The sequence below is a fragment of the Halichoerus grypus genome, chromosome 1 (genome assembly GCF_964656455.1).
Source record: "Halichoerus grypus chromosome 1, mHalGry1.hap1.1, whole genome shotgun sequence".
Classification (NCBI taxonomy): Eukaryota; Metazoa; Chordata; class Mammalia; order Carnivora; family Phocidae; genus Halichoerus; species Halichoerus grypus.
Window position 1 is genome coordinate 159488612 of NC_135712.1, and position 60948 is coordinate 159549559.

The 60948-nt window shown below is 45.8% G+C and overlaps 1 protein-coding gene and 1 long non-coding RNA gene across 4 annotated transcripts in view; both read right to left on the reverse strand.

Annotated features, from left to right (window-relative positions):
- Positions 1 to 2043, reverse strand: part of PRR20G (proline rich 20G) — a 5346-nt gene extending 3303 nt beyond the window's left edge. The window contains exon 1 of the mRNA XM_078059196.1: positions 1992 to 2043. Within this exon, the coding sequence (XP_077915322.1) occupies positions 1992 to 2043 (52 nt within the window). The remainder of the gene's footprint in view (positions 1 to 1991) is intronic.
- Positions 2044 to 16095: 14052 nt separating this feature from the next.
- LOC118526969 (uncharacterized) lies at positions 16096 to 59891 on the reverse strand. Of its 3 annotated transcripts, none has more exons than XR_004912909.2 (3): positions 59790 to 59891; positions 23930 to 23997; positions 16096 to 17630 (listed from the first exon to the last, which is right to left on the reverse strand). It is a non-coding gene; the product is annotated as an uncharacterized LOC118526969 (long non-coding RNA). The 3 variants fall into 3 exon arrangements; XR_004912908.2 differs by lacking the exon at positions 59790 to 59891 and adding an exon at positions 36147 to 36258; XR_004912910.2 differs by lacking the exon at positions 59790 to 59891 and adding an exon at positions 36147 to 36258 and having other exon boundaries at positions 23872 to 23997.
- Positions 59892 to 60948: the final 1057 nt, after the last annotated feature.

Here is a 60948-nt window from a genome sequence, read left to right on the forward strand (position 1 = left end):
AAATTCAGGAACACTAAAAATCAATAAGACAAACAACCAAATAGAGAAAAAGCAAAAAGTAGTCATAGGCAATCCATAAAAGGGGAAAAGCTAACGGTCCCTATACATATAGGATGCTAAAGCTCACTTATAATGAAGCAATGCAAATTAAAGGAAAGATTGTGCCATTGTTATGCATCTATCAGACTGGCAAAGTTAAAAAGATTTAGGACACTCAGTGTATAGAGGGAAATGTTATAGTGAACAATTTCACAATAGCTATAAAATTTTAATGCCCTCGAGAAAGACAACATGATGGAGGTACCTGGTTTATCATCATGAAGTGGCATCCAGCTACAGGAATGAAGACAATGTGGTGTTCAAACAGAGATAAATGACTGAGCAATAGAATGGAATAGACAGCCCAGACTGAAAACACATCTATGGAAATTTGGCTGAAGACAATGCTGGAATCTGAAGATTCTTTCCTGGGAAACCTGTGCAGCCTAAGAGAAAAGTCCTAAGAAACTGACACATGGGTTTCCCCAATTTGGCAGCCCAGCCATATAAATTCTGTGGAACCTACAGTTAACAGGCCCCACTCATTGGTTCAGAGCTGCCATTTAGCTTCCCAGGGTCCCCTTTTCAATATGGGCAGCCAACAAGGGGCCATCGAACATTAGAGGAAGACTAACATGAGATAGGAAACTGATAATCAAACAGAAAGAAAGCAACTTGCAGGAAACAGTTCATGCCATCAGAGAAAATTTCACAAAAACATATCACTAATATCTTTTGAAGGAGATGATGCCCATGAACCAATTACAAGATGCTTCTTAAAGAAACATTCAGGAAAACAAAACAAAACAAAAAAAGAGCCCTTTGAAATCAAAATTATGAGACCAGACATTAAAATCTCTATGGATATTTTGAAAGATAAAGTTGAGGAAATCTCCCAGAAAAGAGGACAAAAATGAAAATAAGAGGCATAAAATATGAGAAAATTAGAGACATAATATTACCAAAGCTAACTATTTAAAAAAAATTGAGTTCTGGAAAGAAAAAGATCCTAAAAACTTCCAGAGAGAGAAGGAGACAGAGAGAGACAGAGAGAGAAGGAGGAAGTGTCTTCAAAATTCTGAGGGAAAAGGATTTCCCATCTAAAATTCAATACCCAACCAAACTATCACAAATCAGGAAGGGTAGAATAAAGACACTTTTAAATATGCAAAATCTCAAATAATTTTTTTTGGATGTATGTTTCCCTGGGAATGTTACTAAACCAAGAAAGAAAAAATAAACCAGACTAAGAGTGTGTAAAATTCCAAAGTGGGGAAGGAATTCCCCAGATGATGGTGAAGGGAGATCCCAGGAGAGTGGCTTAGAGTTGATCTGAGAGCAGCCAGCCTAGACTGGAGCAGATTAGAAGGGTATGGCAATAATGCCACCAGAAGGTGAAATTGATAGGATACTTGATTGTATTTGAATTTAAACAACTGGGGAAGAGTCTGAGAATGGTTTAGTGGTCAATAAGCAAATAATAGCCCAAGTATTAAGTCCTGGAAAATTCAAAAGTTATAGAAGAGGGAAAGTGATCCTGATTGACTAGATGGCCCATTTTGAATAGTGAATTCTGCTGTGAGGTGGGGAGCTTGAGGTATGTGTGGGCTGGAGTAGGTGGGCAGGGGTGAGGATGGCGAGTGGTGAGGATGGTAAGAATGCTGGAACTACAGGTACTCCTCTCCCATGGAGGGAAGACCATAAATAAAGTCTAAAATGGAAAAACAAGTTAGTGGTAGTGTAAGTATGGTATTTAGAGAACAGAGAGTAATGCTAAAAGAAACTGAACAGATTAAAATAGTTGTCTCTAAGGTGTGAGAAGTTGAGAAGGAGCAGGGGCTGCTGGTTTTCATAGTATGCCTTATGGGAATTTCTACATTACAGAATTAAATACCAAAAGTAAAAAAGAAACCAGGAAAATATTAAAAAGAAAGTGACTGGCATTTGACTACCTTGATTAGGGGCCATTGAAGGAAGGCGTTTGGGAAGTCCTTGCTTCTCCATGATGAATCTGCCCAAGAGATAAAATCAGGTGAGTTGGGGCTCAAACTGCACCCAATTTTCCCAAGCACCAAGCAGCAACCCAGTCTCCCTAGCACCAGTTCTGGTGGGCACTGCTGCCCCTGCACCCACCCTGCCTTCAAAGGGCCTGGCTGCCCAGGCAAGGAGCATGCTACACTGGCAGCTCAGGGGGATGCAGTGTGGAGAAGGAAGTTTGGGGGGGTGGGACTGGGGAAACTCAACATATTTAAACAGCTTTCAAAGAAGAGCCAGTAGGGATTGGCCTAGAGGTGTGCTCACTAATTTATCCCAAATCCTCTAGGTAAAGGTCAAGGAAATGAAAAACTTTAGCCAAGTGGAAGAATTATCCCTCCCTTGGGGAAAAGAGAGAAGGAAGGTGGGGAGAAGAAGGGGGAATGATGTAGGGGCAATTTGGGAAGTTGTCCCTGGCTTTTCTAGGGCTGGAATATGCAAGATTGAGTCAGTCCCCACCTGGACAATACAAAATCTACAGGTCCCCCAGGGGCATAGGACACATACCTGACCTGCTGTTGAATTCTTTGCAGCCAGCTCTGGAAGCCTGGAGAGTAGGATCCCCTTCCAAGAAGAGAGGCCCAAGGGGTTAGGGGTCCAGAAGTGTCCACAGGTCACAACAGTAGCTCAGACCTCAGTGTTCACACGTTCTTCCTACAGGCCTCCAGGAAGCCCACTGTTGCTTTTTCATCCCAGTCCCCTTACATAAGACAGTGGGTGTCACCCTGGCATGTGATTGGATAGAAGTGGGTGGTGGGCAAAGCCAAGGTGGGTGGGACCGGCTTGACTTGGGAGGAGTTTATTGGACTAGAGTTTTCCATTCGCCAAATGGGCCCACCATGATTAAATCGTTCATAGATGTACATGCCCAATTGGCTGATCTAATCATTACAGAAAAATGCATAGTTATAGTTGTGTTAAGTGCCAGTAAAAGGGAGGTGTGATGCCATAAGAGTGACTAATGGGACTAGATTAGGTTTGGGGCTGAGTGTCAAAGAGAGGGATATTTGGGCTGAAATTGGAAGGACTGGTAACACATGAACCAGGTTGGATAGGGCAGGGAGGGGAGGACAGGTGGGGAAGAGTACCTGAGAGGGAGAAGGGAGCCTAGCCCATTCCAGGAATGGAGAGGAGGCTGGCCCAAACTGAGGAGGTGGTGGGAGATGAGGTGGGAAACCACCCCCCCAGGTGCTGCTTTTGTTCTAAGGGCAACAGAAAACCACAGGAGAGTTTTAGGCAGAGGGAGATGCCCTTGATGAGATTAACATTTCATAAGAGATCATCCTGGCTGTGAAGTGGAGAGCTCACCGAGAGTGCTAAGATTAAATCAGGAGGAGAAAGGAGGCCACTGCAGTCCTCTGTTTTGAGATAGTGTCTTATCAAACTAGGGCTGTGAACAATAGTAGAGAAGGGAGATGTTCCATAGTTAGAGAGGAATTTACAGGACAAGAACCAAAGTTGTGATGGTCTGGACATACCCTGGAGGGGAAGGAGACTGCCAAGTTGGTAGTGCTGTTTATTAAGATGGAAGATGTGCCAGCAACCTGCTCTAGCGGGAGGATTGTGAGCTTGGTTTGCACATGCTGCGTTGAAGGAGCTTTTGAGCAACCAAGTGTGAGAATGTCAAGTGGCAATTTCTGGGTCTGGAGTTACAGAAGAGGTTGGGACTAGAGATCTGTGCATGAGACATATGTCATTGGCATTTAAGCCTACAGGTATGAACACAATGGTCTAGGAGAAAGATATGCCAGGACACAGGATGGAAACCATAGGGTTGTTTTAAAAATTCTTCTAAAAATAGTTCATAAATAATGTAATTCCACTAAGACTCCCAATGTTATTTTCTCTTCTTTAAAAAATCAACTTTATTGAGGTATAATCAACACATAATAAAACACATCCATTTTAAGCACACAGTTCAATTTTTGATAAATGCATACACTTTGGGCAACCACCACCTCAGAAAGTTCCCTTGGCCATTTTGTAGTCAATCCCCCTCCCCCAACCTCACCCCAGGTAACCAATGATCTGCTTTCTATCACTGCAGATTAATTTTGCCTATTCTAGAATTTCATATTAATGGAATCATACATATGTATTTTTAAAAAGATTTTATTTATTTATTTCAAAGAGAGGAGAGAGGGGCAGAGGGAGAGGGAGGGAGTATATCTCAAGCAGACTTTCTGCTGAGCACAGAGCCTGACACAGGGCTCCATCCCAGGACCCTGTGATCACGACCCCAGCCGAAATCAAGAGTTGGATGCTCAACCCACTGAGCCACCCAAGAGCCCCATACATATGTATGTTTATGTCTGGTTTCTTTTGCTCAGCGTAGTGTTGTTGAGTTCCCTCTATGTTGTAGGATGTATGGGTAATCCTTTCCTCTCTACTGCTGCGTAGTATCCCATGGCCTGAATATAGCACAGCATGTTTATCCATTCACCAGTTGATGGACATTTGGGTTGTTTCCAGTTTGGGGATATTATGAATAAAGCTGATGTGAAGATCCATGTGCAAATCTTTGGGTGGATATATGTTTTCATTTTACTTGGTTAAATATTTAGAAGTGGGACTTCTGGGTCAAATATCAAGTGTTTGTTTAACTTTATAAAACCTTTTGAAACTATCAAACTGTTCTGAAGTGGTTGTACCATCTTATATTCCCTCCAGCAATGTGTAAAGGGTCTACTTCCACATCCTTGCAGCCCTTGGTAGTGTCCGTCTTGTTAATTTTAGCTAGTCTAGTGTCGGTGGAATGGGGTCTTATTGTAGCTCTGATTTACATTTCCTTGATGACTAGGGATGTACTTATTTTTTTAAGTAAATGTTTTTGTTTTAGAATAGTTTAAACTTACAGAAAAATTGTGGAGATAGTACAGAGCTCCCATATACCCCACATCCACTTTCCCCTCTTATTAACATTTTACACTGTATTACATTTGTCACAATTAATGGACTGATATTGATACATTATTATTAACTAAAGTCCATATTTGATTCAATTTTCCCTAGTTTTTACCCAATGTACTTTTTCTATCTGGAGATCCCATCCAGGATACCTTGGCAATTAGCCCTGGCTCCACTTGGCTGTGACAGTTTCTCACACTTCCTCTGTTCTTGCTGACTTTGACAATTTTGATATATATTTTTTAAGGATTTTATTTTATTTATTTATCAGAGAGAAAGAGCATGCTCACAGGCAGGGAGAGCAGCAGGCAGAGGGAGAAGCAGGCTCCCTGCTAGAGCCCAATGCGGGACTCGATCCCAGGACCCTGGGATCGTGACCTGAGCCAAAGGCAGATGCTTAACTGACTGAGCCACCCAGGTGTCCCCGACTTTGACAATTCTGAAGAGTAGTAGTCAGGTATATTAACAGGTGTCCTCTATTGGAATTGTCTAATGTTTTTCTCATGATTAAACTGTGATTACGTACTTTTGTGAGAAGACCACAGAGGTAAAGTATCATTCTCATAACATCATATGGAGGGTACACACTATCAACAGGTCTGTCACTGTTGGTGTTGACCTTGACCCTGGCTGAGGTCATGTTTGTCAGGTCTCTCCACTGTGAGGTTTCTCTTTTCCTCCTTTCCAGGCTATTGTCTTTGGAAGAAAGTCACTGTGTACAACCCACACTTAAGGAGAAATGGGTTATGCTTCATTTCTTTGGGGCAGGGGAGTATCTACATAAATGATTTGAACTTCTTCTTTATGGGAGATTTGTCTATTCTCATCTAGTTATTCAACAATTTATTTATATTGATATGAACTTATGAGAGTTTATTTCCTACTTTGAGTTATAATGCAATACTACATTAATTATTTTGTTACCCTGAGGTTTCAGCTTTGGCCATTGGGAGCTTTCAGTTGGCTCCTGTGTCTTTTGGACATGCCCTCATCATTGTGGCTTTTTTTTGGTTTTGTTTCATTTTGGTTTTGAATGTCTCCTTACTTTTTTTTGCACCACAAGATGTTCCACACTCATATATTCCCCATCCTTATTGGGTTTTCATGTGCTTATTGACCATATCTAGAAATCCTTTTGTGAAGTACCTATTCAAAAATTTTACCGTTTTATTTTTGAGTTGACTTTCTATTATTGAGTTGTAAGAATTCTCTATGTGTTATGGATACAAGTCCTTTGGTGGATATATGTATTGTGATTATATTCTCCCAGTCTGCGGCTTGCCTTTTCATTGTCTTAACAGTGTCTTTCAAAGAACAGAATATTTTAATTTTAATGAAGCCCAATGTCTCAGGTTGAGATTTCCAGGGAGCTAAATCTGAAATGGAAATTAGGGCTCAGGAGGTTGATGAGGGGTGCCTTTTAGGGGTGTGGTAGGGAAAGAAGCAGGACTAGGCAGTCTCAACATTATGCTTCCACTGACCTGTGGGAACCCACAGCTGTCTGTGGGGCTTGAGAGCCAGCTGCCCGGTGCAATTCTAGCAGCTGGGCTCATAAATCCTCTATTTCTGAGGAAGTCTCTGGGCAGCAAATCACAGTGCCCGCCACATAAAATGTATCAATATTTTCTTGTATAATTCATGGTTTTTTGGTGTCCCATCTAGGAGATATTTGCCCATGCCAAGGTGATGAAAAGTTTTTCCTATATTTTCTTCTAGAAGTTTTATGGTTTTAGCTTTTGCCTTTAGGTCAATGACCCATTTGTGCTCATTTTTGTTCAGGGCATGAGGTAAAGGTTAAGTTTTGCACAATTACATATGAATATCCAGTTTGCTCCAACACCATTGTTAAAATCAATGCTGTTTTTTTTTCTTTCATGAAACTGGATGAAATAGTTTTAAATTTTATATGGAGAATTAAGTTCAGGGAAAAAAAGTCATGAACATTTATGAGAAAAAACCTTTCCCAACTATCAGAATAGTGTGGTATGATTAGGCAAATTAGTGGATGGAATAGATCAGAAATACATAACAGCTAACAATGGCAACTAACATTTATTGAGTGCTTGCTACATGCCAGGCATTGTTACAGCACTTCTCATATATTCATACATTCAGCCTCCCAAAAATGTTAGCATGTAGGTGCTACTGTGTTTTTTTAAAAGATTTATTTATTTATTTTTATAGAGAAAGAGAACAGGGGGAGGGGCAAGGGAGAGAATCCCAAGCATACTCCCCACTGAGCATGGAGCCCATCGCAGGGCTCTATACCATAACCCTGAGATCTTGACCTGAGCTAAAATCAAGGGTCATCCTTAACCAACTGAGCCACCTAGGCACCCCTGTAGGTGCTACTGTTATTCTCATCTTACAATGAAGAAACTGAGACACAGGACAATTAAGTAGCTTGTCTAGTGTGGATGGATCAGGATTTGAACCTGACTCTCTCGTTCAAGGGCCCGAAGTCTTAACCTCTTCATTATATTGTTGACATCTGTAAGGGAAATTAATATCAAACCAAGATCATATTTTGATTTGATTGGAAATGTGTGTATTGGTTTCCATTTGCTGCTGTAACAAATTACTACAAACTTAGTGACTTAAAATAACACAAATATATTGTCTTTGTGCTGTTGTGAAATTTTATTTTATATGCTCACATACCCTCTATAATTCTGCCCACTTTGGATTGTGGTGCCTGTGTATCTGCCTGTCTGGTCTCCAGTTGGTGGAATTACCTTCTGTATATTCCTAATTCTGAGCATCTTTGAACTTTGCATAATGTGGCTTCATTCCAGCTTTTGTTGTAGGTTTATAATTTGTTTATTGTATTTAACTAAAAAGTTCTGTTGTGATGCTTACTGTATTATGAAGCCCCTAGGTCATGTGATGGGTGTGCTATAAATCAATAAATAATGACTTAGAGGCTGGGAAAAAAGATCTGGGGGCCAGAAGTCCAAAATAGGTCTCTGGGGACCAGAAGTCCAAAATAGGGGGCCAGAAGTCCAAAATAGGTCTCTTTGAGTTGAAATCAAGGTGTCAATGGGCTTCGTTCCCTCTGGAGGCTCTGGGGGAGAATCTGTTTCCTTGCCTTTTCCAGCTTCTAGAAGCTATCTGCATTCCCTGACTCACGGCCATGCCCTCCATCTTAAAAGCCAACAGTGTAACAAAACACATTCTAGGGGTCCCCCATGCTGATTAACTGGGGAGCAGGTGAAATGAAGAGGAATTTGAAGATATGTCTTTCACCAGTTGCAAAAAACATATTTTCTTCTCCCATTTTTGAAAAATAATTTCATAAAAGGTTTTTTCTTCTTTTATGAATTTTTGTGTACCATTTTAAGGAAAATTGTGTATAATGAAAATTTCCAAATATATCTACAGAAAAATAGATAGGCGAATATGTTGGCTCCCTATGTGCCCATCACCCAGCATCAATAGTTACCAACACATGGCCAATCCTACTTCATCTCTACCCAGCTACTCCTTCAACACTAGGTTATTTTGAAGCAACCCCAGGCACCATGACTTTTAAACCATAAATATTTCATTATGTATTTCTAAAAGGTAAGAGTTCTTTTCATAAAACATAGCCATGGTAAGGGTGTTTCAATAAAATAAAAGAAATGAAGAGGATCCAGTTAAGAGAAGGGGATTAAAGATACAAGAGACAGAGGAAATAATCAGAATCTGAGATTGAGGTGAGTGTATTTGTCACTGGGGCTGTCACCTAGTGGTTTCTCTTTTCTCTGTGCAGGTAGGAGGGGAATGCTGGGAAAGAAATATATTAGGGTAATTAGCATGAGCTGTCACAACAGAAATCCCCCTCCTCAAATCCCAGTGGTTTTACTCAGTCAAGGTTTATTTCTCATGTGAAAGCCAATGTGAGTTGGGGAGCCTTCCCACCTGAAACACACGGGCTCCATTTAACTTCCAGTCCCATATCACTGACCACCTCCAGTCACATGGCTAAAATAAGTGCCCATGATAGGGAGGAGGACCTGGATATTAGATGTGGACCAACTTGTTATCCCACAGGGGATCTGTAGTGAAAGATCATTTTGGAACTTTTAGCCACTTCAATAAGACACACACACAAACACACACTTTTTAAACAAATGTATCCTTTAGAGAGGTGCTATAGGGCAGGGGTTAACTGGAGTGGTTATACCTGGGTTGCAGTTCCAACTCTACTATGTATGACCCTTGGTGAATCATCTAACTTCTCTAAGCCTTAATGTATCCATTTGCACAATGGAGATTAGTAATGGTATCCACATTACAGAGATTTTTCCCAGGATTATTTGAAATAATGGATGAAATAATGAAACAATAATGGAACAATAACAATATTGTTTGTAGGCAAACAAATATTAATTATTATTTTTATTAGCATGTTCAAGTGATATTGTCTATCTAGGAAACCCAAGAATAAGAAAATTAAGAAAAGTCTTTAGTTACAAATTTAAATGTAAGAAGCTCAATTACCTTCTATATACCATTAATAAACAACAACATGGCAGAACAAGCCAATGTGGACACTGCCCTTCATACACATACACACAAAATATAAATGTTAGAAAATGTATAAATATAGAGCTGGCATTGAAACACCAAACAGGGAATCCCCATGTGTCATTAATAAAATAGTTGATGTCATGGTGACCTTCATAAGTATTGGTTCAGAAATAAATCTTCGGGGTCAGAGGTAGAGGGTTTTAATGCTCTCTCTGGAATGGAGATTTGCTCTTGCACCCCCATGTTTCAGAGCCAGAGAAGAGACTTCAGTTGAGAACTGGGATCCTGGCAAAACTGTCCTTTGGTGATGGGGAACTAAAGTAAATCTTCCAGCAGCCCAGAGAAGCAACAAGGAAGCTTAGGTCTACTCAGGCTTTGGATAAATTCTAGGGTCCTAATCATGGTGCGAGGTCTCAATTTATACTAAACAAATGTTACAGAAATCCCAAAGACAAGATATCAATTAAAAAAAATCTTACCCAGTAGCCATGAAATTAATGGGGCTAATTAGCTGAAGAAAACAAACATTTGCTTTATAGTAATACTTCTGCAACACAGAACATGAGAATTCCCAAAAGAAAAAAATCATAATTCTTGGTCAAGATGAGCTCATAAGTGAAAACTACAAATCTCAAGGCCAATCTTACTTATATATCCGTGCTCATGTCCTCAACACTGGATTCCCATGAAGCAAACCCTAGACATCATGCCATTTCAATCATAAATATTCCAATATATATCTCTAAAAGATAAGAACTCTATCTAAAAGATAGTGAAGTGAGTCTCTGAGTGGAAGATTCAGGAAAAAAAAAAAGAAAGAAAGAAAGACTAGCATACCAAGAAATTGAAATAACAAATTGGTCAGAAGTATAAAGTAATATGCTTAAAATTATTAATGAGATAAAATAAGGAATAGAAGGCTTGAACAAAAACAGGGAAATATGAAAGAAACAAAAACACAGAGTTTTAAAAATGAAGCAAATGCAATTTCAAGAAATATAGTCATTGAAATTTAAAATTAAGTGGATATGACAGAGTTTAAAGGTACAGAAATTCAAGCACACGCCAGATGGAGAGGCGGAGAAGAGGGAAAAATGAAAGAGGTTAACAGACACGCAGGAGGAATGGAAAGCATCCAACATACACCTGAGAGGAGGGAGAACAGGCAACATTCAGAGAGAACAGAGCCAAAGATTCTCTGGAATGGAGTAAGACTGGAATGCTCAGAGCGAAGAATCAGAAATTGCAAGCAGGATAAAAAAAATAAGAAATTTACACCCAAACATTACTTGAGCAAAACTGCCAAAAACAAAAGGCAAAGAGAAAAAGCAGAAAAGTAACGACCAAGAAAAAGGAAACATATTATCTAAAAACAACTAATCGACTGACAAAGATTTCTTACTGGCAGCAGGGGAGAAAGGAAGGCAATGTAATAATACCTCCAGAGCGCTGAGAAGATAACTGTCAACTCAAACTCCCCTACCCAACCAAACCATCCGTTGAGAAGCTAAAATAAAGAATTTTTTTAAAAAAATATGCACAAAATTTATAGCTACATCCAGACTCTTGCTAAAAGAAGTTCTAAAGGATGCTGTCACGAAAAAAAAAAAAAAACCCTCCAAAGGAAGGCATAAGACTCAAGAAGCAAAGATGAATAAGTAATTGATAAATAAACGAAAAACCCACATAAGCCTTCAGCATAAAAAATAAATAATAATGAGACTGGGGAGGGGCACTTATAAATCAGAGTTAAACTCCTGAGCACCGTGATGTGGCAGATGTGACAATGGTGGAAAAAGCTAAAGCACTGGAAGGCTGGGTTTTTTTAAATGTTGCTGCACATTCAAATCACTTGAGAAGTATTTTAAACGCCTGGTGCCCAGACTGTGTTCCATACCAACTAGGAACTTCTGGAAGTGGAAGCCAGGACACACAATCTTTTCTAATCTCCCGGGTGATGCAATGTGCAACTTGCCTGAGTTGGTACTGCTTGCCAACCTTGGCTGTCCTGGAAATCACCTGAAGAGTTTCTAAACCCCTGAAGCCTGGGTCCCGCCCCCAAGGATCGGGATGGAACATGGCCAAAGGGAAACCCTCACAAGGAAGTCACAAGCTTCACTTCCTAGCGGAGGGGTCTTTTCCACAAAAATAATGAGCCACGGGAGCACCCCAGACATGGGAGATGGAGTTTGGGTTATTTCTTAACCATTCAGATTTCAGTCTCTCAATTCCACAGCCCATGGTGCAAAAGCAATGAAGTTGTTGCTGTGACACCGGGTTCTGTTTAATGTTACAGGCATCCTGCAAGGGCTGCTGAGTAGTAATTTGGTCTGCCACCAACCAAGAAAATGATAAGGACTTGGAGAAAACAAGAAGAGCAGCTTTCAGCTGCTAGATGTGGCAAACACAATAATTATATGTTTTCCCTTTAAAAAAAACACTTTAATATACTTTCAATACACATATATAAAAAGTACTTAAATGTTTTTCTCCCAATTTTTTTTCTCTCTAAAATTGGCATGTGGCACACTGTCTTCTGGCTCTAGAAAAGATGTCAAATTAACATGGGGCCACTGCTCCCAAAATAGCCTTGGAGATGCCACCAAAGGCAGATGGGAGGTCAATGGATTTGTCAAACCAATGCTAAAACAGTGAGAACCCCCCACCCGCACTCAGAGCAACTAGCTGTGACTCATCCTAATGAATGGGTGGGGAGATTGAGCACTGGGAGTCCTGAGGGAAAGAGGGCTGCCCTCCTTGATGGAGAGAGGTGGGGAGGGGTACTGGTGCTAACTCTAGTCCCACCACATTATCTTGAATAAACCATAGCCTGCTGATCCCCACAGTAAGGCAGAAAGACAGCACTCAGCCAAATGGGCTAATCTGGAATATACATGAGACTCTTGCAAATCAGAGAGAAAAAGACAGGAAATCCAAGAGAACAATGAGCCAAAAATATGAAGAACCATCCACTGAAGGGGAACAGAGAACAAGAGGGAGTGGTGCTCAATGCTTCCAGTTCTTAAATTAAAACATCACATTAATGAGATGCAACTACATACCCATCAGATTGCAAAACTGAGAAAATTTGATAATATGAATGCTGGAGAGAACAAGCTGGAAGAATTTAGTAAGATAAGGTATGAGTAGCTCTGTGACACTGCAACCCACCCTCCAGTGTATTAATCCTGGTGAAAATCACGCATGGATAAGAAACAGGAAAGAGAAGGTTCTTCTACCACAGTATTATTTATAGGGCTGGGAGGGCTGAGGCAACCTATACGCTCATAGCTGGGGAAGTGGATAAATAAACATAGCGCTGTGAACTGTGGAACACTACGGAGCAGTCCAACATGTTAGACTACACGTGTGGAGAGTCATATGGACAGATCTTAAAACACATCCTGTTGGGTTAAAAAAGGGGAGGAGTACAATTAGACCTGTTGGACATTACCATTGATGTAAGTCGAAAATGCATACTCAAAGCAATATTACCTGTTTTTCAAAAGTACTTGCATTTCTCAACACATAAACCAGACACATGGCATTGGGTGCCTCTGGGGGAGGCAAGGAGGGCAAAGTAATCAAGGATGAAGGGAAAGCAAAATCACGCCAGACAGAGCCTTGCAGGGAATGATGACCAGAGCAAGCCACGATCTGAGGAATGTGACTACCTTAACCTCTGTTCCTGAGGTCAAATGTTTTAAATTAAATAAAACAGGATGATTTTTGTGCAGTCATGTGCCTGGTACATCTGCAAGTATGGCAATCCTTTCCTTTTTCAGCCCATCAGAATGGCCGCTTTTATAGAGGTTAGATCCTCCCGAGTTTCTTTCTGGGTCAAGCATTCCATTTCATCAATTTGTTTTTACAAACAAAACCACCACATTTTTTTTAAGGTTGTGGCCTTATGTGTTGTAATAGCAGTTTTATAAATTCACCCCTTGATTGTCTTTTCCCAAGTTTACTTAGTTATTCTTCCTCTTTCATCCACATTGCTTTGTGATCAATTTTTCACTTTGGAAAAAAATCCTATTGGGGATTTTGAATTATGTTAAAATTAGTAAATTGGCTAAGGAAGAGTTGACATATATTTTTAAATAAACTTTTTACTCTAGAGCAGTTTTAGATTTACAAAAAAATTACAAAGATAGTACAGACAGTTCTCCTATGCCCCACACCCAGTTCCCCATTACTAACCTCTTACCTTAGTTACAATGAATGCACATTTGTTACAATGAATATAACAATATCAATACATTATTATTAACTAATGTCCATAATTGATTGGAATTTCCTTAGTTTTTATGTAGTGAAATTTTCCCGTCCCAGGATCCCATGTTAACAGTTGTCAGGTTTCCTCAGGCTCCTCTTGGCTGGCACTTTCTCTCAGACTTCCCATATTTTTATGACCTTGACAGTTTGGAGGAACACTGGTCAGCGATTTTATAGAATGTCCCTCAACTGAGATTTGTCTAATGTTTTTCTCATGATTAGACTGGGGTTATGTGTTTTTGTAAGGTGCCACTTTTATCATGTCTTATCAAGGGTGCATGCAATCAACATGATATATCACTGGTGATATTGACTTTGATCACCTGGCTAAGGTCGTGTTTCAGGTTTTAGCCATTCTGATGTGTCTGTAATGATACCTTGTTTTAATTTGCATTTCCCTAATGACAGAGGATGGTCAGCATCTTTTTATATGCCTATTAATCGCAACATTAAAAAAATATGTTAGGGGCGCCTCGGTGGCTCAGTCGGTTAAGCGGCTGCCTTCGGCTCAGGTCATGATCCCTGGGTCCTAGGATCGAGCCCCGCGTCCGGCTCCCTGCTCAGTGGAGAGCCTGCTTCTCCCTCTCTCTCTGCCTGCCTCTCTGCCTGCTTGTGCTTTCTCTCTCTGTGTCAAATAAATAAATAAAATCTTTAAAAAAAAATATGTTAGATGCTCTTATCTAGAAATAGAGTTCTCCATTGATTTTTTTCGGCAAAATATAGTAAATTTATTTATAACATTCTTCAATTTTTTTAGTAAATGTTATTTTCAAACATTTTTAAAAATCCTTAAACATTTTACTATTTACTATCCCTATAGTGAATGGGATCTCTTTGATGGCACTTATCCAACTGGTTTCTTCATGTATGAGAATCACACCTCTTATTTATGGTTCATATGTAATTGCAGTAGCTAGAAACTGCAGGAAAATGTTAAGTAAAAATGATGAAAGCTAGTATCTACATTTTATTCCTAACTTCTATTAGACTTTAGTGATAGTGCTGATTTGAGATTGAGTTTTTAAGGGCTGGATAAAAAAGAATCCTTCCAAAGACCCAGTTTCTCCTAGGGAATTAAATAAATTACTCAATCAGGCATTGACAATGAAATTGCAGAAATATTTATATGGAAAAATGTCCACAATGTGTTTGGTCAAGTGCAAGATCCAAAAACCAGGTGGGGTAAAATCTGATCCCGTGAGGAAGAGGGATATGCACGCCCAGTATACTGTGGACCTGCACTCACTCCACCAGCCACCATAGGGGACAGCTCCATCACTCTCCCATCACTGTCCATCACGTGGTCTTCGGGTCTCCCTCCCCACCCCCTGGCCACATCTTGTCACTTTGAGGAATGAGAGAAGTCTCATCTTCAAGTAGGAAAAACCCAGCCAGTCTAAATCAAGACTTTAGTCTCATATACAACTTAAAGCTCCTTCCTTCCCCACTCCCTTGGGCATGATGCTCTGCCCAGGACCTGTGACAAGGCAGAAGGAGGGCATAGTCTGTGCTTTTACTCCCCTCCCCACTACCCCCTCCTTTTCTCTGGATCCTCTAAGGACAAGAGGAAAGGCAGCAAAGACCTTGTCATTTGCTGGTGATGCTCGTGATTCTCTCTTGACTGTCGAAAGCAACTCCTTTGTGGGGTCTTCTGAGATACCCCATAGGGACCATCCCATTGCTTCATTCCCTGACATGAGCAATGCACATCCCCCTTGCCTCACCTCTGCTCTCAGCTCCTGTCCTCCAGTGACACGCCCACAGTTCCTGGCAGGCAGTTTTCTGGGTAGGGTGTCTCTGAGGAGGCTCATGACCAGATCTACTCCCTAGTGACCACTGACATGGAAGACATCAAATGTCCTTGCCTTGACAAGTTGCACCTGAAGGCTGCTTTCATAGTTCTCTGCACCTACCCACTTTCGGAAGCATCACAGTCAGCATCCTGGTGAGTAAGGTGCCCAAGAATCATCGGATGCTTCAATCTAAGAGCTGTTGCAAGCTTCCATGATCAGGCAAACATCCAGCCATGGAGGAAGACCCTGGTCTCCCCTTTTGCACACCACCTCAATTTCTATAGTGACTCTCTTAGGCCCCCCTCACACCTGGCCTCCTTGGCTATGGAGAGTGGAGAGATAGACAATGCCATGCCCTCTACACCTAAGTATTTCCTGCAAATCACCTTTTATTCGACTGAACCACTAGCCCTCAGCCAAGTGGAGTTGCTGGATGACCATGATGGACCCAGCTGGGCCACTACTAAACACTGCGTGGACAGGTCTTGCACCAGTCTTTCAAACAAGGAAGCACGTCTCCGAAACAACAGAAAGTATCATCACAATCCTGTAATCAGATCACAAGGACCACACACAAAAATGGTATCTCCGAGAAGCAGAATACAGGCGACTTTTATTTTATTCTTTATGCCTATCCCTTATCTGGTGGTCTGCCACAATTGGGAATGCCTTCCCTCTTTGACAGCAAAGTGCTCTGATTCTTCCCTTTCCCGTGAAACAGAAATCACAGACACTGAGAGGCAGAAACCAGCCAGAGGAGTGCACTCCCCGTTGCTGCCTTTGATATTTCGAATCATGTCACTAAGCAAGCTTGACTCGGAAAGGGGCAGATAGAAAGCAAGATCATCCTTTCACACCTCTACCTTTATCCTCTCCTCCATGAAATCACGGGCAGATTTCACAGCCTTTCTTGTCCCAAACAAAGAAGGAAAGATCTGGTCCTGCGTGATACGAGAACTCCAGGCTCTCATCTTATTTAAAACGTGTGCTCCTCCAGCTTTAATCTCAGTTGGGCCTTCGGAGGTGGAAGGAAGGGTGGTTACGCTGTCTTCTCTTTCTCCTCCTCTCTACATGCTAGGTCCTGTGGCTGCAGAAGTCCCTGCAGTTGAGGAAGGCAGCGGGGCAGAGGGTGCCTCCCTCCCCTAGGCCTCCATCCGCAGCTTCCTGAACGAGCTAGTTTATCTTCAGGGGTCTCTCCATCCTCAGCATCTCCTCCCTCCGGACCTCCCACCTCATTCAAACTGTCAGGCCACCCACCTCTGCAGGTGGGACCTTTGGACAGAATGTCTCTCGAGGTGACCCAGCTTGGCTTCTTCCCATAGGGCCCTTTTCCTGGCCTGCTGGATGCACCGTCATGATGAGAGATGAGGTGGGAGGATGCTCAGTCCCAGGTGGCTGAGGAGCCAGGTGTCTTGGCTGCCACCAGCGCATCCTGCCTCTCCCCTGGAGATGTCTCAGGTGTGTCAGGTATGGGTCAGTTCAGTCCCTGGCCCCCAGTTTGGGGTGTGGAGGCTCACCAGTCTCTCCGAGGTGTTCCCTTGAAGCCCCTCACTGGGTGAGGGCGTGACACAGCCCAGGTCCATCCGCCCAATGCACAGCCAAGCTCATCGCGGAGACGTGGAGTCTGCAGCAAGAAAAGGTTTATTCGAGAGGCAGGCAAATGAGGAGACAGGACGCTGGCTGAAATCTGTCTCGCCAACTGAGATTAGAGCAAGTTTGTACAATCCTAGGGGTTGGGATTACATACATACTGATGAAAAAGGAGGGGAAACATGACTATCCATACAAAAAGTTGGAGCATGTGCAGTGAGCAAACATCTACGGAACCTACATCCAGTGTTCACTTTGGGGTGGAGACAGCATTAAGACGAGGCAGAATTCAACCCCTGATGCCAGGAGGTCATCTGTAGGACAAGGAGAGAGCTGGAAACTGGATGGGGTCTTGGGCTCGTTATCTCGGGCAAGGAGTGCAGGGCCTGGCTTGTTCGCAGACTGGAGCCCCATCAGTGACCGTCAGTCCAGGTCTCTGCAGAGATGGCTCGTGGTTAGTGGGTTCGCTGGTGGGCTCTGAAAAGACACAAGAGCTGATTGAGGAGAAACTGGTCTCTGAAAAACCAGCTTTAAATGTCCCGTGAATCCACCTCATTAACCCTGTGGGACATGCCTTCTTGGGGAGAGAAAGCAGCCGTGTGCCCACCCGCACCCCCCCACCCCACCTCCCCCGCCCTTCAGGGTCGCATCCGAGGGCCCGTTCCCAGCTTGCCCAGCTATGGCCTTTGCAAGTCCAGCACAAATGTTGTATTTTTTAAGAAATATTCTTTTTCTGTATTTCTGCCCAAACAGTGGCCTGGATAAATTACAAAGTTATTTTGCTTTCACCCAATAAAAGCCAGAGGACAGGAATTCTGGGCTGGCCTGGTACCTTCATAAGGTTCCCCCTCTGCCTCTCCCTAGCTCTGACCCACGCTCCCACATCCGCAAGACTGTGGCCAGAACCCTGGCTTTCATACCTGTATTTCCAGCAGGAAAAGGAGGAAAGGGACAGGCTGGTGGGATCAGCCTCCCCACCCTCCCTTTAGGGTTGATCGTGTGGCGTGTCAGGAAGTGCTTTCAGAGCGGGTTCCATCAGTGCTCCAGATCAAGGGGGCAGAAAGGACAGGGAACATCTGGAAGGGACCGTGTGTCTCTTCCACAGACGACCTAGCACCTGGCCTGAGGGTGGCACAGAGTCCTGTGACCCCAGGCTTGGGACCTCAGCCAAGATTGCAATGTCAGGGTAAGTCCACCTTCCTTTCCTGTTTTAACACCAAACCTGATACTTGCCACACAAATCCCAGCCACTCTCTGAAAGGTGGACTCCTCCAAGGCCTCAACTCATGCAGCCCACTTGAGTGAGTCGGGGATAGCGATGTCTTTTCTAGACTCATGGCTGAGACTTCATAAGCTCCACCAGAGGTTGAGGGAGGACATTAATGGGGCAACGGGAGTGGCCGGTGTTGCCATGATCGATCCCTTTTTATGTTTTCTCTTGAGACATAAAATAAGGACCCAAGCCAACATATAATCAAAATATATTTTGATACCTTTATTGGGATCCCAATAACCAAAATTTCCCCTAACTTTTACGTACACCAAACGAAAAAGCAAGAAAAATTAGATAAAAATTACTGAGATACAGCACAATGATAAAGAAATAAGCTCTTTGCACAAAGGACCTTTGGTCTCTGAAGACCCTTCTTTCTTCCCCACAGAAAGCCTAGTGGGTCTGCTTGACCCTGTTCCACAGAACACAGTCCTGCCTATCCATTCCATGCACCTCCTGTGGAAAGGGCAGCTCCTTGGAAAGAAGAAACTTGTCTCCAGACACTTTGTCTCTCTTTTTTCCCCCATTTTTTTAAAAGATTCTATTTATTTATTTGACAGAGAGAGACACAGAGAGAGAGGGAACACACGCAGGGCGAGTGGGAGAGGGAGAAGCAGGCTTTCCACAGAGCAGGGAGCCCGATGCGGGGCTCGATCCGAGGACCCTGGGACCATGACCTGAGCTGAAGGCAGACGTTTAACGACTGAGCCACCCAGGCGCCCTTTTCCCCATTTTTTTTTTAAATCAAGATTTATTCTGATTTCTAGGCATACATCTTTTGTCTTCTAGAAGTAAAAATGTTTTCTCAAAATAAAGTTATTTCCTAGAGTATATGAATTCAATAAAGGTTTAAAAAAATTTTGAATGTTTTCATGAACTTTAACATTCTTTTTTATTATTATTACTGTGTTAAGAACACTTAACATGAGGTCGACCCTCTTGACAGATTTTTAAGCACACGGTATTATTGACGGTGGGTGCCATGTATACAGCAGATCCCTGGACCTGGTGCTTTCATGGCTCCCCCCATCTTCTCATCCTGATAGTGCCTTCCTTGCATATTTACACATTTTTAGAAGAACTGGTTTATAAGGATTCCATTATGAAAAGTTTGCACTCGAAGCCAGTCTGTTCTCCAGCGAAGAGCATGGCTCCGCTGGGGAGACCCCACCAGCCCAACAGCCCTGCCCAGGACAGAAGAGAAATCAATAGAGTCTGGACAACAAAAGATGATAAATCCAGACTAAACAAGGAAAGAAATAATTCTTGCAGCCAGCCTTGATGAGAGATATTACTGGACATTTATACAACTGAGAATTTACCCATTCTTTCAAAGTTTGGGGGGGAAAAAAAACTTCATACATATCAAACTTCAGAGCTGTCATGGAAGGTCATTTTTTCCTTTTATTGGAATTTATCATCTTTGTTCACAGTTCCTGGTGTATTCCATCTTTCTGCCTTGTCTTGGGTCAGTTTTGATCATTTGTAATTTTTTAATGAAATCTTCCAGTTTTTCAAGGTTTCAAATCTATCAGCCTAGAATTTGATGTGGTATGCATTTATGACACATGGATTGCCTCTGTTGGTTGAAATAATGTCTCTCTCATTCCAATGTAAAAATTCTCTCTTTCATGGCTTAATTATCTATAGTGCTAGCAGGCCACAGTCAGTAATTTAGGGGCCTCCATTTCCATTGTATTGATCACTGGTCTCACAGGGGTTTCTCCACAAGCTGAGCTTCTTATAGGCCACCAGGTCAGTGTTTCCTTGACCCCTTACATCCACTGCCATTCCTACTCGATATTTTTTTAGATCCACTTACTTTTCTTTAAAACTTTACAAACTTGCTATTTTTAACTTGTGCTGTGTTTCTGCCCCAAGTGGGTGTACGTACTCAATATGATCCTGACACTAACTACCCTGAGTTAGCAGGCCCCACAGGGTGAAGGCAATGTCTGCACAAGACTGACCCACTTCACATGCCACCTGCACTTCTGGTCCATCTTCTACAAATTCAGGGGTTCCCATGAACCCCCCACTTTCAATAATTTGTTAGGACAACTCAGTAATTCATTGAAAAGGTTCTACTTGGGGTCACGGCTTCATTATAAAAGGGGACAGACCAGGAGCAGCCAAATGAAAAGAGACATAGGTCAAGGCAGAGGGGAGAATGGGGGACACAGAGCTTCTGTGTCTTCTCCTCTTGGAACCCTCCCAGCACATTCCATCAGTTCAGCAACAAGGAAGACCCATCTAGCCACAGTGCAGAGTTTTTATCAGGGTCTCATTATGCAGGCACTAGTGATTAAGTCATTGGCCACATGATTGAACTACCTCTCCAGTCCCTCTCCCTTCCCAGAGGTTGGGCAGGGAAGGTCCAACCCTCTAACTGAGTGCTTGGACTTTCTGATGACCAGCCCCCATCTGGAAGCTATCAAGGGCCCAAGAGGAATCACTCATTAACATAACAAAGAAACTCCTTATCACTTAGGAAACTGGAAGGGATTTTGAAACTGTGCCAGAAACGGGGATAAAGACTAGATATATTTATTATATCACAACTGAACTTCTCATCCTAAGCAACTCATTTATTTATCATTAACAAATATTTATTGAGCACCTACTACATACCAGGCATTGTTCTAGGCATTGAGAATCCACCAGGGAACAAAACCAACAAGAATCCTTGCTTTTGTGGAGTTTATGTTCTAATGTGGAGAGCCAGGGAACAAATGAGACATGCAAGTAAAAGCATTGAGTATGCTAAGTACTACAAAGACAAATAAAGCACATAAATCTTCACAGGGAGTTACTGAACTTTTAGAAAGTGTGATTTAGGAAGACCATGAAATCTTAAGATGATGACATGGGGGAGAGGGAAGGCAATCTGACTGTTTCGTGTAAATGCCTTTGTGATTTTTAAAGTCATAACAATATGATAAAATGAGACAGCAATGTGTAAACGATTATGTTCTATGATGAATAGTGAGGGCAAAAGGAATGGTGTAATTTTGAGCAAAAGCCATTATAAAAAATAACTTTATCAGTGACACGTAGGCATTTATAATTACCCACTCACACCTGTTAAAAATACCCTTATTATTAAAATTTTTGTCAGAAAAATAATTTTGTCACTGTGAATTTGTAAGTCTCTAGTCTCCACCCCCTTTTCACCTACTGGGAGGGGGCAACTCTTCTTAAAATCAAGTTTTCTCAAATTGCACAGTGACGTTCTCATGTTAATTTCTTTTTAATTTTTTGTTCCGTTTTGTTTCACTTTGATTGGTGTGGTCAGAAGTTTGAATTATTTTTCTGGTATATTTAAATAACTAGGTCTTGCCCAACTAAATGCTTCCTGTAAGAAATTTACATTAAATATAAAGACATAGGATAAAAGCAAAAGGATGGAAAGGATATATACCATGAAAGCAAAGTACTAATCAAAAGCTAGCATGGCTACACTAACATAAGACAATGTAGGCTTCAAAAAAACCAAAAGAGGAATATTATTAGTAGAAAAAGGGACATTCTGCAAGATAAAGGTGTTACCTCTCCAAGAAGACATTAACAATCCTAAACACATATGCACCTAACAACAGAGCTTTAAAACACACAGAGCAGAAGCTCTTGGGTTGAAAGAAGAAACACATGAGTCTACTATTATTGCTTGGATTTGTTCATCAATTCTTCTATTTTTTAAATCCTGGGAGAATTTAAATTTAAATTTCTGTTTTTTAAATTCTGCTTTCAGTGCTATTATTTCCTTCCTTTTACTTTCTTTAGCTTTTTTTTTTTTAACTTGAAATTGAATTCTTAGTTTCAGTTCTGGGTTGTTGGGTTTTTTTTTCCTTACTCTTGATAGTATTTAAGACCTTGAATATTCCTCTGAGTATAGCTTTAGTTGCTTCCATTTGTTTAAATATGAGGTGCTTTCATTATTGTTACTTTGGAAAGAAATTTTAAAGTCTTACTTTTCTTTGGAAAAACACTTTTTTTTTTTTCCCCAGAAGATTGCAGATACTAGTCAAAGGAAAAAGTTTTTAAGGTACTGATAGACATTTAAAAAGGTAAGCATGTGAAGAAACACCCATGCCCTGAACACAAAGCCTAAGTAGTTCAAATATACTAATTCTTCTTAAGTTGTTGTAATATTTAATTCAAATCTGACAGAGTAGCTCTGAAGCTTATATGAAATAATACATGTAGAAGAATGATAAGGGCAAGTTTATGCTCCTAGATAAAAGAAAAACATTGAAAGACATAATCAAATGGTGATTTCTGACACCAGCATAGCTGAGCAGATAAACAGCAAAGGACAACTGTCCCAGAAACTGACCCCTGCAAGAATAATAATTTTATGGATGATATAAGTGACATGGAATTGAGGAACAAAGAAAATTCAGAAAAATGCTAAGACGTCAGAGAAAAAGTTTGGATTTTTCAGTAAATGCTACTGGGACACAAACTTGGGCCAAAGTAAATTACAGATGGATTAAAGATTTCAATGAATAAGGCAAACCTTTGAAAGAAGAAATAAAAATTATAATTTACCTTATAGCAGTATGGAAAGGGACTTCTAAAAGGAATTTTATTGTTTTAATCAAAGTAATACATATTCTATGTAAAAATTATAACATATGCATAATTAAAATAAAAATTACCCACAGTTTCATAAAACAAATATTAACATTTTAATGTAAATCTTTTTTAATATCATATATGAATATTTATATGCTATTCTATTTTATATCCCTTTTTACATTAGTCCATGTACAGTGTAAGAGGGTCATTCTGCATGAATTTTTGAATCCATTTCCATCCTTCATCCCTACCCATTCTGGAAGGGATAGGACTTCACAAACTAGAGCCACTAAGCTAGCTCTGGGTCTATTTTCAGTTGTCCCGTGTGCCACAGAACCCAGGCTGTGGGGCCAGCAAGCCATCGGTCCCTTTCTTAGATCTACCTTCAGGCATGGTAGGGCTCAAGAGCACAGATTTTTCCAAAGTAATCCCATTCAGTGTGTTTTTCAAAAGCCAATTATCATCCCTCTTATAGCACCAATATGGTTGGGGTTAAGAGTCATATAAATGTGTTTTACACTTTCACTACAAAGTGCTCATGTGTATTTGAACCACCTGGGGGTCTTGTTAGAATGCAGGCTCTGAGTTTCTGTGTTTTAGCAGTTCCTTGGTCACACTCATTGCTTTGGTCCACACTGCACAGCAAAGGGCCCCGGGCCCTGGTTTTCAAGCTCTCTGGGGAGATTGAACCAGCACCGGAGCCCAGAGCCAGCCTGGCAGTCCGGCGTCATTGGTCCAGATGTGGCTGGGCTTTAGGAATTTTGACAGTCCTCAGGTGACTCTGTTGCAACAGCCAGAGTCAGGAGCATGGTACACGCACGCACGCATGCACGCGCACACACACACACACATGCATGCACGTACCTCCAGGGTAAGGAATGGGACCTAGCCTTCTTCGGGCCTTTACAGAGCTGCATCCTACCTGGGCTGTCGGGAACCCGTCTGTGGTTTGCCGTATTGGCTTCCGGTCCTGAGGCTTCTAGGGGTTTGCTTTTGAGAAAAAGAAAAGAAAGAAACTTAGAAGCAGAAAGGATCTGACTTTAAATCTCAAGTGACTGACTTTCCCTGGAAATGACTAGATCAAAGTGACTGCCACCCTAAGAATGAGCAAATTAAGGTAGAATTCCGTAGAGACTGTATTCTACCTTAGGGGCTACAACTGCTTGTCTACCTGAATACTCAAAATACCACATCTTCTGGAATTATGTCACTAAAGTGATAGACACTTGTCACACCCATAATATAAAATATCAGGTAGGCTTTAAAAATTCGCTTCTAAAGAGTATGTGGTAATGTGTCAGGGAAATGTTAAGTAAAACTGTGTATATTAAAAACTTTATAAATAATGTAGTTCCAAGTTTGTTTATATGTGTGCGTATATTTGTAGAAAGAAAGGCTGCAAGAAAATACCCCAAGATATTAATAGCTGTGATGGGCTTATGAATGATTTTAATTTTGTTCTTCCCACTTTTCTGTGTGTTTGGGGATTTTTTTTCTTTTTTTCTTTGCCGTGAACATATATTATTCTGTAATCAGAAAATAATATCAACTGGAAAACAAAACAAGCAAAAGAGATGAAGGAAGCACCATGGTGGCCGGGGGTTGCCTCTGGGGCTGAGGTCTGGGACTCAGCTCTCACAGAAGACAGACTTCCCTAATGAAGCAGGTGGGAAGAAGAAGGAGTGAAGGAGAAATGACCACCATGACCTTAATAACGATATTGATCTTTGCTGGGAAAGGCAGCTCTGTGCAGGTTGCTCGAACCTTGCACAGTGGCATTAGGTAGCTGAGCTGGGCACATCTCTTAGTCTGGGAGAGTCTCTCTCTGTTCTGGGCTTGATGTGTACTTCTTTGTTCTAAGTGCATGTGTCATATGACCCCTGGCCAACCCCAGTGCTGTCTCTGTTCCCGATGTGGAGGAAGCAGGGTGCCTTGCTTGCAGCACAAGACGGGTGCATGCGGACCATGGCCCTGTGTCAGCTGCAGGGCCAGACCTGTTGGCCATGGTGGATGGACGCCCACTACCGCAGCTGATCTTGCCCTGTCTCTTCATGGGTAAAATGTTGTTCCATCTAGTGCCCCTGTGAGCCATGTCTTTATTGGTGACCCTGACACTTGCAAACCATGCTGTGGGTTGACAGCCCAAGACTGCTGCTCCTGGGGAGGCAGCCGTGTCAGTTGCTCAACAATACCAATGGCTATGTTAGCGCCTTCTGCCCGAATGCAGTGCAAAATAGCTAATCATCTTTGTGCCCTGATGTGGCCACACTCATTTATCCCTATTTCACGGTTGAGGAAACAGGCTTCTCAGGGTTAAGGAACCTGCCCAAGACCATGCCACTCATAAGTGCAATGCCGAGACTCAAACTCAAATTTGTCTTATTTTAGATCCCCAAATGGAGAGAATCCAGACTAGGTCGGGCTGACTCTCTTTCCCTCAAGGATGAGTAGAGACATCCAAGGTCAATTGCATAAACTCCCCCAACACATCACCCAGGTTTGGGTGGAGCTGTATGTTAGGAAGGCTCTGGGGCAGGGTAAGGCTGTGTGTTCAAGATTCTGGATAAATCAGTTCCTGACAGATTGCTTCCCTCCTGCCCCTTGATGCTAGTTATTCATCTCCTGAATTTCAGACATTTTGCTTTCCAAGGAAACCTGAAGTCTGAGCTTACCTACTCCTTCCTTTTTGTCTGGTTTTCCCACTCATTCATTCATGAATTTGTTCACCATTTCATCAAACAGGTAGTGAGTCCTATTTTGTGCTGGACATCATGAAGGTTCACGGTCTTGGCTAGTACCCAAGTGGTTAACCAGCCAGGAGTTAAAAATGAGACTCGTTGTCAAATGGTGGACACTCACCCTCTCCCCCATATACCTCCCCAAAATGTGGAGGTACTCAAATACTTTCTTAAGTTTTAAGAACCTAGCTACACTTTAAAGCAAAACCTGAAATTTTCAGGTGGTAGATGCAGAGACAACTCAGTGCAAGTGAGTAAAATCAAAACCTGATGGACCTGGGCTGCAGGGATGGGGGCTTACAGCCCAGCAAGATCTGAGAGAAAGGAGGAGAGTGGGGGAAGGAGGGAGAGAAAGAGAGAACAGCTTCTGTCTGGGGCAGGATCAAACATGATCCCTGAGCCTAGAGCCAGGCACTTGTATCTCTCCGCGAACAAAGATTATGCGTTGGGTTTACAAGTTGTGTCACAGTCATTCTGTTGTGCCTGCACATGCATTTTACATGGAAATGTTCCAACAGTAAGGAACTGTGCACTATCTGATACATCCTGAGTTGACTGCGGTTTGCTGGATTAGTGAGAGAAATAGTGGGTTAATTACCATCAAGGTAAATACATAACTTTGCATGAATGCTTTCCTTGTACAAATGTGGTTTTTTTTCTAATAAACATTTTTAATCTCAATATTACAAGTCAACACTTTTTGAAGCTATTATGACAAAATTTCCAATATTACAGGAAAATGGATCTTCTTAGCAAACAGATGTAGGCAGAAACTCTGAAGACAAGACATAAAATAAGTATAGATTGAACTTAAATTTTATGGTAATTGGTATGCAAATATTCTCCAGCCTTGTCCTAATCCATCTAACAAGATGTAATGGCTAGCTTATTGCTTGTCTTCTCTGAGCATCTGTGTCAACAGATTCCCATTTTTTTCAAGGTTCTTCATTAACTGCTAGGCAAAGCCCTTAGCTTCTGCTTCAGTTACATTTTCTAGCCAAGGCTGAATTAAAGAATATGAGCTAACACATTTCTGCTTGCACAACTGGGATCTGACTATTTCTGCCCACAGGTTGTGGGAACTTCCTGCACCAGCACCTAAGGGCCCCAGCTAACCCTCCCTCTAGCATCGATCTTACCTTTGGCCCCCTTTATGCCTCAGATGCTGGCACTGCTGGTGACTCAGATGCTGGCTGAAACATCGTGGCCGCGACCCCACTGCAGGCCTTTGCCCCTGGTCTGACCACCTCTCTGAAGTACACTGAGTGTCTTTGTGCCCCACTGGACCCCTCACCCAGGCCATTCCACCCCTGCCCATTCTTGCAGCCCCTTCCGGAAGTTCACCAGAAACTCTAGGGCTCCCCCACAGCAGGTCCCTCCAAGGGCCATTCCCTTCCTTTTTCAGGCTGCCCCACTCCACATCCCATCAGAAGGTGGGTCCATTCGCCCATATCCTAGACCAGAGCCAAAGCCTGGGTTAATTTTGTCCCATGTCATTTCTGAGTCTTATGTCTAAATTTCACCTCAACAAATACACTGAGTTCTTTGCAGGTAGGGATCACAGCCCCGGCCCCCTTGCATCCTCTTGCTGGGCTAGGCGCAGAGCTGGGCACTTGGGGGCTCTGGCTGCGTACGCTAGTGGCAGACTCAAGGCTAGTAGCTAATGGCTAACTCTAACCAGGTATGTGGGCTTGAGTAGGTGCTGCTGTCCCCTCCATTGTCTCCCCCCACGCCCCCAGGCTAGGGAGACTCTATCTGTTTGGGGCATAGCTCCTGTGCTGCCCGGGTGTATAAGCTAAGGGATAATAGAGCTACAGAAGCATAAGCCCTCAATGATGGGGAATGTGTTTGTCTGCTAAGAAGCAATTTCAGCGAAAATTAACTCCATTTCAATGGAAAGAGTGAGGCTTGGCATAAGCTGGCCAATCCCAGAGGACAATAAAATTACTTCGTCAAAGCTCCACTTGCTTAAATTAACCAAGCGAGCACTCCAGGATCCTGGCTAGATACAGCGAGTAACTAGGTTTTAATGAACAAAAATAGCTTCTTGGATAAATAAGAAAAAGAAACCACAGCCTACCTCTAGCATAAGCACACATGGTGCCTATCTCAAGTACAACGGTCTCCCAAGCACACAATAGTCATGAGTATCCTGCATAGCTGTCTACACTGTTGGCATTGGCTGTGTGTTCCCAAGACGTGTTCTTGGCCAGTGATGTTCTGTCTATACAGTCTTCGCTGGCTTTGCCCTCAAGGATTATGTTCTTGTCCATGACATGCTGGACAGCAAGTCTCCTCTGGCTTTGTCTTCATGACTATGGACTGGCCACCCAGGTCCTGGGAAACTATGGACACTGACCGTTTCCTCCATGACCACCTTCTTTTGTCCATTTACACCTCAGCTTCTACACTGTGCCCTTGCCCATCCTGTGCTGGTCAACTGTGTTCTAGACAACTATTATACTGATTGTGCCATCTAGATCTATGACCCTGGCCATTTTGCTTGAGCCACAGATACTTAGATAACCGGCTCTACCTCGATCAGGACCTTGGTGATTGTGTCCTGACCAGGCATGTCATGGGAAATTGTCTATACCAAATGGAGTAAAATGTATTCATAGCCCCCTCTCCAAGTTAAATTTTTTTTAAGGATTTTATTTATTTCTTTGAGAGAGAAAGAGAGCGCACAAGGAGGGAGAGGGACAGAGGGAGAGAGACAAGCAGACTCCCCTGATGAGTAGGGAGCCCAATTCGGGGCTCAACTCCAAGACCACAAGATCATGACCTGAGCCAAAGTCAGATGCTCAACCAACTGAGCCGGCACCCAGGTACCCCTTAATTTTTTTTTATTATTCATCTGCATCAGTTACAGTTCTATCAGAGAAACAGAACCAGTAGGAGAGATTAGGCAGAGAGTTGTAGATAGAGATAGATACATAGATAGATAGATGATAGATAGATAGATACATGGATACATAGATAGATGTGATTGATAGAGCTAGATAAACAAATGATAGTCCAGTCCAATAAAGGCCCTATGACATGGAGCAGACAGCAGCGTAGACACACACAGGTTCACCAAGTAAAAGGGAAGTGGATTTCTTTCTCCGTTCCATCAGGAATAGCGCTGGCCAGAATATCAAACCCAGACCCACCCCCCACCCCCCCAAGACACTGTTATCCCTGGCTATGCTTTCTCTGATCCTCTACAATAGCCTTTGCCTTCTGAGAAGTACCTTCTCCAAGTCAGACCCTCTGGCTCTCTGACTCCCCCCAAAATTCTATAGAATATGGGAGCCATCCATCCTTATGTCCTACTGTGACATATACAGAGAGAGACGGAGAGATTTACTGTGAGGAACTGGCTTCCATGGTTGTGGGAGCGGGCCAGGCATATCTAAGATCCGTAGGGCAGAACAAGAGAAAGCACAGGCTGGAAACTCTCTTATTCCTCAGGGAAACCTCAGTTCTGTTGTGGGAGCTTTCGGCTGATTAGATCAGGCCCACTCAGGTCATCCAGGATAATCTCCTCTACTAGAGTCAACCTACTGTAGATGTTACCTACATCTACAAAATACCTCCACAGCACAGCTAGATGAGTGTTTGAACAGCTGGGCGCTAATGAGAGAGGGTCTGCCAACTGCGGGCATCTCCCTTTAAAGAACGAAGGTGGGTTCCCTGTATCTTGCTGCTCATCTGGAAGAGTTAAGAATCTGCTTCTCAGGTGTGGTCAGCCGTGGCATGAAGGAGGGACCTGGGAGGGTGGTCAGCCCCATCTCCCCAGCTCCCACACACTAGCTGAACAAATTTATCTGTGAATGGTTTCTCGTATGCTCAGTGTAGCTGCCTGGCCCGAGCCCTGGTCTGTATGTCTGATTGTCTGTTAGTCTGAACTTTTATTCCAGGTGTACTGCATGGCTTTGTCCTTAATGAGTCCTCCTCAAAGAGCCTGGCCTGCCTTCACGGCATGGCTCCCTTTGCACGGGGGCTCTTGATGCAGCAAATTCCTGGGCTGCAGAAGAATCTGAGTCTGTTCACTGCCTGCTGTGCCCTCTGTTTGCTCGTTCATTCATTCATTCATTCATTCATTCATTCATCAGCAAGCATTGTGGAGAGCTTGTGGTGAGCCAGGCCCGGTGCCAGGCACCTGGGACCTGGGGATGAACGCAGGAGACAAAGATGCCCGCCCTCATCAAGCTTCTGACCTCCTGGGGAGAGAGGATCTGAAAAGTGATGAGCTACATCTGGTGGTGATAATCACTGTGGACAATCACCAAGTGGGGCTTGGAGAACATGGATACTTGGGAGAACAATTTCCATTCTCAGTAGGGTGGTCAGGATACGTCTCCTTGAGAAGAAGATTTTCCAACACTCAGGGAATGGAAGAAGGCAAGGAATGGAGCCATGCCCTTATGGGGTTGAGTGACGGGACACTCTTGGCCAGAGGTCAAGGCAGGAAAATGTTTGGCACTTTCCAGGAAGGACGGGGACAGTTTCAATTAAGTGAAGTGGAAAAGAGCAAACAGGAAGAGCAGAGGCCAGGGATGCAGCCCCAGCAAAATCTGTTGGCTGGAGAGCTGCTAAGACTCAGGCTCTGATCTGAGTGAGATAGGACCCACTGGAGTGTGCCCCCATCAGACCGAGGCTCCCAGTCCCCAGCTGTCAGGAGAGCGGGCTGCTGAGCCACCTCCAGGAGCCGCCTCTGCCAAGCCTGCCCTTCCCCTGGGCAATGCAGGGGTGAAAAGGCCCAGCCCTCTTGCTTCAGCTGGGGACAAAGCTGAAGCCCAGTCCAGCCAGCCCCAGAGCTCTGGGGGTTCAGCAAGGCTGCACTGCCTGCAGCCCAACTGCTCCCCCTACCCAAGTGTCCCCCTCCAGGCGCTGCCCTCAGAGGAGCCTCCCAGCCACACCACCTGCTCATTTCTGCCTGAGTCTGGTTCCCGAGAGGAAGAGCAGTGAGCAGGAGTCTCTATCCCTCAAAAGGTTGCACAGCCTTCCCTATGTGGAATCCAGGGAGGTTCCTCTGTGTGAGCTGGAGCTCCTTCCCTGCTAGGAGGCAGCACCCCAGTGCTCTTGGAGAGCCTCCTGACAGGATCTGTGGTGTCCCCTCACTCTGCACTGCCTCCCCTCCACCCAGCACCCATTCCCGAGGTGGATTCCCCTTCACCCAGTATGAAGAGATACTGTGTCTGCCATCCTACATGTTTCTGAGTGTTGGTGCTGGATTCCCACTCACAGAACCAGCCGCCTCCGGAGGCTGCCTGAGAAGTGATGATTCTCTCCAATAGGAAATCCATTTATAGGTGAGACTCAAAACAGGAAATGACTGTTTCCTCCAGTGAGGACCCGCTACGTCCCCCATCTCTACCGTGACCATGGCTTGCACCATGCCCAGTTCTCCGTGGAGAAGGTGCAGCTGTCAGTCAAAATGACCAGAGGTTGCAGTGATGTCCCGTACAGCATGGTGACTGTTGCTAACGCTGCTGCAGGATATATTTGAATGCTGTTAGGAGAGTAGATCTTAAGAGCTCTCATCACAAGGAAAAAAACAAATTTTTTTTCTTTTGTAATTATAGGAGCTGCTGATGTCAACTAAACTTATCATGGAAATCATTTCATAATATATATAAGCCAAACCATTATGCTGTATGCCTTATACAGTGCTGGATGTCAATTACATCTGAAAACTAGAAGGGGAAAAAAAAGACCACAGAGGTTCTGGTTAATGACGAGCCAGCAGCCCCACACAGCCAGTGCTGCTCACCGGTCTCACAGGCCTCCGCAGGCTGCTCTCCACAGAGAAATCTATCCTGGAGTGTCGAGAATATATAAACAACACATCACGTTAATAAGAAAAGATAAGCAACCAAATAGGAAAATGGCCAAAGGATATGAATTCACTGAAGAGGAAATAGATAGGCCAACTGACAGAAGAGAAGATGCTCAGGCTTACCAGTAAGCAGGGAAATGCAAATCAAATCACCCACGAGATAGCGTCTTATTCACGCCTGTAACTGGCAAAAATTGGTTTGATGATATCATGTGCTATTGAAGGAATGGGTTACCCCGGACCCCATGAAAACATGTGTGTCTCAGGAGCAACAGTGCCACTTCTGGGGTGACTGTGGGCCCTGGAGCCCCCTCCAGATGCATAAGAGGTGCGTCCCAGGATGCTACACGAGGTCGTTGGGAACAACCATGTGTCGTCACCCAGGGAGTGGCTCAGATGCTGCGTAATCACACAATGAATATTGCTCAACAATTCAGACACTGAACCCAGATCTACATGGATCAACACGGAGGAACATCTCTAACAGTCTGGAAGGAAACCCATTAGCTTCATAGGTGTAATTAGTTTGGGGAGTGCTTGGTGGAAAAAGGTTGGTCACAGGGGACTTTGGGTTTATCCGGAATCTTGTTATTGTTTAAAAAAAAGAGAGCATATGGATGCATTTCTTGTTTCACTAGAGAACAATGTTAGGAGTCTGTCTTGGGGGAGGGGCCTTTCTTTCCCACCACTGCACCTGTGAGCTAATCCAAGTCCACAGCTGGCTGACAGATATCCCCAGGACCCCGGTGCGCCCCCACTGTTACAGGGGCCCCAGGGGCCTTCAGTCCACATCTTTTTCTGCCCCGCCAACCACCATACAGACCAACTTGCAAAGGCACAGGCAGAAGGTAGGGTTCCTGGCAGGAGTGACGGAGGCAGCCGTTTGTTTTAGCCCATGTCTAGCAGGCTGTCCTCCCTGCCTGTGCAGCTGGCCGCCCACAGCAAGCACACACTTGGCCCACCCATGGGTCCAGAATATGCCATCCAATGGCCGCTTTGGCCCCCACCTCTGCAATCTCCTTGCACTCCTCCTGCCACCAGTGCCACTGACATCCTGATGGGCCAGCAGGACCCAAAGGGGCTGTAGGCCACTGAGAAAGATGCAGCGGAACGCTCTCAGTGGGAGGGGAGGGGCAGAAAATTACGGAACTATGCAGACCTCACAGGAGGTTCTTCCAGCAGATGTTTGCTTGCCCCTCCCCCGCCCCCCCGACCAACCCTCCCAGGCTGAAGGCCAGAGGTTTCTCCAGAGCGATGGGGGGACCCTTCTGGTGATACAGGCCTCAGTGTCATGCCAGGTGGCCCCAGCACCCCTCTGCCATGTTTGTTGCTCCTCATCTCCCACTCCTGCTGTGCCCGGTGCACAGGCTGAACCCCAGCCCTCCACCCGGGGAGGTGGGGGGACTGGACAGGTGGTACGGGAGGGCTGGTTTGCAGTGTTGCCTTGGCCAGCTGCTACTCCAGGAGGACCTGGGCTGAACTGCGGCGGCAGGAACCAAGGTCATCCTGGACAGCTGGGGACAGCTACCAGGGAAGTCCAAGCTGCAGGTCCAAGGGGGGCGGGGTTGGCCACACTACTGGCGTCTCTGAAGAGCCCATACCCAGCTCCGGTTCTCGTGTCCTGAGCTTCCCCAGCCCCTCCCACCACCATCCACGTCAGGTGGACCGCCTGCCCCTTGAACTCCAGTTCAACCCTCCCTCTTTTCCTTTGCCCTCCCACCCAACTTTATCCCACTTACTAAAGCGTCATTTCCCACCATCCACAGACTGATCCCTAACCCCTGGCCCCGCCAGGATCAGCCATGGAATTTGAACGGGAGTCAGTCCAGCCCAGCAAGAGAACATCAAGTGTTACCTCTCAGCCTTTCTGGGTACAAGCTCTGACAACCACTCCAAGGGGACCCTGGAAGTCAGATCTGAAAGGGACCACCGGGGTCCCTCTGGATTAGCCAGGAAGAATGCCCAGGTCTGGAAGCCCCACCTGCTCTGTCTCTGCCACCCATTGTCCAGGAGTCCCGGTTTGATGCTCACAGTTGAGAACACTGTGCCTTGCAGACATCCCCTTTGGCCTAGGCAGTGGTCCTGGGCACAGAAAGCCTGAGCCCTGTGCCTAGAGCCAGAGCTTAGGTTCAAATCCCAGCTCTACTGCTTAGCTGTGTGACATTTAGCAACTGTCTTTACCTCTCTGAACCTGATAGGATTGCTGTGAATATTTCCTACCTCTGAAAGTAACTGTAAAGTTTCCATTTGTCATGATTTTTTTTAAAAAACCAAGTTTCCATGACTTCCAAAAGTTTGGGAATCCCTGGTGTAATCCCATAGTTTTTTTTTATAAGTTCTTGGCCTGCTTACTGTTCAAAACATGAATTGCAGAAAGGAAAGGTGAGAAGAGAATAGCCCTGAGGACAAAAAAAATCTGCAGAGTTAGGGCAAACTGCTGGGTGACAGCTTTGAAATGAAGCCACAGGGCTGTTAATTGCATTCTCTTTGCCCCCGGGTGTGTGCTCGTCTCTCTTCTCTGGTGTGGGATCAATGTGAGGGATGGTGAGCAGGATTAAGGAAGGCAGACTTTGATTAGACCATCAGACAGGTAAAAAGGTATTGAGCCAACTCCTGGTGACTTGTCACTAGACACAATTAATTGGTGCAAGTGCGTGTGTGTGTGTGTGTGTGTGTTCTTTGTCTCTCTCTATCTCTGCTTCTCCAACCACTCTCTCCCTCTCTCCTTTGGCCCCCACTTTATCCCATTTAGTAAAGTATGTGTATTCATACCCAAGAGTCCTGTGACTCCCTGTAGGAATCCAATTTACAACGAGTAACCAAAGGTTCATAGTGGTGGACTGTCTGGGGTCTTAGTTCACTTAACACATATTTGCTGAAGACCTACTATGTGCCAGTAAATCTTGCAGGTGGTGGGGACAGAACAGAGAAAAAACAGATGGTGGGGTTGTCCTTGTGGTGCTTACATTCCTTCCGATCCAAACAGGTGGTAAATATTTCCCATCCCCTAGTGACAGGCACTACAATGAAACAAAGAGGAGAGGATGAGGAGTGAAGAGGAGACTATTTTGGATAAGGTGGTCCTAAAGCCTACAGAGTGCTCAGCCGACAGGACTCTCGTAAGCACCTGTAGTATGCCTAGCACTGGGACGGAGAAAAAAACAATGGGCCTTGTTCTCCATCTGAGCCAGGAAGCAACACTCACGAATTGGGAGTGGAGACACTCGGTCAGATGGTGTGGATTAGGTGTGGGCATTCCAGTAGAGGCAGGGGAGGAAAGCCAAGAGTGCACCTGCTAGAGTAGAGAATTGGGGAACTGAAAACACTGATAAGATAGGGCAGTTGGAAAGATGGAGTCTTCCAGTGTGAACACGCTGAGCCGGGGTTTGCTGCACAACCCTCAGTGTGTTGAACAGCTCAGACTCTGGCCCAGTCTTGGGGGCTTATAGGCATCTTGTTATGTTCACCTTGCTCACATCTGCAGAAATCTGGGACTGAATCAAGCAATGGTTAGAGACAAGCATTTGAAAGCAACCAGTTATGCACAGAAGTACCCCTGGGGGTTGCATTTCTTTCTGTCTTGCTCTAAATAGTGACAACCATTCCTGCCTGATGGGGCCAAGCCTTGTGTCAGGCACTTTACATGCATGATGTCTTTTAATCCTTGTCACAACAGCTGAAGAAATACTGGGATTATTATCCCCATGTTTTAGAGAAGGAATCAGAAGTTAGGAGAGATGACGTAATTTGCCCATGTTCTGTCCCTTAATTAAATAAGCTATGGAAGACTTAACGACACAGCTAGTAAAACACAGAACCAGATCTGTCTGACTCTGAAAACCTTCATCTGATCTGATCTATGGTGCTTAACTGTTTTCCATAAATAGGCTTCATTCTTTTTTAACACAGTAAAAGCTTATACTGAGCTATTCTCACAGAGTCCTACTTTGTTTCAAAATAAGCAAGAACACAAAGAAAAGTGTTCCATAACTCAGAGTCAGAGGTCCAGGGGCACAGGGCCCGTGGCAGGTGATCTATCCTGCAATAACACACCACCTTCACCCCCCATCCCCACCCCCACCCCCAGCTCGCCTGAGCGGGCAGAGTTCCTGGTGGGGAAGGGGCTTGTGACCCGGTGGCTTGCTCAAGAGGGGGCCACAGAGGCGAGCCAAGCTGAACTGGGGTAAAGATACTAAAATGAAGCAGGATTACAGAATCTCCTACCCCAGTACCTAGTGAAACAAATTAAAAATAGTAAAAACAAAAGGGAAAAAAAATTTTTTTTGAGACGGAGAAAGAGTGGGTGGTGGGGAGGGGCAGAGGGAGAGGGAGAGAGAGAGAATCTTAAATAGGCTCCATGCCCGTACGGAGCCTAAGGGCTCGATCTCACGACCCTGAGATCATGACCTGAGCTGAAATCAAGAGTCAGATGCTTAACCAACTGAGCCACCCAGGCGCCTCATGAGAAGAACTATTAAAAAAAAAAAAAATGGATGAGAAAATAGAAAAACCTTATACCACTTTTAAAAATAATCACCATAAAAAGAAATGCTCAGGTCAGGGGGTGTCCTGACCTTGTCCTGGTGCCAGAGAAGTAGCCTGGAAGGAGGATGGTCCAGGAGAATGAGGAATGGGAGTGGGGGTTGCCAAAGTGTCCACACTGTGCTGTGTGCGGGGAAGAAGAAGCTGGAGACCACTGACCAAACTGCTGGGCTCACAGCCCAGCCCAGAGTGGCCCTGATCTCAACATTTACTGGAATCCCTATTAAGAAATAGGTTCCAGGCCACCCCGTGACCAAATAAGCTTCCTACACCCATTCTCATGCCCTCAGGTTACAGAAAAGCAGACCGAAGAAAACATCAGCGCCCTCAGAGGAGAATGGAAATGAGAGGGACAGAGACAAAGAAATGAGGAGGAGAGCTGCAGACAGAGAACTGGGTATTGGCACCTGGTCAATGGCTCCCTGCCCATCTTATGTATATCACTTGAGTTGCTTTTTTGGTTGCAAGGAGCAGAAAACCAAATAGAAGTGGCTCAGATATTATCTGAGATATTATCAGATATATTACCCAAATAGAAGCCCCAGGACCCAGAGCCTTTCTGTTTTGTCATCTTTCTGCTTTGTCATTCTCAGCACATTTTGCTTAGACTAATGTTCCTCATGAGGCTAAGATGGCTGCCAAAATTCCAGGCATTGCAGAGGCAACCTCACATTTCAATGGCCAGAACTGGGCCACCTGCTTCTTCCTAAGCCAATCGCTGGCTAGGGAAATGGAACTACTGTGATTGGCTTAGACTAATTAAGACCCACCTCTGCCCAGGGCTTCCTTGGGGAGAGTGAGCACCCAGATAGGTCTGGGGCTCTAACAACACAAAACACAACAGGGGGACATGGAAGGATGGCTTTGATGAGTAACCAACAGGTTTATTCCACCCTGGTTAGATTAGCCACCCCAGGACCTTTGTCTAAGCACCAAAAACAGTCCTGATTAACCCAGGCATGAGGGAAGGCAAGCATAACAGGGGGAGTCTGGAAAAAGTCTACATTTAGGAGCATGATAAGCAGTTCTTCATAATTATCAAGATTCTGACTGAGAGAGTGGGCTGGGCAAGAGGTGGGCAGTGTGCCAGGACCTCAGCAAGCACCCTAGGATTTGAGAAAAACGGACACTTCCCCAGAGTCAGCCTTTGGCCCACCCATCCTCAGGCCATGGCAGGTGCACGCAGCTCAGAGGTCCCAGAAGCCAACATCCACATCTTGACCATACAGCTGAAGTGTGTCCCCACACAGGGAAGGGTTGGGCCGAGAAGCCATGAGGACCAGCTGCGGTGGGCTGGCTGGCACCCTGGGCACAACCCCACGGTACCCAGCCGCTCTCCTGCCTGCATGAGGAGGCAGCGTGCTGGCCTGTAATCGCCCATGTCCTCCTGATTTGGGCACTCGCGACACAACTCCTGTCACCATCACTCCCATTTCATACTCTCTCAAATATTAGTTAATTTTAACTTATGCCTAAATTTTATTTTTCTATTTCTTTCATGTCTATTTAGAGGATACCTAACAGGAAGCTTTAAATCACGTCATAAATGGGAAGGAGTCTCATTTTCCATACTATGAGTACAAGAAAACACAATGAAGTCAAAATAATGTTATTAAACCCTAATATGATACCACTGCTTGGCAAGACGCTCAGCCCTAGGCCCACTCCCTCTTGGTTAGAAGAAGAGAGATTAGCAAGTATTATGAAGGTGTTAACACACTCTAGCACCAAATCAAGGCATTCTCCTTAAAGCCATTAGAAGGTTTGCAAGATAATTTGTAGGCAAATAACTTTCTCACTGTGGAATCTGAGAGTATTCGACGCTGGGCTCAAGGCTCTTCAACACGTCTCTTGAGTGCCACCACACTCTAGGGACGCCAGAGGTGTGTAAGAGCCTTGTCTCAGGGTCAGAGGAGCTGTGCTCAGTCCATGAGCTTGGACTGGGGCAGGTCACATGGCCTCAATTTCCTCAGCTGTCAGAGAGGGTCCATGGTCTCCGTCAGAGTGGTGGGAGGGTGCAGGTGGATACCATGTGGAAGGCACCTGCAGCTCTCTCCCAAGCATGCTGCGATGGCTGGGGCAGGGGTGGAAGGGCCCCTTCAGTGGGGCCCTGTGGCTGAAAGAGCCCCCCACCCCCCAACCTTGGCACCATGCACCCTGTTGCCGGCTCTGCAGCCGAACGGCAGGAGGCCCAGGTGCGCCCACCCAGCCGGGGCAGCGGAGAGGACCAGCCAGCAGCCACTGCAGGGGTGGGAAGTGACAGGCCCTGAGGCTGGAACCACCACCAAACACCGCCCTATGCTCCCTCCTGCGGGGATGGGCAGTGACTTCATGGGAGCTCCTGGACAGCGCACTGCTCTTGAGACGCCTACACTCATCCTCTCTTGGGGCCAGTCGGTCAGCGCCACGTTTGCTGGGTGTGTGTGGGCACTGCTGCCCACAAGTCGGAGCCCCTCGTGTCTGGTTCTGGGGGGCATAGACAACGAGAATACACCCAGAGGTCAGATCTGGGGGGCTTGCCCCACACTGGGGGTCCAGCTCTGCCCTGGGAGAAGTAGGCACTCTGGTCGGCCAGCCTGGGTCACATCCCCTCTACCATGGTGGGACGGCAGGACTATGAAGAAGGCAGTCCCAACAGATGAAACAGGACAGTTCCCACTGCCCGACCTGTGGATCTCAACCCATTGATGGGTTGTGAAACCAATGAGCGAGTTGCTAGAGAGGGGGAAGGACACTGGGTGGGGGTGGGGGGGACCACAGTAGCCATCCCCTACAAAAAGCTCTAGAGGACAACTGTCCCGACAGGAGTGGGTAGGCTAGAGACCCCATGACCAGGGATGAAAGCAGGAAAGCAAGCGCAGAGAAAACAGTGTGACATCACAGCTTGGAATATGGGCAGCGGGGCAGCAGGCTGGGCGCATGGGAGTGTCTGGAAACACAATGGACAGCTCCCCATTCTGCATCCTTTATACAAAGACATTCCAGGCACATGGTCTGACCATCTTTCTAGTTATTTCCTTCTGGGAATCAGGGCATATCTCCCTCTAGTCTTTTCCACAAATACTTCACACACACACACACACACACACACATTACTATGCCTATAGATATATCCTGAGTCTCAATACAAATTTACTTCTGTCTGTGGGTCATAAAGAAGGGAAAAACATTGCTCCAAACCATGCTCACTGAAGCCGGTAGAAATGTAAAATGAGCTCTGATTTTAGATTCCAGACCTGGTCCAGAACCTTACCAGCCATAGGATCCCAAGCAGGGACCTCTGTTCTCTGACTCCAACTGCAAAATAGGGTAAATCCACTGCTCTCAACCACAGGTAATGCACAGTGAGAATGAATCACCGTACTAATGGAAGTGATTTCTGAACAGCTCAGCTCCCTACAAATGCATGATAGTAAGATGGTTAATATTAGGTCCTAGCCAAGAACCCATCTTAAGCCACAGTCCAGAAAACCAAGTCTTGTTCTTCGATCGCATCTACTTAGCCAGCTGTTCGGTTCCCATATGTTCCTTTCTCTTCCAAAGCCTCCACCGCCAATTGGAATACAAGATAAAAAACACCATCTGGGCTCTGAGTCCTCCAGCTCCCTGCCCAGGACGTCTTGGGGCCGGGAGATGAATTCCAGTTCCTTCTGGCACTCTCATCTTCCCTGGCTGACTGTGTTGGCGAGGGCTTACATGTGGGCAGCCTCTCAGCCATGTTCCGCATGGCTCTCCACCACACATCAGAAGGGCTCGCAGCTCCTGGACCCTGCCCCTGCTGTCCTGCTGGGAGCTTCACTGTTGATGCCCCTTCACCGCATCGGTCATAGCAGTCCTGCCCTCCACGTGGGGTGAAACGTGCCTCCTACCCTGGAAACTGCATTGACAGAAGGCCCCACCAATGGCAGAGAAGCAATGGCCTCTGGCCTTGACCGAGGCTCCACTGGAGCTTTTCACAGGCACTTCTGCTTATGGGTTGCTAGATGTAATAAATGGATGCAAACCTGGCCTCTATTCTTCATTCATGCCTGTGTCCATGCCTTTGCAATGTGGCTTTGTAGCTCTTCCCATCAAGATGCGGGGTCCATTTCCCCACCCCTACTGGGTGGCCTGTGACTTGCTTTGGCCAAGAGAAGAGTAGGAAGGACACCATGCCAGTTTTGAGCTTGGGCCTCAAAAAATCTTGCAGCTTCCACTTGACTTTCAGAACGCTTAATGCCTGCTCCATGAGCAAGCTCTGGTCTAACCTTCTGAAAGACCCAGAAGAGAAAGAGGTCCATCCTAGTCTACCAGCAGCCAACCCTCCAGCATGTGAGAGACCTCCACCTAGACCAGCAGAAGTCCCCTCTGACCTTCACTGGCCCCAGATGCATGAGTAAGCCGACCTGAGATCAGCAGAATGACCCAGCCAACCCGTAGCCTCATAAGAAATAACGTTTGTTATTTAAAGCCACTAGGTTATGGTATAATTTGTTACAAGAGCTCACTGACATATTAAGAGCATGCCTTCCTTCCCTTAGAGGAATCAAGAGAGAAAGTAAAAACTCTGGTAGGTTGTTCCATTGATGTGCTTCCCTGCCCCCAATCAGATGGTCTGGACGGAGTGTGAGAACCCTGGGGCGAGGTTAGAATCTAGCCCCTCATCTTGAAGCCTGGGTGTCAAGCAATAAAGGAAAAGGGGTACACGGTAAGTAGATTAACACTAGTCACTAGATATCCCTGTCCCTGCTCAGTTCTCCCTCTCTCCTGCCCATCCTGGGTGCCCCCACCCTTACTCCTTCCTGGTCTGCCAGAGAAGGCACAACAATTTTCTCACTTAATTGCACTGAGCAACATAGCTGTCTCTGTCCTAGCTACCCAAGGCATGCCCTGGGGTACAGTTTTTTTTAAGATTTTATTTATTTATTTGACAGAGAGAGACACAGCGAGAGAGGGAACACAAGCAGGGGGAGTGGGAGAGGGAGAAGCAGGCTTCCTGCAGAGCAGGGAGCCTGATGCGGGGCTCGATCCCAGGACCCTGGGATCATGACCTGAGCCGAAGGCAGACGCTTAACGACTGAGCCATCCAGGTGCCCTCTGGGGTACACTTTTTACACAGACTCACGTGGTATTCTGCTAACACGGTGTTCTGCTAACACGGTGGTTCTCAAAGGACAGTGTTGTCACCACTGGTGACACCGACAACAGTTTTCACATCTTTGATGATAATATTCCAGTGTATTTATATTCAGGTATATTCAGCTAAGATATATCAGCTCGAGAAATCTACAATGGCATGTTTCCACTTAAAATAAATTTAAGTGCAACTGGATGCTAAATGGGGGATTTCAGGGGAGACCTCCCAGCCCCACAGATGCTGCTCCATGAAAGTGATGAAAGTCCGGAGGCAGAATTCACAGAGGGGATGACCCGAAACGGGAGTCAGAGCTGAGCTTGGAGGGTCGGAGAGTGGGGAAAGGTGGTTTCTGGAGAGAGATGTTGGGGGGCGAATGGCTCATGTGCCGGAGGTGACAAGGGGCTTGACATGGTGCAGGAGTGCCATTCACCTCTTAGTGAGTGGCGCTTCAGGAAGAACCTTCGGGAGAGCCTGCTGCGTGTCACTGAGTCTGCAGCACCTGGAGACTGATCTGTGATACGTACCTGAGCAGCATGGAGGCAGGTGGGTGTGGCCACAGACCTCAGGGCAGAGAGAAAAAGTCCCACACTGAGAACACGGGTGGTCTGGCTTCCGTGGAGCACACTTTACAAGGCCCTCTTTATGGAAGGGAAATCAGATTCCCTTGAGGAGCTCCTTGCTGGGACCCCTCCCGAGCCTTGAAAGCACCTAAACAAGGGGTGGCTTTGAGGCTGAAGCTTCGTGCCACCTGTCTTTTGCTGGGTGGTAGCCGCACTGACAACAACACGGGAGCAAGAATGAGTAAGTGTCTCCCATGAGCCAGATGTGGGTCACGTGGGAGAGAGAAACAGCCAGAAGCTGTTTTAAATCCTACCCAACAGGGGTGAGAAGGTGCATCCCGAGAGAATGGCCTGGCCATGGAAAGGGCCAGAAGGAACCCATAAAAGGCCCCAATGGGAAAGAGCTACCTTTTAACACTGGCCCGCCCAGACCGTGCAATGATGCACGTGTCACCTGATATCTCCTCTACCCAAACGGGGCTAAAAAGAAAGAAACATCGCCCAACGGATTGTGCTGCCTGTCCTGACACAAGCCACTAGCCCTCAGAGGGGCTCCATGGGGAGTGGCCTGGACGCTCTTGCTGAAATGTGACCTAAAGTGATCACGGGACATTTTTTAAATGGCCTAAAGCAGAGCAGACACAGTACAAACACAAGTTTTCAGAATCACAGCCTCTAAATTATACCTGCTGTCCCAATGACTCAGTGAATCAATTTTTAAAAAATATATTGTAGTAAGTGGAATATTATTCAGCCATGATAAAAAGGAAATCCTGCCATTTGTGACATGGATGGACTTCGAGGGCATGACGTTAAGTGAAATAAGTCAGACAGAGGAAGACAAATACCGTATGATTTCACTTATATGTCTAAAAAATCCAAATCTTAAAAAGCCGGAACCCAGAGAAAGAGAGAGTAGAGTGACAGTCACCAGGGGCTGGGGTCTGGGGGAAGTTGGCAGATGTTGGTTGAAGGCTGTAAACTTCCAGCCACGAGATCAACAAGTCCCGGAGCGCTAGCGTACAGCATGGCGACCACAGCTAATAACACTGTATTATGTACTTGATGTTTGCTAAGAGAGTAGATCCTAAGTGTTCCCACCACAAAAAGGAAATGGTGACCATGTGACGGCACAGAGGCGTTAGTCCACCTGTGCAGGTAGTCATTTTGCAATATGAACATGTGTCAAATCAACACGCTGTATGCCTTAAATGTACGTAATTGTATTTCTCCATTATGTCTCAATAAAACCAGGAGGAAAAAGGAAAATGCATTTTGAAAAGGTAAAAATATGCTGTATTAGTCAGCTCGGGCTGCCATAACAAGTACCCCAGACTGGGGACGGGTAGGTGGGGGGTTCAACAACAGACATAGTCTCACCATTGTGGAGGCCAGAACTGCAAGATCTAGGTGTCTCGGGGTTGGTTCCTTGTGGAGCCTCTCTCCTCAGCGTGCAGAGGGCCACCTTCTCCCTGTGTCTTCATGTGGTCACCCTCTGTGCACATCTGTGTCCTAATCTCCTCTTCTTAGAAGGACACCAGTCAGATTGATGGTGACCCATATGACTTCATTTTACCTGAATCACTTCTCTAGAGAGCCTATCTCCAAAGAGTCACATTCTGAAATGTTGAGCTTCAACATAGGAATTTGGGGTGGGGGGGGGATACAATTCAGCCTGTTATATCTATGAAGTAAATAAAAGGTATTCAGACTTCAGGATAGGAGGCTAAACTAAAAACACTAATACCATGATCATGGCCAAGAAATTTGACGTTTAAACACTAATATAATCTAGTACATGGTGCATATTCAAATCTCCCAGCTGTCCCCTAGATTTCCTTCATATATTGTTTTTTGACCCAAGATCTAAACAAGAATGTATGTGATTGAAGTTCAGTCTCTTTTATTCTAGAACATTTCTCCTGGTTTTTCTTTTGTCTGTCATGACATTGACCGTTTTGATCAGATCCAGGTTAGACATTTGGGTGGAGGGACACGGGTGACGGTGCGAGCTTCCTACTCTCCCACCTCAGGAGACACCGGATATCTATCTGTCCCATGACCAGGGATGCTAAGTGTTTCACTCTGCTAAGGGAGTGTCCACCAGATCTCTTCATCATAAGGCAAATTTTCCCATTTTGAATTATCGAGTTGTCTGTGGGGTACATGGGTGGCTCAGTCTGTGAAGCTCAGGTCATGATCTCAGGGTCCTGGGATCGAGTCCCATGTCAGGCTCCACACTCAGCGAGGAGTCTGCTTGTCCCTCTGCCTCTCCTTCTGTGCCTCGCCCCGCTCTCTCTCTCTCTGCCTCTTTCTCAAATAAATAAACAAAATCTTTTTAAAAAATTATTGAGTTGTCTGTGGGGTGATACTTGAGGACTCTGACTTGCCAGCAACCCGACAAACTTTCGCCTGTTTGCCCATTCTTCGTGATCCTCGTCTGCATCAGCTAATAGGTTGGAGATGGCAAAATGAAGTGTGTAACATCTCTGGAACGGACGGACACTGGAAAGGCATCACTGGACAGTGTTATCAAAGAAGATGGGCAAATAAGGACATGGAAAAGCAAGATCTGAAATTACAGATACAAGATAATGTATTTGCTACCACAAATATAGGGGTATGGATGTGTCTTGGAGCTTCTAGTGGCTAATATGTAAGGGCACTTTTGGCAGATCCACACTCTGTCTCCTGGGACCTGCCTGAGAAACAGAATACCAGCAGGGAGGCGGGCGTGGGGTGTCACCATGAAAGGACAGGTCTCCTCTTACCTGTTTGGGGACTCCAAGTTTGTGACTCAGAATTCAACACTGACTCCAGGTTAAATGTGGCTGATTGAAAATGGGTAGGAACTTCTGCTTCAATCTGAATTCCCACTAAAATTGCAATAAAAGGATTTTAGGGTGGGGGAGTCAAAAGCTCAGAAAGACAAGGAGAGCAGGAGAGGAGAGAACAACAAATGTCAGACTCAGGAAGGGATCTGTGCGACTGGTAACTCAGTCAGTGGATGGAAGAGTGCTGACCCCCTAGCCCAGCAGCAGGGAGGCCTGATACACAGAACCTGTGAAAGTCTCAGGAATTGAAAGCCCTGGAGAACAGAAACAGAGGGTTGGTTGAAAGCCTTTGATAAGCAGTCAGATCCCCCAAATCTCCTCCACTCGACAACATCACCTTGTCCCAGCACAAGACCGGAGACTAATTCTCTAGAAACCACAATGGGGGCTCTGAACTAGGGAATACTGGTCAGAAGACACAAGGGAAATAAGTGAACTTGACACATTGAATGCCAAGACCTCCAGCCCTCTTCCCCATCAATGTCCCGGCCTGGTACCTGGCTTCTCTCTCCAGGTAGATACTCCAGGGAGCCTGACCAGATCAGGAGGAAAGACCTTGAGGGTTGCCCCAGGAGACACCCAGGTAGATCATTGTGCAATGAAGCCCACAGCCAATAAGCCATCCCTCTCCCATCACACACACACACACGCACGCACGCACGCACACATACAGACACAGAACTTCCATCAAGATTTTAGTGCCCTGCTCTTAAATATAAACAGACAATCAAGGACCACCAGACATCCGAGGAAAGCTTTGAGATGAGAGACAGAGGTCAGAGCAAACAAATTAATGACAAAAGCAACTTAAAGGAAACAGCTGTTATGCAGGGAGAAAAAATTTCAAAATGATGGTCATTCATCAATATATTCAGAGACATACGAGACGATATTCTGAGCATGAAACAAGAACAGAGTCATATTCAACAAAAGGAACAAAAAAAGAAAGAGCTCTTGGAAATTCAAAACTATGCCAGCAGAAGTGAAAAATCTAAGAGTTTGGAGGATACAGTTGAGCAGGGCCATAAAGTAGAACAAAGAAAGAGAAGGGACCAGAAAGTTAGAGCACCCATCAGGAAACCCGACATCTGAACAATAGGGGTTCCAGTGGAGAGAAGAGAAAAGGGAAAACCATCCACAGAAGTCCCTCAGAGTGGAGAGTCTGGGCATTCTAGGTTGGAAACGACCACGAACTGGAGGGAGACAGACCTACGTCAAGATGCAGGTGGGAAACCTGATGGCACAGAAGATAAAAAGAAGGCCCCAAAAGCCTCCGGGGAGAGAGAATAAACAAAACAAATATAAAAATTATACAAGACTCTAAGGTCCTACTGGCACTGACTTCCTAAAGCAGCCCTGGAAGCTGGAAGCCAAGGGAGTGATGTCTGCAACACTCCTGGGAAACGAGGAGCTGAGTCTCCAATCTGACAGAAGAGAAAGGTGGCCAGGATGGGGTGAAGGAGGCGCTGAGCATGAGGACAGGAGGGCAGGGGTCAGGCCAGACACGTAGAAGGTCTGGGAAAATGTGTTAGGGGACGAATGGGCAGAATAGCCAATGATTTGAAGGTAGGGAGAGGAGATTGATTGGCTCACCTGGAGACTGTTTGGACATGAATCTGTGACAAGTGAATAGAAAATTAATAGATTATTAACAGACTGTAGAAAATTAAGCAAGCAAAGACAATCGTTAATGCTGGGGAGTAGAGAGCAACAGATCATCCCAGATATGCATGAGTTGCTAAGTTACAACCTTCCAGAAAACTCAGTTGAGAAATATATTCTACCCATTTAAGATTCAGGAATGGGGAAGTTAAGGTAGAAAGGGATTCTAAGTATGGACAGTTATTCTTGAAAAAGGAGATGTAGGATGCCTGGGTGGCTCAGACAATTAAGCATCTGCCTTTGGCTCAGGTCATGATCCCAGGGTCCTGGGATCGAGCCCCGCATTGGGCTTCCTGCCCAGCGACAAGCCTGTTTCTCCCTCTCTCCACTCCCCCTGCCCCCACCCCCCGCTCGTGCTCTCTCACTCTCAAATAAATAAATAAAATCTTTAAAAAAAAGAAAAAGAAGATACATAATGATAAAATAAATGAACAAATTAAACACGAAAATTGGACCTAAGACTCTGGATCATACTTGCAAACACTGTGAGGAGGAAGTAGGTAAAATAGGCGAATTTCTTTCTACACAGAGGGGAATCAAGAGTTATAAATTTAGTTTTGAGGTCCATTTTTACAACATATATCCATTTTAAATAAAATAAAAGTATACCAGCAAAATTAAGCACATGATGTATACCTTCCCAATCAAAGAAAGTGAAGTCAAAATGGCAAAAAGCCAGAAAGCACAGAACTGTGCCAGAAGACCAAGTGGTTAAGCCCCTTTTAAAAAGATAAAACTCAAAATAAAATCCAAAGATAATGCTATTTTTAAGCAAAAACATCGAAAACAAAATTACACAGAAAGTTTAAAAATATAGAGATGCTAGTGCAGTCTGGTCAGACCAAAGAGAGAATGTGGAATAAAAAATAAAAGTCGGGGAACAGAAGGAGAGACGCAGGGGTGGCACCCGCTCAGGAGTCAGGCTGTGCTCTGAGCAGAGAGCAGGAGCGCCGCCTTTCAAGAGAGGGGAGCTCGAGCTGGGTATTGGTGAGGGCGGAAACCTCTGTCCCCTGGGCCACCCTGTCCCATCATGCGATGAGGAAGCCAAGGCCCAGCGAAGCCCTCCAGTTGGCATGACGAGTCAGGGGTAGGATTGGGAAAAGAAACCCGGTCTGGCTTTTTCCTTTCACCCCGCCAGCCTGTGGCCCTCATTAAGGGAAGAAGTTCCCAACAAAAGCAGCCTCATTTGTCAGGAGGCTGGGGGTCCCTGCTCCTGACTCACACTTTGAAGTCCAGAGGGCTCCTGATGCTGGGGCAGGGCTGGGGTGGAGAGTCCTCCGGCCAGGGTCCCCAGCAGCCCACCTTTGGGAGTCCAAGTCCATCCCACTGGTCTTGGGGCAGCGGCCTCCCTGCCCCAACAGAGAGTGTCCCTCTGTCTCCCCATGCCCACGGCAGGGGCCAGACGTCAGCCCTTCCATGCTTGCTCAGCCCCGCGCTGCAAGGGAGGCAGGAGGAGGTCCTCGCAGGGGACCACCCACCTAAAGGACCAGAAGATATTGTCACTGTGAAGGCAAACGTGCTGCATGTGACCTGTTCCCTACCAGGATGACAAGTGCAGGGCCTTCCCACCTCTGAGCCACGTGCCAAAAAGGCTCTGGTCTTGGGAAGGGCAAGGTTCCAGAGAAAGCCTAGGAGAATTCCATCCCACCCTGACGCTACCTGCAGGGTGGGAGAAAGCAGACTGCTCCAAGGAGAGGAGCATAGCCAGCAGCCCTGCAGGAGACACGGGGCCCTCTCTCGCTATCTCTCTTGCTACCTCTTTTATCTCTATCTCTCTTTTTTATCTCTGTCTCTGTCTCCCTCCCCTATGGTCTCCTGTCAAGCACCAAGGGCTGCAAGTAGCTGCGCAACCGTCCAGACGTGCACGTGAAGAGTTCTGGTGGCCTCGGGACCCTCCCTGTGGCCCGGCCATCTCATGTGAGGGTGTCTCCTGTTGGGAGACCCCCCACATGCCCGTGAGGGACTTGCTCTGCCCAACTTTGGCATGAAAGAGAGCTAGTCCGCAGGGCCCTGCAGGTTCCCATCTGCCAGCTGAGTGGTCAGCAAGAGGCACACATCAGTCTACTCTGCAAGCCCAGCCTCTCCAAGGCTCTCTCCAGCAAACACTGGGGGCCTCATCAACATGGGGGGACACAGGGGCCACCAGACTGGAAGCCCCCACTCCTTACTGATCTCTTCTGCTCCCCTGTCTCACTCCCTGTTAAGCCCAGGACTGACCCTGACTGGTCGGGCCTCACAGCCTGCTCCTTCTCTCTGCCCTGCACTGACCCCACCCCCACCCCGCTGTTTCTCGAAGAAGCTGGGCAAGCCCCACCTCGTGACCTTTGCACTTGCTGTTCCCTCTGTCTCAGAGAGATGCTCTCACTGAATACCCCCAGGGCTCCCCCACCTCCTGTTGCACCATCAAGCATCACCTCCGTGGTGAGGTCACCTGACCATGTTACTTAACATTACAACCCCTCCCCGCCCACACACACACACAGCACTCCCATTTCCAGATGTCGGCTTCACTTACTGCCTCACCGACCTAAGTTCCATGAGAACAGGGGTTTTGTCTACTATCTCCCAGCACCTGGAAAAGAGCCTTGCACACAGCAGGTGCTCAATAAATACTTGTCAAATGAATAAATGAACATGCCTGCCTTTTTGCTCCCTTCGCCCACCCTCTCCTTGGCACATGCTTGGTCTCTGTCTGGCAGATTTCTTTCTTTTTCTCCTTTTAATGAAGTACAGGGATACACGTGTTACGATAGTGCTCACCACAAGCGAGCATCAGCGCTGTTACAGTACCTCTGACTGTTCCCTGTGCTGTGCCCCTCATCCCCGTGACTGATTCATCCCATGACTGGACGCCTGTCCCTCCCACTCCCCTTCCCCCCTTCTGCCCGTCCCCATCCTCTCCTCTCTGGCGACCACCAGTTTGTTCTCTGTATTTATGATTCCGTTTCTCCTCTTTTTTGTTTGTTTGGTTTGGTTTTTAGATTTTACATATAAGTGAAATCATATGGTATTTGTCTTTTTCTGTCTTATCTCACTTAGCACATTACCCTCTAGGTCCATCCATGTTGTCGTGAATGGTGGGATGTCCTTCTTTTTTAAGGCTAACTAGTATTCCTCTGTGTGTGTGTATGTGTGTATGAATCACATCTTCCTTACCCATACATCCTCTGATGGACATTTAGGTTGTTTCCATATCTTGACAACTGTAAATAATGGGGGTACAGATATCTTTTCAAAATAAGGATTTCATTTCCTTCAGATAAATATCCAGGAGTGGAACTGCTGCTGGATCATATGGCAGTTCTATTTTAAATTTTTTTGAGGAACGTCCATGCTGTTTTCCACAGTGGCTGCACCAGTTTGCATGTCCACGTCTGGCTTCTCTGTTGTCTTCCCAGCCTCTTCTGAACCCAGGACGGCTTTCCTCCTCTGCCTCCTGCCCGCCACTGCTGGAGTCCGGCACAGGGGCAGGCTAGTGCCCTAGCGCCAAGCGACAGCAAAGCCAGGGCCTGGCCCTGCAGGGAGGCTGCCTCCTCTCCCGCCCTCCCCAGGGAGCTCCTCGGAGCGCTGCACCGGAGACTAGGTCTCGAACTTCCACCCCACCTGGGAAGGAAGCTGCGGAAAGGGGTATTCGCCTCAACAAAACTTAGAGCCTTGGCAGCTAAATTCAAATCAGGTGCAATTTTGATATCACTCCAAATAGTCTGGGCAAGAGCGCTAAGGGATTTTCTTCTTGAAATTATAAAAGGAATGGAGAAGGCCTGTGAATTCTAACAGCTGCGAATTAGTGAGCTAAGGAGAGATTTGGGGGATCACGAAGACTCTACCTGGAGCAGGCCTCGGGTGCCTGACGGTGAAGGCAGAGCCAGCCACTGCCTCCACGGCGACAGGTGCACTGAGCCAGGCACAGGGAGGAGCCAGGTGCTGCCTCCCGCAAAAGCACCGGGCCACTGTTCTCCCAGGAGCAGGAGCAGAGCGCAGTGGACAGGAGTGGAAAAATAAACCCAGGATTCCGCCTAGACATGTGCCACGTCAGCCCTGTCCAGTGCAGGAGCCGCGAGCCACGTGTGGCCACTGAGCCCTTGAAATGTGGCTGATGCAAATGAGGAACTTTTATTTCACTGAAATTCACTTTTGTTTAAACACAGAAAGCCACATGTGGCTAATAGCTACCACATCAGACAGCGCAGATTTGGAAGTAGGTGTCTCAGGCAATAAACTAAAACTATCCCTTAAAGGAATGAGGAGCAGCGTGCGGAGAACAGCCAGCCTGAAACCCATCTCCCCCAGTGCCGGTCTCGTTGGCAGGAAGGAGGAAGGGAGAAGTTCAATACTAAGTTCTGTTAGAGCGAATAGTAACTTAGTTACCACTCTTCCCAGGACTTAGTGCAATTAAACAAGTGAACAAAAGAAGGTGTAGACAGATTGGAAAGGAGGAGAAAAATTTATCATTGAAAACAGCAGTATGGCATCATGGACTGAAGGTGTAAGTTACTAGAAGCAGTAAGTGAATTCACTAAGGTAGTCAGCTATAAAATTATCATATCAAGATCAATACCTTTTTTATAGAAAACTTAAACAGCTAAAAATGTAATGAAAGAAAAGAACTCGTGCTCAATAGCAACTGAATATGAAGTGCTTTACAAAATTAAGAAATGTGAAGGACTTATGTGAAGAAAACTATAAAGCTCCACTAAAAGACATAAAACAAGATAGGATAATTGGCGAGTCACATCTTTGTATTCAATAGGAAGACAAAGTTGTAAAGATGTCAATCCTTTCTAAATCAAAATTCTACTTGAATTTTTTGACCAAAAAAAAAAAAAAAACCTCAATTGAACTTGACAAAAGTATTCAAAATATGAACAGATACATCAGTGGAAGAGAATAGAGAATCCAGAAATAGAGTCATGAATATATGAGTATTTAGGAGCTGATAAAAATGGCCCTAGATGGAGCAGTTTTGGGGTTGTGAGGGGATAATTCAGGCTGACATGGGTTAAATATGTGATAAATGAGTGACCAATGGAATTTATCTGAATACAGAAACTCTTTCTAGAAGTTTGCCTGGTGGCACCAAGGTTTGCGAATGTTATAGCCCTACCGTAATCTCCAACATCCCCCCACCAGCCTCCTCAAGTAAACATCCAAGTTAAATAAAAAAGGCTCATCCTGGAAGCCCCCACCCCCTCACCCCTTGCCACCCCTAAGCTTCTCCAAAGAGAAATTTCAGAGAAGCCACTAGCTGGGAAGGATAGAATGTGAGCAAACAGGAGCTACAGGGGGAAATGGGATGCAGTGGGAGGTGGGAAGCGTGCAGGGGCTGTGGGAGCGACAGTTCCAGAACCCCGTCTGCCCCGCCAGCATGCTCCCCCACTGTGCACCCTCTGTGTCCAGCCTGGCCCCGGACTCCCCGCTCCAACCCAAGCCCCACGTCTGCCCAAGGCCGCCACTGAGTGGGTCTGACAGTCCAGCTGGCACACTGGGAAGGCGTGCACCAGCTCTTTGTCTGGGCCAGGCTGTCCCGCAGGAGACGAGCGGAGGCTGGGGCCCCGGGACCTCCCGCCCACAACCATGTTGCTGTGGGTGGACAGGACAGGCCACCACCATGCCGGGAGCCTGGGAGAGTGGGAGAGGATGGCGGGAAGGCTTCCTGGAGATGGTGGCCTTTAAGCTGGCCCTCGGCCAACAGAAATTCAACCGCATAAAAATGTGGGTGTATTAACATCTATTTTTGAGACTATCTGTATGTTTTCAGCACATGCCTGTTCATCCTTCCTTCGGTTAAAAAAAAACGAACAAGAAACTGATTTTCTTCTGGGAACGACATGGGCTCAGGCCACATGCTCAATAAGAGCCAAGGTCATATTCAACTTCTGGGGGAAAACGACATTCTCTTTCTTCTGCTGACCTTAGCGATGGGGGAGCTGCTGCGGGAGGGGAGCCCCTCCCAGCCGTGGAGCGTGCCCGTGATAGCACAGACCTCGGAGCTATTGTTCAGGCTTTGGGATCCCATCTCTGCAGGAGCCCGCTAGATGTTTTGGTTCATGAGCCCCCATCCCTTCCTTTGTCACTCACGTGAATTCGGGCTGGGTTTGCTGCTCCTGGTGGCAAGTGTGGCGCGGTGTGCTGGTGTCCCCGGGCTGTGCAGAGTGCATGGAGCCTGTGGGCGCACATGGGGGGGCCGCCTCGCGGAGCGGGTGACATTGCAGTTGGACTTTGAAGCCCATAAAAAAAAAGGACACTATAGTGTTTCTATACATTTTGAACTCTTAATTTCTACTAAGACAAAAATCGTTTTATTCATTGGCTTTATTAAGAAAGGACAATGTAATTTAAAAAAAGAAGACAAGTAGATCTAAGTATCACATCTGGTACACCCTACTGTCATTGGGCATTTGGCAAGAGGAAATTAATGCTAAGGAAAACGTGACAGTGATGGATGCAGCCGCCGAGCTGCACAGTGAAGGCACGCTGAGGACCAGTGACCCTTCCTCCTTCCAACTAACAGATTTCAAGTGCCCACTCCACGCCAGGCAAACCCCATGCTGGGGACCAGGAACACAGAGACAGGTCGGACCTGGGGTCCTCTTTCCCATTTGTAAAATATCTCAGAGGCAGCCAGGCAAGATGACAAAGCCCCTGTGACAGCTGAGAAGGTGGGCAAAGGCTCAGCAGAAGACCCGTACAGAGTAGCCCTACAGAGCAAGCGCCCTCCCTGCCTCTCCCTGCCTCCTCACCCCGACCTTGCCCTCTTTCCCAGAGGACTTTATTAGAAATGCCAGCCTTCTTTAGCTCCTCCCTAGGGTCTTCCAAGCTCAATATCTGATTTTGGAGAGAGGAGTGGGTGCCGTGACTCACTGCCCAGAACTCCCTTCAGGAGTGAAGGACAAACTCTCCCAGATCCCACAGTGCAGTGAACAGAATGGCCTCAGTGGTCAGCCTCCCCAGGGGTCTCCTTCAGCTGCAAACACTGCCACCCCAGGACAAGCACCCAGGCAGGTACATCAAGGATTGGACCACCTCCTCACCCAGTGACAGCTCTGGGGGCTCAGCCTTAGGGGCTGAGCTTGGTGTCCCCCTCAGCCTGCTTCTTCTTCCTCCCTCCCTTTCACTGACCCCAACACCCTCCTCAGTGGACATCTGCTCATGGAGCTGGGTTTCAACCTCCCCTTCCCAGGGGTGGATTAAGTGCCTTGCCCAAGTCATGTACAGGGTGCAGGAATTCAGGGCTCTCTGACTCCAAGCTGGTGGGGACCCATTTGAGGAGCCTTTGCCAGTCTGACCACCACATGCTTACCCCAATGCAGATGAACCAGCATCATCTTCTTTTCTGCGTCTCCAGCCAGTCATGTCCCGGCCCAGGATGTCAGGAAGCCCTTGGCCACACAGACAGCTCTCCATGCTGGCAAGCATGCCAGGGTGGCTCCCCCCGCCCCACCCCCAGAAGGTGCAAGCAGATTTCTCACCGTCTGCCACTGCTTATTGTTGAAGGAAAACTCCACATCCCAAACATTTGTTTGGAGGGAATTAGATCATCACCTCCCCACTAATGAAGCCAGGCTGTGCAAACAGAGGGAAGCAAGACGGCAGGTTGTCTGTCTCTCGGGGCGGCGGCCCAGAAGTTGGCACCCCAGGTGTCTCCGAGCCTCCGTGCACATGTTTCAAAAGCAGCCTATGCCAAGCTGGTTTGGAACATCCCCAGGTGATGTTTGCCTCAGTGGCTGGGAATCCCGGCCCTGAGCCGGAGACTCTGCAGCTCTCCAGGGCCAGAGCAGACCTCTGCAGTATTCTGAAGGCAGCAGGTGCCTGCCCTCCCAGGTCTCTGAGCTACCTCTGCCTCTGTTCCCTTCTGACCTTGCACCATCAGGGGCTTCTCTGCTGAGGAAGAAAATGCTACTCTTTCAGATGGAATGCACCCTCCTTACCTTTCCAACTGGAGCCTCTGCAGCTGTGTGACTCTCTCTTTTATTATTATTTTAAATGAGGATATTATTCATAGAACAAAATTTGCCATTTACAGGTGGACCCTTTAGTGGTTCTTAGTAGATCCCTTTGTATAATAACATTGTGCAACCATCACCACGGTCTGATTCCAGAACATTTTCATCACCACCCCCAAAACCCCTACCTATTCCCAATTTCCCCTCTCCTTTTATAACCTTGGTCACCTCTATTCTACTTCTGTCTCTGTGGATTTGCCTATTCTGGACACTTCATATAAATGGAATCATACAATATACGGCCTTTTGTGTCTGCCCTCTTTCACTGAGCATAATGTTTTCAGGATTCTTCCATATTGTAGCCTGTGTCAGTTCCATTCTTTTTTATGGTTGAATAATATTCCATTATATGGATATGCCACATTTTATTTGTCCATTCATCAGCTGATGGACACTTGGACTGTTTCCACTTTGGGGCTATTATATGAATGTCTTTGCTATGAACATATAATTTCAATTCTCTTGGGTATATAGCCGGGAACAGAATTGCTGGGTCAAATGCTAATTCTGTGTTTCATTTTTTGAGGAATCACCAAACTGTTTTCCATAGTGGCCGCACCATTTTGTATTCCCACCAGAAATGTACCAGGGTTCTAATTTCCCCATATCTTTGCCAATATCTGTTATCCCCCTCCCCTTTTCTTTTCTTATTGTAGCCCTCCTTGTGGGTGTGAAGTCATGTCTCCTTGTGATTTTGATTTACATTTCCCTACCCGCTAATGACACTGAGCATCTTTTCATGTGCTTATTAGCCTTTTGTATAACTTCCTTGGAGAAATGTCTACACAAATACTTTGTCCAATTTTAAATCAAGCTATTCATGTTTTTATTATTGAATTGTAAGAGTTCTTTATATATTCTGGGTACTAGACCCTTATCAGATACATGATTTGAAAATATTTTCTCCATTCTGTGGGCTGTCTTTGACTTTCTTGATAGTGTCCTTTGATGCACAAAAGTTTTTACCTTTGATGAAGTCCAATTTATCTATTTTTTTTTTTTTTGGTTGCATGTGTTTTTGGTGTCCCATCTAAGAAAGCATTGCCAAACCCAAACTCATGCAGATTTTCTCCTATTTTCCTTCTAAGAGCTTCATAGTTTTAGCTCTCCCATTTAGGTCTTTGATCCATCTCGAGTTTAGTTTTGTATATGGTGTGAGTAGGGGACCAAATTCATTCTTTTGTGTGCAACTCTTCATTTGTCCCAACACCATTATCTGAAAAGACTATTCTTGGAGCACCTGGGTGGCTCAGTCATGATCTCAGGGTCGTGAGATCGAGTCCGGCATTGGGCTCCAAGCTGAGCGTGGAGCTTGCCTGAAATTCTCTCTCTCTGCCCCTCCTCCCCCCCATTCATGAGTGTTCCCTCTCTCTCTAAAAGAAAGAAAGGAAGGAAGGAGGGAAGGAAGGAAGGAAGGAAGGAAGGAAGAAGAAAGAAAGAAAGAAAGAAAGAAAGAAAGAAAGAAAGAAAGAAAGAAAGAGAGAAAGAAAGAAAAAGAAAGAAAGAAAGAAGAAAGAAAGAAGAAAGAAAGAAAAAGGAAGGAAGGAAGAAAGAAAGAAAAAGAAGAAAGAAAGAAAGAAAGAAAGAAAGAAAGAAGAAAGAAAGAAAAAGGAAGGAAGGAAGAAAGAAAGAAAAAGAAGAAAGAAAGAAAGAAAAGAAAGAAAGAAAGAAAGAAAGAAAGAAAGAAAGAAAGAAAGAAAGAAAGAAAGAAGAAAGAAGGAAGGAAAGAAAGAACTATTGTTTCTGCACTGAGTAGACTTGGCCCTCTTGTCAAAAAATCGATGGACCCTAAGTTATTTCTGGACTCTCAGTTCTAGTCCATTGGCCTATGTCAGTACCAAATAGTTTTCATTGCTCTAGCTTTGCGGTACGTTTTGAAATCGATCATTGCATTCCTCCAACTTCGTTCTTTTCTAAGACTGTTTCAGCTATTCTGTGACTTCTGTAATTCTATAATGTGCCTGGCTTTAGGCATCTGGGGCCAGACATGGTATGGTAAGTAAGCAAAACTGGCTGGCTTCAAACAGCACCTGAGGTCTGTTCTTTTGACACACACAACTTGTTTTCATCCTAAATAAACATAAACGTGTACTTTCTTTACTTTTCCCTGCAACACTCAAGGATACCCCTCTCCCAGACTCCTTTGCCATCAGGAATGGCCATGAGACAGGCCTGAACTATGACCATGAGACATAAGCAGACGTCCACTGAGGGAGCTTCTGGGACAGATATTAGGTCATACCATAAAAGAAGGACAGGAGAATTTCCAGCTCTGCAGCAGGCCTGGCACTGGATGAGGCCGGAGAGGTGCCCCGTGTGCCAGACTTAAGGAGGCCCAGGCTCTCAGGACCACACAAGGGCACTGCAGCATCTGACAACACACTCCTCCTTAAATGTGCACACTTCTCTTGCCTCACACCAGTCCCAGCTCTGTTCTGTCAGCCCCTTGCTCTTCTTTCTGCTCTGAACCCCAGACGGGCCTTATGCCCAGAACCAGGCAGCTATCTGGTGATACAAGGCAGCAAGATTGAGGGCAAAGGTCACTGTGCTACAGAGATGGGGAGAGCCTGGGATCCTGGCGGGCTGCCTTTTTGAGGGTTCTTATTCTGTGGAATAATCGCCTGTTTGTTAAGATAATGCCTGAAACCCCTGACAGTTAGGTTTTCTGTTACTTTCTGCCAAAAGCATTTCTAATATACAGATTTGTGGCAAGTAATGTGGGTTTTCCATTTAAAGCTGTAAGGCATTTTTAAGTTTTAAAAGTGAGTTGAGGACTTCATCAAAATTAAATATTCTTGCTCTTTGAAAGCTACTGTTGAGGGAACGAACAAGCAGCCAAGGACTGTGAAAATACATTTGCTGAACATATATCTGGCAAAAGGCTAAAATCTAGAATAGAAAATGAAGTCTTCCAACTCAATAATAAGAAAACAAACAAACCACCCCCCCCCCAACACGGGCAAAAGATCTAAACAGATACTTCACCAAAAAAGGATACAGATGGCAAATAAGCATCTGAGATGATGCACAACATCATTAGTCATTAGCGAAATGCAAATTAAAACCACAGTGAGCGAGCTACGGCTTCACATCTAAAGTATGTTACATTTTGGCTAAAATGTAAAAGCGCCCAATAGCAAGTGCTGATAAAAAACACAGAGCAACTGGAACTCTCACAAGGTGCAGGTGGAGATGCAAACTAGCACAGCCTCACTGGGAAAGAATGTGGCCACTTCTTATAAGGTTACACATACATTTACCTTAACTACCTAGCAATTCCACTCCTGGGTGAGAGAAATGAACACATATGGTCAAAGACCTATGCATGCACAGTTTACAGCAGCTTTAATCATCATAGGTTCACACTGGAAGCGACCCAAATGTCCATCAGCTGAGGGCTGAATCAAGAAACAGTGGCACGGGGCGCCTGGGTGGCTCAGATGGTTAAGCTTCTGCCTTCGGCTCAGGTCATGATCCCAGGGTCCTGGAATCAAGCCCCACGTCAGGCTCCTGGCTCAGCGGGGAGCCTGCTTCTCCCTCTCCTTCGCCTCTCCCCCTGCTCATGCTCTCTCTCTCTCTGTATCTCTGTGTCTCAAATGAATAAATAAAAAATCTTAAAAAAAAAAAAAAACAGTGGCACATCCATGCAGTAGAAGACTACTCAGCAATAAAAAGGAATAAAACATTAATACATGCAATGCTGTGGATGGATCTCAAAAACATGCCCAGTGAAAGAAGCCAGACCTAAAAGGCTATATTTATTGCATCAGTCCGTTTATATGAAATTCTGGCAAAGACAAAGCTACAGGGATACAAGCCAGGGATACAGGCTGCAGGGGCTGGGGGTAGGGAAAGTGATGAACGAGAACAGAGGAAGTTTTTGGGGGTGATGGCACTGTTCTGTATCTTCATTGTGATGCTGGTTGTACAAATGTAGGTACTCGTCGAAACCCCTAGAACCACGTGCTCAAAGGGGCAAATTTACTCTATGGAAATTAGACCTCGGTAAACCCGACTTTTAAAAAAACTCTAAAATATGATTAAGGCCACTGATTTTGTTCAATTACTGCACCCAAACACAGTATGTAAAAACATGAATGTTGGGGTGCTGGGTGGCTCAGCCGGTTAAGAGTATGCCTTCAGCTCAGGTCATAATCCCGGGGTCCTGGGATCAAGTCCCGCTTCGGCCTCCCTGCTCCACAGGAAGCCTGCTTCTCCCTCTCCCACTCCCCCTGCTTGTGTTCCCTCTCTCACTGTGTCTTTCTTTCTGTCAAATAAATAAAAAAAATCTTCAAAAAAAAATGAATGTTGGACAGTAAAGTGAATAAATTTTAGTTTTTGGTTTAAGCTTAATTAAAAAAAAAAAGGTAACAATTTACTAAGTGGAAGAAGCCAAACACAAAAGGCCACATACTATATGATTCCATTGATATGACATTCTGGAAAAGGTAAAATCATAGGAACAGGAGTCAGATTAGTGGCTGCCAAGGGCTGGGGGTGGGAGACAGTGCTGATGACAGAAGGATGCGGGGACATTCGGGGGTGAGAACACTGTTCTGTATCTTGATGGTGTTGGTAGTTACATGACTGGACGCATTTGTCAAAACTTACTGAACTGCACAGTTAAAAAGGCTAAATTTTACTGTATGTAAATTCTATCTCCAATTATGTAAATTATATACACCTGACTTTTTCAGAAAGTAAGCTGAGCGAAAGGAAATTATTAGAGAAATAATCATACAGGTGGTATGCAGATACAGCAAAAACTGTGGAGGTGGGGTAAGAATGAATATATTTTGAGAAACAGTCTCAATTATATCGCACTCTAAAAAGAAAAAAACTAGCTGAAGAAGGTGAATGGGGGTGTCTATGTTCTCCCATCTGATCTGTCTGATTTATCATTTTTGTGGTTGGCCCTGAGATAGCTTAGTTGACATATCAATGGAACAGCCATCTGGGGAGGAAGGCAGAGACCCACTCCTGACCAGCCCCAGTCACGCAGGTCATTCAGCTCCCGCCCACCGGCTGAAGAGTGTCTCACGAGGGATGACTGACAAAGTGTGAGCAGGGTCAAGCAGGGAACAGTGGCGAAGCACTTGAGTAAGCCATGTAGAGGCTTGAGGGCCAAGTGGAGAAAGCAAATTCTAGAATTCAGAGAAAGGGCCCAAACGGGAGAAGGGTGCCAAATAGGAGCTGTGGCCTTTGCGGAGGAGCTCCGGGAACCCACCGCCCCGTGGGATTGGGGGAGACAGGGAAGAAACGCCCCCATGCACTCTCCCTTAGTGTCCTGCTGGTGCATCTGGCCTGCAGGGGCCATCCATCCACAGGGACAGGCTCCCAGGGCACAGAGCAGGTGAAGAAGGAGGACACGGTGGGCAGGTGCATGGAGAAGGGCCAGCACACTGCCTCCGTTTGAAAATGGAAGTTTTATTATTATTCAGGTTTCATGAGGCCACCACATCAGATGACCGCAGTTAGAAAGAGAACTGGTTATACTCACAGATCCCTAGAAACAGGAGCCACGCAGAGAAGCATCATAATCAGCCATGATCAGGGGCGGTTTCCTCAGGAAGGAAAGGCGAGGCAGGGGCAAACAAGCTGAGGACTGGCTGGTTTAAATCATTTCAGCGGGGTCAGGGGCATAACTGCTGTCTCTGGTTGTCTGGTGCATCCCCCTGGGGTGATTAGGGCAGGGGACTCAGCGGCTCCATGGGTCAGAGCTCAGTAGAGGCAGTAGAGGGTGCGCTCTGGATTGGTTGGTTTGCAGATGAAAGGTGCGCCAGCAGGGGACTCATTTGACCTCTCTAGGAATTGCCTAACCCCTGGGCAGGGCGGTCCCTCTGGGGCCAACAAGGCCCAGAGGTCAGAGCATCAGACACAGAAACTAGAAAACGTGGTTATTACAAGGTTATTCCTTGTGTGGTCATGGTGGATGGAGACGTAACAGTTCTGTCACTCTAGAATACATAAATCTCTGCAGGAGTGTCTTCTACAACACAGGCCAGCACCCCAGACCCCAGGGTAGGGGGCCTCCAGATGCCCCCAGAAGCCATTAGCGGCATCAGTCCTAATCACATTATTCCAGGAACCAGGGGTCCAGGTCTTAGTTGCTAAAGGTCCTCAGGAATTGGTCAGCTCCCTCCTGTCCACCTTTCAAGGCCACCCCACAGGCCACACACCTCTTCAGTGGATGGAGCTCTCCCGACACCATGGCCCACCCTCTCCCTTCCACCCAGCCGCAGCCTTCAGAGATGGCTTAGCCCTGGCCCATACATTTCTCCCACTCTTGTCTCCGGCCCTGATTCTCTCCTGCTTCTGACAGTGAGCTCTTCAGGGCCACAACCACATCTCGCTTCACACCGACTTGGTGGTGACCCAGCCCTCCACAGATCCCTGTGTATCATGGGAAACAGACCTGAGACCCATGGGCAGCATCAACTGGCACTTGGAACCCCTAGGGACCAGGGCTTGATGAGGGGAGAGTGGCTTCCACCTTGGGAAGAAGAGATCACATGGGGCCAGACAAAGACTCCAGACATGGCAGTGACATTGTCCCACCATCCAAGCCTACCCTCCCCTGCCCCTACCTGCACTGACACCACCATGGGCCAGGCTTGGGCAAGACGATAGGGAGATATGGGGTCAAAGCAAATGGGGAA